This window comes from Leptodactylus fuscus, chromosome 10 (genome assembly GCF_031893055.1).
Source record: "Leptodactylus fuscus isolate aLepFus1 chromosome 10, aLepFus1.hap2, whole genome shotgun sequence".
Classification (NCBI taxonomy): Eukaryota; Metazoa; Chordata; class Amphibia; order Anura; family Leptodactylidae; genus Leptodactylus; species Leptodactylus fuscus.
The window spans coordinates 41,256,603-41,327,819 of record NC_134274.1 but is presented as its reverse complement, the minus strand read 5'-3'; the positions used below and the strand labels follow the sequence as shown (position 1 = coordinate 41,327,819).

General features: G+C 48.8%; 3 protein-coding genes across 3 annotated transcripts; 1 reads left to right on the top strand and 2 right to left on the bottom strand.

Annotated features, from left to right (window-relative positions):
- Positions 1–7,248: 7,248 nt before the first annotated feature.
- RGR (retinal G protein coupled receptor) lies at positions 7,249–14,799 on the bottom strand. The gene is made up of 7 exons (XM_075258632.1): positions 14,638–14,799; positions 13,725–13,881; positions 12,966–13,087; positions 12,718–12,871; positions 9,352–9,469; positions 8,659–8,772; positions 7,249–7,593 (listed from the first exon to the last, which is right to left on the bottom strand). The coding sequence occupies exons 1-7, from the start codon at positions 14,714–14,716 to the stop codon at positions 7,450–7,452; spliced, it is 888 nt and encodes a 295-aa protein (XP_075114733.1). The 5' UTR covers positions 14,717–14,799; the 3' UTR covers positions 7,249–7,449.
- Positions 14,800–21,229: 6,430 nt separating this feature from the next.
- Positions 21,230–35,808, top strand: LRIT1 (leucine rich repeat, Ig-like and transmembrane domains 1). The gene is made up of 5 exons (XM_075258668.1): positions 21,230–21,529; positions 29,748–30,214; positions 31,868–32,173; positions 33,466–33,642; positions 34,947–35,808. Exons 1-5 carry the CDS (start codon positions 21,408–21,410, stop codon positions 35,711–35,713), a joined length of 1,839 nt encoding a protein of 612 aa, XP_075114769.1. The 5' UTR covers positions 21,230–21,407; the 3' UTR covers positions 35,714–35,808.
- Positions 35,809–39,802: 3,994 nt separating this feature from the next.
- Positions 39,803–46,079, bottom strand: LOC142183003 (meteorin-like protein). Its single transcript, XM_075257853.1, has 4 exons — positions 45,961–46,079; positions 43,244–43,644; positions 42,973–43,032; positions 39,803–40,127 (listed from the first exon to the last, which is right to left on the bottom strand). Exons 1-4 carry the CDS (start codon positions 46,062–46,064, stop codon positions 39,814–39,816), a joined length of 879 nt encoding a protein of 292 aa, XP_075113954.1. The 5' UTR covers positions 46,065–46,079; the 3' UTR covers positions 39,803–39,813.
- Positions 46,080–71,217: the final 25,138 nt, after the last annotated feature.

Here is a 71,217-nt window from a genome sequence, read left to right as displayed (position 1 = left end):
AATGCACTTTCTATATACGATCTTAGTGGTTTTCAGTATCTGAGAACAGAGAAGTTTTCCACATATAGACATTACAGTACGGTAAGTATCTCTGTAAATCTTGTATCACATTTTCCTGGAGCTGTAGAGTTTTATACTTTGCACTCTATATGGCGCTCTTTGTAATTGTCGCATACGTATTCATTTAGTATAGTTTCTATCAATGCCATTACTAATTATTGTGAAATAAGCATTCTTTGGTACTAATTGGATCTTTAGAAAGTCTATAAATGAATTAACCTATGTAGAGTAAGACGGGCCTAGAATCCTGTGCTCATACCGAGAGCAGTCAGCTGCCGCTTGCACATGGCTCCATGCGCAACAATCCCGCATTGTTCACAGCATGTGTGATTCAGTAAGAACATCATCCAAAACCATAAGAGGCAAGCTGTGCTCTGATCCTCATTATAGGCATGTAATGGGATTTCTCAAGCATGTGGGATGCAAGACAAAGGCAGAATAGCTTTATTTTTACTACCATTCCTAATCCTATTTTCACATCATTTTAATATCCTAATAAAGTCATTTTTTTACCTTCACATGAACATCACTCAAGAACAATGTATTCAAAAGATACTTGAACTTGACATATCAGAACTTGAAAAATACACCAAATAATTGGTTTTCTGAATATCTGATCTATTTACCAACATGCCAGACAATTTCCTAGAAAATGAAAACAGTAACATGTGACAGGTTTGACTCAGAGCCTTGGAATAGTCTGTGCCCGGAATAGTCTGCGCCCGACTTATGTTGTGACAAATTGACACAAATGTTGTTTAACATTACAAAAAAAAAAATGTTAGGTCTTCCAAAACATTTACCCTTTTAACGCCAAGGAAGTACTTGTAATAGTGAAAGAACTGAACTTAAAACCACAATCAGGTGTATATAGATAATTAGCAAATATACAAAACTATTCTAACAGTGATGTAGAACAATACAATACAGTAAGATCAGAGAGTCACAATTTGGTGTAGTGCTGGCACTGGCACTCCCGGAGCTCACCACCAATCATCTACGGATCCAACTTTTTTGGATGTTGCACACATGTCAACTCACCCTGGATTCCCAAGTCTCCTGCTTTTCAGGTCCCCTCACCCTATCACCCAATGAATGGTCTCTTTCACTCGGCTAACCAGCTCACTCCACAGTGACCTCACCTCAGTTTAATGAATATTAAAGAGGAGGTTGCCAGAAGATCCTCCATCAGTTTGTTGGCTATTACTCTACTTACTCTAAGGCTGTTATTCTACTGACTGAGCCACAAGTTCTTTTAGTTTCAGGATTTTTTCTTCTACCAAGCTGCAATAGTATTAGTATAGCAAACCTTTGCAATTTTTTCATGGCATAACATTTGATAAACCTTGATAAATTCAGCCTCTTCTCACCAAAGTCTTCCAAAATCAGTGTAGCATGCATACAACCATGTAGTTTGCCAGTATGCTAGCCATGTTTTTCACAGCTAGCACACTGACCCATTCATTTCTTTGTATTATGATAGATCTATGTATGCAGCAGGGAGTCTGGGGCAAAACTCAGGACAGGTCCTGTATCAGTCCAATTTGCAAACTGGACTCTCTAAGGGTTCATTCACACAGAGAAAAATGGTGAGGAATTTGGTGTGGAATTTCAGTGCTGAAAAAAAAGCCTCCCATTGACTTCAATGGGTTCTTTTTTCTGCTAGAGGAACCCATTGAAGTCAATGGGAACTCATGGCTAAAGCTAACTATGCATGGATTAAGTATAGAGGTAGGGGAGAGATTATGATGATGGAATGCGCTTGATATTTTAAAGAGTTTTACATTCTTAAAACTGACGGAAAATACAGTATTAGATTGGTGGGCAACTGATGCCCTCCAGTCAGCTTTCTGAAGGGACCCTAAATTTCCATTGTGAACCCCAGTATTTTCTTTGATAAGTGTTAGTTTATATACAATTTTCCAAATTCTGTTATTCATATATTGTTTACATTTGCTGGTCAATCCACATCAATGGTCTCTGTGTATAAGGAGAGATGGCCCTTTCTGGCTATAGCCAAGCAGTTTTATTACCCCTGGACAAACTGATGGCAAAAGAAGAAGGGAGGACTAATGGTCCTGAGCTCAACCCCAGACACAACTTTCCCACAGTCAGGAAAACCTCCTCCTTTCTCAAATTTCTGCATTTGGGAATAGGAGAATGGGGACACCCTGGCAGAGACTGAGTGGCTGGACACTGGCCTTAACAGAGTCTGGGACCCAGAACTTCTTTCACATCTATAGAGTCGGCTAAGAGAGCTGGGGGTGTCCATTATCATTACAGAAGATCTCCAAGCTCCCGGAACCAAGGACTCTCTTAAAGTGTTTTTCTGTTTTCCTCCAATTTTTTTTCAAAGCTGTTTGCCATGTTGTGTTGTTCTTGTTAACTTTTCTTTATATGTTGCAATGAACCCTTTAGGCCTTAAATAGTTAAATTCAAGGTTATTATGTGTTGCGCAATGAACCCATTACCGTTTGAGTTGTGTATGAGACGCCTGTGTATGTGAGTGAGGCTTCTATTGAGTCAAATCAGTGGTGGTGGCGGTTTGTATTGGGTGTGCATGGACTGTATTGAGGAGCGACTTATGCTTAATTTTCTTAATTTGCAGCTTGAGTAAATGGTGAGTGCAAGACTGACTGAGGGCAGTGAGCCGACCCCTTACAGCTGCACCCTCATCACCTGTTAGCATTGTGTTTCCATTATGGAAGACCCCCGTCAATATAAAATTGAAGCCCTATCCTATCCTAAAAGCTTTAGAACCCGTAAAAAGTTTTTTCTTTAAAGATGATTGTCCCCTATGCACAAAGTAAAGGATAAGTATCAGATCGCTGGGAATACAACCTCCGAGACCCTTAACAATGAAGAGAACTGGAGACTGAAAGTCCCCCATGCCTCCACTATGTGAATGAAATGCAAGTGCCCGTTGATGCAAGTGCATGATTAGCCTCCCATTCACTTTCATGGAGTTTCCAGGTCCACAGTCTACGGAAGTCCTATAGAAGTGAATGAAGTATCAGTGTTTCATTTACAGGAAGAGACATGAATGATTTTCTGACACTGTTCTCTGGCTCATTGGGGTCACACTGGTTGCAACCCAGCAATCTGACACTTATCCACTATCTTTAAAGGGATCCTATCATTAAAACTCTTTTTTTTTTTTTGCTTAACACCTCGGAATAGCATTAAGAAAGGCTATTCTTCTCCTACCTTTAGATGTCTTCTCCGTGCCGCCGTTCGGTATATAATTCGGTTTTCGTCTGTATACAAATGAGTTCTCTCTCAGCACTGGGGGTGTCCCCAATGCTGCGAGAGAACTCTCCAGCACCGCCTCCATCTTCTTCAGGAACGGGTGTTCTTCGCATCGCTGTTCGGTATATAATCAGTTTTTTGTTGGTATGCAAATGAGATATCTCGCAGCACTGGGGGTGGGCCCCAGCGCTCAGACAGCACTGGGGGTGTCCCCAATGCTGTGAGAGAACTCTCCAGCTCCACCTCCAACTTCTTCAGGAACGGGATCTTCATGGGTCTTCTTCTGACGGTGGCATCAAACTTCTAGGCCTTGGGCAGTTGACTGTGCATGCCTGCCGGCCTCAAGAAAAATGGCCACTTACAATACTGTGTAAGCGGCCATTTTCTTGTGGCCGGTGGGCATGCGCATGCGCAGTTGGCTTTTCCCTAGGCCTGAGGCCTAGAAGATTGAAGCTTCCACCAGAAGAAGACCCATGAAGACCCTGTTCCTGAAGAAGTTGGAGGTGGCACTGGAGAGTTCTCTCGCAGCATTGGGGACACCCCCAGTGCTGTTTGAGCGCTAGGGCCAACCCCCAGTGCTGCGAGAGAAGTAATTTGCATACCGATGAAAAACGTATTATATACCAAACGGCGGCGTGGAGAAGACATCTAATGGTAGGAGAAGAATATCCTTTCTTAAGGCTATTCCAATGTGTTAGGCAGAAAAAAATGAGTTTTAATGATAGGATCCCTTCAATGGCAAAATCTCTCTAAAGGAGCTATGCCATGAAAAGTATCGATAGGATATTGGATAAATACCTGATTGGTGCGGGTCTGAGGGCTGAGATCATCCCCACCCACCAATCCTTAAAAAAAAGAGGGGTCATTATTCCCTACTGTGCATTTGACTTGTCTGTAGTCGAGCTGAATGTAACCATGTCTGCTGGTGGATGGCGCTCCCATTCACTTCAATGGCAGCGCCGGAATTAGCGCAAGTAAAGCATTGCGCTGTCTGTGGCGCTCCCATTCACTGCAGAGACGTTTTGTGGCCTGACCCCTTTATTTAACAGCTAGGGAAAGAACTGACATTAATTCAGAACAGACATTATGGAGCACGCTTACTTCAGACATATACTGAAAGCGAAATAAGTCATTTATAAACTCGTGTCTTTATAGAGTTGGCAGGTTTAGTGTCGTGTCTTATTGTAATGTTACCACATTCTTAAAGGAGGGATGTATGTTTGGGAATCTCTGAAGCCTCTTATTAGGCCGTGCCCTAGAACGTGTTGCACTTCCAGATGTTGTGTCTGGTGACCTCTTTTTTTTCCTGCGATTTAACCCAGTTTTGGGTTGTAAACATCTGCCGGAGCAGACAGTCTGCAGCTTTCAGACTAATCCATTGAGAACGCTTACATGTGACGGCTCCCTGGTTAAATGATGTTTTAGGCTTTCTCTCTTAATAGGATGCATTTAGCAGTAAATTAAGGGCAGTGAATCAACTTTTTACATTGAATCGAAGAATTGTCGTTCATGTTTCTCATGAAATCCTAATAATTGCTTGTGTATTTTCTTTATTCTGTTGTTAATATGTTACAGTTGCATATTCCTATAAGATCTGGATAGGGATTTTTAAAGGGGATCTCCAGTTTAAGTAACTAATGACATACCCTCACTCACATTCCCCTCATTTGAAGTCCATGCTATCAGATTTTCCGCCCACTCTCCTTACGTGTAGCCGTGATCTACTGTCCACCTGGCTCACCCTACCAATTTTTGGACCACTTTGCTTCTTGGCTTCCCCACTTTTTATCCGGTGACATTCCTACCCTCATCATGGGTGACTTTAACATCCCTATTGACACCCCTCACTCCCCAGCTGCCTCACAGTTTCTCTCAATAACCACTTCTTTTGGTCTTTCACAATGTTCTTCTTCCGCCACACATGTAGATGGCAACACGATTGATCTTGCCTTCCATCGACTCCTCACAGTTTCTAGATAACCTTCTATCTCTCACCATCAGCGCCCTCTCCCCTTCACAAGATACCCCTACCCAACACACATATAGGAATTTGCATGCTATCGACACCCAGCACCTCTCAGACACTCCAGTCCTCTCTATCCCCCATCTCTTGGCTAAGTCAGGTGTACATGTTTATGATGGAGTCGGAAGGAGTAGCTGTTTATCTACAGCTATATAAACTGTTTGCCTGTAAAATGTTGATCATGGGAAGAATATGCAAATCTGTCTTCCATGATGTAATTAGGCCGTCCTTGGTTGAGAAACTGAACCTCGTAAAATCCCAGCATCATTGCGAACACAAGGCCTCTGGAAGGTCAGGCATGATGTTAAAGGGAGCGCCCCCTATAGGGGTGCATGGCTGAGGTTCTGTCTTCCTAATTACATCATGGAAGACAGACTTGCACATCCTCAGCTAGCGCCCTCTTTTGGTGTGCACATAATGAGGCACTGTCTTCCTAATTACAACATGGAAGGCAGATTTGCATATTCTTCCCATGATCCCTTGCACAATGGAGAGCTAATGGCTTAATAAGACTCCACACACCTATATGGTGGTCTCTCCCTATGGAGTGACGATATCCCCCCGACCCTGTAAAATGTTGCTCAAAGAAACAACAATGAGTAAAAGCCAAACTGTGTGTGTATCCATACTCTCTCCTAGCACAGTAACAACAACCGCGTGTGTATCCATACCGTCTCCTAGCACAGTAACAATAACCGCGTGTGTATCCATACTCTCTCCTAGCACAGCAACAATAACCGCGTGTGTATCCATACCCTCTCTTAGGACAATGTGCACATATAAGAGAGTATCTACATGGATTGATAACCTACTGTTTATTGCCCTTAGTGTTTGGCCCTTGCCTGTTTTTGTATCTCCGCTCCATTTGGGCAGTGCTGTCATTTATGTCTACAGCTTAGCTATAGTGACTAGTCTCAGGTAGTCTAAGGGTAAGTTCACACGGCGGAAACCTTTTCCACCGGGTGACTTTTCCACGCGGCTAGCCGCAACGAGATTCGGGTGCTCTGCATCAGCTTTCTATCGTGACATTCCGCTCCTGATTAGGCCCGAATGAATGGACCTAATCAGGAGGGAGTCTCGAGCCGCAGATGCCGTGGGAAGATAGGGCATGCCGCTTCTTTTTCCTGCTAGCTGAAAAAAATTGCTAGCGGGAAAAAAAAGTGAGTGACTCCCATTGAAATGAATGGGAGACAATTTTGCAGGAGGATTTTGAAGCGGATTCTGCATGAAAAAAATTTTGTGTGAACATACCCTAAGACATAACTCCTGCCTCACCATTGAAGTAGAGCAGCGGTCTGAACCAATAGTGAGATGATGTGGGGTGTCTGATGTTGCCTCAGGCTAGGCATTGTATTTAAAGTTAAAATTCAATATCTCCATGTCACACATGGGTCCGAAATGACCTTTAGGTTAAGGCCACATGTTGCAGAAACGCAGCATTTTTTGTTGCAGATTTTGCTGTGGTTTTTTTAGCCAAAGCTAGGAGTGGATCGAGGACAAGGTAGAAGTATAAGAACTTCCTATATATTTCCATTCCTTTTTTTAGCCATTCTTGCCTTTGGCTCAAAAAAACACAGCAAAATCTGCTACAAAAAATGCTGCGTTTCCGCAACGTTGGGGCCTCAGCCTTAGGCATGCTGTGGAAACGCAGCTTTTTTGCTGTGTTTTTTTTTTTAAGCCAAAGCGAGGAGTGGATTGAGCAGAAGGTAGAAATATAAGAACTTCTTATACGTTTCCTATTTCCTTTGTAGCCATTCTTGGCTTTGGCTCAAAAACTGCAGCAAAATCTGCTACAAAAAAAGCTGCGTTTCTGCAAAGTGGGGCCTCAGCCTTATATCTTTGCACCATTATGTGGTAAATCTGTAAATTATATTGTTCCCCTAGCCATACATTATCAATCACAGAAAATAAGGCGAGACAATATCCACACAGTACACAGGTGCCCTTCTTTATTGTACCTGCAGGATTTTACTGACACAGGAATGGTCTATGTGCATGGTATTTGACAAGAGGCTTGGAAGCACAGTGCACTATAGGATGGATCGGTGCTCCCGCATTCTCATAATCATTTCTCAATGTCCATTACTGGATATAACATGGAAGGCCTACACCCGAAATTAATTGGATTTGTTATCAGTTTCTGTTTTTTCAATTTTTTGTCCGGTGAGAAACTGCCAGATGCCTCCTCTATAGTTCTCATTTCCCAGTCCATAAACATAAGCGTTCACAGCAGGAGACATCTTCGCCAAGATAGCAGGAATCTGTGATGGGATAGGTGCATCAATGTAGGTCACAACATGGGGTTAATCTTTATACATTTTATTAATAGTCATGTTATTCCATTTCTAGATGAGTGACGTTATCAGCGATTTATTTCTTCATAAAGGTATCTGTCAGTAAATTATATTCCCTGCAGTCGCTCTTGAAATCTATAAGGTTACTATATGGAACAACCCTTGAAGGCAGCCAAAAATGAAAAATTGCTGCGAAGTAAGAATGCTCCAAAATAGACTAGTTTATTTTTACCAGTTAACAAAACATACAAACGACAGATCCAAAATCAAATTGATATTTGGTGTGAATTGATGCCCACAACATAGCATCAATTCTTCTCGGTAGACTTGTACATAGTTTATGAAGATACTCGGCAGGGAGTTATTGCAAGCATCTTGAAGAACTAGCGACAGATCTGTGGATGTAGGCTTGCACAAATCCTTCTGTCTCTTCATGTAATCCCAGACAGACTGGATGTTATCAAGATCAGGGCTATGGAGGGGCCATATCAGCACTTCCAGGACACCAAATATCGATCTGATTTAGATTTCTCTGTTTTTAATTTATTTTGCATTTTATTAATTGAGGAAAATAAACTATTATCACCTCTATTTTTTAGAACTTTCTTACCCCTCGTTCACATCTGCATTGATATTCCGTCCAAGAGAGTCCGCATGGTGACCTGATCCCTATACCAAACGCAATTGAACACAAGCATATAAGGGGTCCGTGTGCTTCCCGCACGAATCATGCGGACAGGAAAGTAGATTGTGAAGCACTTTCCTGTCCGCATGATTCCTGCGGAGATCTGGCAGTAAGCACACGGACCCCATTATAGTCTATGGGGATCTGTGTTTTCATTGCACAGCACTTGCAATTGCGTTTGTTATTCTGTTCCATGCAGACTCCCCCGGACGGAATACCAATGCAGATCTGAATGAGGGTTACTTTGCATTATTTTTTCTACGCCTGCTAGAAACTTTTGCACAGTACTGGACGTGTCGCTAATTCTATACTATAATGCAGAGTAATAGGTCCAGCCCTTAACTTACCATGCGTAGTTTTGGGGACAGGATGGTGGCATCTTGAACGATGGCATAAAAACACAGCAGTGAATAGGGCCCCCAGCAGATTATCAGGGATTTTACAGGCAAGCCGGTGTTCATCTATGGAAATAATAGACAATCATTGCACTTTTCTAATGACTTACTGCATATTATCATAAGGCTAAAGGCATCAGTACGCATCAAAACCGATTCAAGTCCATCGCTAAAATTGCTTATTTTGCCTTTTTTCTATTTCCTAATATTCTTTGTCCTATATTACAAATCTAAGACTTTCCACTTTATGAGCTGATTTATAGCAATGAATGACATTTCGGAGCATTTCTCGTTCTTTCTGCGTTCATTGCCATGCACGGGGAATGTGTGGCTTTTCTGATCATCCTATTATCCACATCTTTGTTTTCCTCCGTTTAGCCGAGCTTTGGGCAGACCTCAAAGAAAGTTCATTCTGTGCAGCCTGAAGGTATTGAAGCCGCATTCAAAGCGAAACCCAAAAGAGCAAGTTACATAAATGTTCCAACTATTACATCAGCATCAATTCAACCGCTAAAACCCTTAAATACTAAAACAGCTCATTGTATTCACTAAATACGGAGCAAGGGATTAGCCTTCGATTTTGCAACAAGCTTACGATGAGCTGTCCCAAGAATGCAGGGGCCCGGATACGAGAGACCACGTTACCTTGAGTTGCCCACTTTTCTTTAGCTTCTGGTGTATGGACTGGTAGGCGGTCATCATGATAAAGAGAGGGATGAGATACTCGAAGAAAGCCAAGGGGAAAAGGAAGGAGATGAAGTTTCTGTCAAAAGAGATTGTTATTATATTACAGTTATGTTTTGTTACTCAATTTGTTAACTTTAGAATTGCTTTCCAACTCTGCACTTTTACGTTTTCATGCATCCTTTTCTAATATCCATAGCATGGATGACAATTCCACATAAAACTACGCATCTGCTAATCCCGGCTCGTCTGGTCCTGGACTCTAACGGCATCAGATTTTGTCCAACCAAAGTACATGTATCAAAAAGTAGCTAAGAATATTCTAACACTATAAGATGCCATACTCACCTTACCATTTCCCCACTGCTCTGGATCCTTTCATTACTGGTCCCTAGTAGAGATGAGTGAACCGCCCAAGGTACGTTTTATTTCGGGTTCGGGTGACATATGAACACTCATAGGACTCCTAGTAACTATCTATTCAACTTCTAGCTGCCTAAGACAAACACAGCCGAGGATATGTCAAAGTTAAATGACATGTATGAAAAATGGATGACCGGCCTTAAACCATACACTGCACTGAAACTTGCTTTCATGCATTAAAGGCATCCTATCATTATTGTCTGACTAACATATAGGAATAGCCTTAAGAAAGGCTATTCTTGTCCTACCTTTAGATGTGTTCTCTGCACCGCCGTTCGGTAGAAATCCCGGTTTTCTTTGGCAAATGAGTTCTCTCGCAGCACTGGGGGCAGTCACCATCTTCGTCTGGAACGGCCTCTCCCCGTGTCTTCTTCTGGTGCTGGGGTCAAACTTCTACGCATGCACTGTCGGCTCTGCCATCGGGCTTCGGGCAGAGCTGACTGCACAGGTCCGTGGCCATTTTTTTTGAGACCGCATATGATCTGTACTCCGTTTAACTACAGGAGCGTACTGCGCATGTGCAGTACATTCGCGAAAGCGGCCACAAAAAATGGCCACAGGCATGTGGAGTCGGCTCTGCCCGAGGCCTGATGGCAGAGCCGACTACGCATGTGTAGAAGTTTGACCACCAGCGCTGGAAGAAGACGCGGGGAGAGGCCGTTCCAGATGAAGATGGAGGCGGCACTAGAGAGTTCTCTCGTAGCATTGGGGACGCCCCCAGTGCTGCAAGAGAACTCACTTGCATATTAAAGAAAACCAGGATTTCTACCGAACAGGGACATGGAGAAGACATCTAAAGGTAGGAGAAGAATAGCCTTTCTTCTGGCTATTCCTACGTGTTAGTCAGAAAAAATAACATTTATTTTACTTTAACATTTTTTTTTTTTCCTGTAATTTTTTTTTAGACACACATGGCGGTTATATTGCAAAAAGCATTGGCTTTATAGAAAAAATAGCCTGTTTTTAAACTTTCAAGTGCTGTAGACTTGTTATTTGGGAGACACATTTGTGGCTGTGAGTCTAGTTGAAAAGTGATGAAGTCATATACCGTATAAGCCTACCCGAATGTAAGCCGAGGCCCCTAACCAAAAAAAAAAAAAAAATGGGAAAACTTATTGACTCAAGTATAAGCCTAGGGGGAAATGCAGCAGCTACTGGAAAATTTTAAAAATTAAAATGGTTGGAGTTTTTGGGTGCAGTAGATGCTGGGAAAGGGGATGGGGTGTTTTGGTTGTCTGTCTGCCCCTTCCCTGAGCTTGAGGACTGGGTTTTTTCCCCCCACTTGGAATTCAGCCTGGCTGAATACAGGGTATCTGCAGTGCTCCTATTAACCCCTTCCCGACAGAAGAGGAGCCCTGCAGATACCCTATATTCAGTAGACCGGGCACTTTCAGACACAGGGATACCTAATGTGTTTGTGTTTCACAGTCATTTTCTACTTTTATATGTATTCTAGGGAAAGGAGTGATTCACAACTTTTATTTATTTTATTTTTTTTAAAGCTTCTTTTTTTCCCACTATTTTATGGGAGATTCTATGCACTGATATTGCGTCTAAAAAAATATTTTTTTTGCTGAAGAATTCAGCTTATACTCGAGTATATATGGTGTGTGTGTGTGTGTGTATATATATATATATATATATATATATATATATATATATGCCAACAGTGTCCTATAGTGGAAAGTGATGGACCATCTCACAGGACATGTAGCCGTGGCAGTGTGGCATAGAATGATATGTTGGATCAGTGCCTTATGTGTCATGTAGTGAGATGAATAGAAGACCCATCACAACATCCCACGTAATTGGAATGCCTCTCACAGAACCTTATAAAGTGTGTATGACATCAGCACTGTAAAATGGAATATACAGGTCCAACACGGCTCGTGAATAATCCGTTTGCCCTCCCCTAGTTCCTGCTCAGTCTATGTACTTCCTTCTCCAGTGAAGATATCTCAACATGCTCATGTTAAACCAGAGTAGGGGATTGGTATGGTGTAGATTTCCTAAAACTAGTGTATAATGTTAAAACACACAAGTAGAATGTAATTACAAATATCATCTCTCCCTCTCTAGAGCCCAAGTCTTATGTGCATTACATATTCCACCAATTTGATGGTAATAGACAGTGTTTGATATTCCCCATATCTTGCAGAAATGTTTTGCAGCTGTTTTTTATAGCATGGTTCCTGCCCTTAAGCATTGAACTTCACAATGACGGTACTGTATGAACAGTGGCACAGCTAGGAATGGCAGGGTCCCGGGGTGAACTTTTGACATGCCCCCCCCCTATTTTCAGACCCCAGAGTATAATAATCAAAGACCCAGGGGAGGATCCAAAATAAAAAACACTGTTACTTACCTCTCCTGGGCTCCGGTGCACTACCTGTTGATAGAAGAGATGTCATTTGCATCACGACACACGTAAGCCCGGCCTACGTGATTGCTGGGACATCACACGTAGGCCTGAAGCCTTCTGGAGCCAGGAGAGGTAAGTAACAGTGTTTTTATGTTAACCTCACCTTCCCTGAGCCTCTGATCATTATACTCCGGGGTCTGAAAAGCCCCCCCCAGGTATAATGATAGTGTTTATGGGGTTCGCGGGCCCGCGACCTTACTGATTCCGGTTCCTGCTTACAGCCATCTGTGCAGAAGGGCAAGTGCTGACGGCCGTGAGCAGGAGCCAGGATCTTAAAAATAACTCCAGCAGGCAATAGCCTATAAAAAAAAAAAAAAAAAAAGATCCACATCGGTAGCAGCTTCTGCCAGGCTCCCTAATATTCCAGGCCCTGTGGCAGCCGCTTCCGCTGCTACCCCGGTACTTACGCCCCTGTGTATGAATATAACTGGATAGTGTCTGTAGCAACGTAGAGGTATTTAAGTGTCACAAAGGAGTTATACCTGTCGGCTTTGGAGTAGTCAAGTGTGCAGCATGTTCTCAAGGGTTCATAGTCATATTCACCCCATCCAAAGAGTGGCATCATAGACCAGAAGGCAGCAAACCCCCAGGCAAACAGCACCACAGATATTGATGTACTCCAATGTAACTTGCTACCTGCAAAGAGTATTCTGAGTTAAGATTTTTAGACACATCATATTCAATGTCAGAAGATGTAAAATGTACTTATGGGATTGGCCTCCAAACTTACGAGTGCAGTACTGGTGGTAGCGATCCCATGCTATTGCAGCACAGGAGCTAATACTTGACAAAGCAGCAACAAAACCCTGGAATCCATGAACTTGGCAACCTTCTGACCCATAGGGCCAATATCTGTAAATTGAGGGGAAAAAAATGTGAAAATGCATTTCCACAGTGGTTTTTCCGGCAGTGCTTATTTGCTGCAGCCCACAACGTTGGGGCCTTAGCCTTAAACTGTTTAGTGTCAAAACTTAATGAGAGACTTTATTGGAAAGAACGTGTCTATTTACGTGGCTACGTGGAATGTATATTTTTATGGGGGATCCTGAAAATCAAAAAATGGATATAGAAAATCACAAATCAAAAATTGATCTTGCTATTAAACTGTAGAGCAGGCATAACAAAACGACACAGGTATCAATGGTTTGATCAATGATGTCATCTTCTCATGGTGGTCATCGTCTGGAAACCTAGTGGCAAAGATTTCACCCTTTATATGCTTACTAGAGATGAGTAGTATTCGATCGAATACCTTGCTCCCATATTAATGCGTGTAAGCGGCCGAACACCAAGGGGTTAAGCGCAACGAATATTCACTGCGCTTAACCGCTTGGTGTTCGGCCGCTTACACGCATTCCTATGGGAGCGAGGTATTCGATCGAATACTACTCGCTCATCTCTAATTGATTACTGCTCGTCATTGTATATAGCGAATCATAAGCTTGGCTTGAAATCTTGTCATGATTCATAATACCGGTGAATATTGTACCTTAAGAAGCTGGAAAAGGCAGCTACAAATGCGTTAAGACAGAGTCCAGTGTCTGCCACTGCCAGGCTTATTATAAGCAGGTTGCTCGGGGTCCTGAGCTCTCTGATTTTGTAGAAAGAAAGGATTGTCAGACCATTTAAAATGAACCCAAGCAGAGCTGCAAGAAACAGATCGACCTTCATCACCACAGGTAACAACATAATAATAATAATAATCACACCCTAAGCCCCTCCCCCCTGTCAATAAGGAACGGACTCATCTCAGCTCCTCCAATTATGATCCCTTCTATCAATTCCAAGTACTCGAAGAACAAAGAAGCAGCGAGATATTACATAAGAGGCTGCAGAATGTGTTGGTGTTATATAAGCAGGCAAAATAAATACAATAAATGATACAATGTTCCTTTCTGATTTTCTGCACAATCCTTCGCTTGCGTCTTATGAGATCTGCACAACCAGAAGGCAAATGGAATAGTGACAGCCGTGACATCTTCCATTATATAATGTCACAACATTTGCAAATAAGAAGGAAAACACGGAATCTTGTAGGATTATTTCTTGACATGTTGTACCTGTTTCTAGAGAGCAGCACCTGCTGTTTATGCCGGTGACATCTGTATTGGTTTACAATGTGCTATAATTATTGTTTGCCTTCGTTTACGTGATGATTTATATGATGTATAATGGGTTTTTGCTGTACATGTTGTCTATTTGCAGTGTTACATCACCTGTTGACAATTATTGTATTACCGTAGTCGTATCAATCCGTGGGCTAGCAAATATACAATCTATTTTTACTATATGGATAAATAATATTTCTACATTTGTTGCATTGCTGTATATCAGAATGTCTAGGCATAAACCTATGTCATGTATCTAACAGCATTAAGGAAACCACAAAATGAAGCTCTTACCTTCCACCAGAAGAGCCGTGCCAATACCAAACACTTCAATCTCCGAGAAGCCTTCTGGAAGTGGGTAAGACGTAACCATGTTTGCAAATTGTGCTAACACCCTGCTGAACTGTCTGCTGCTTTCCCTTCACACAGGCGCGCACTAGAAAGGCTTCCTTATAAAGGGTCTGTTTGTCGTGAAGCCTCATGCAAGTCATTATGTAAAATCTTTTTCTTTTTTTTTTTTTTTAGTAGTTGGTTCTGAAACATCCCAATCCCCAGAAGAATTCCCTAATGATGTGAATGAAAGCAGGACCTCGTACTTTTTCAGTGCCTCCCCCCCCCCTTCCACCTTTACTAAATCGTATTTGCATACCATGATAAAAAGACTGCATTCATAGCACTGAGAACAAGGGGTTTGTGAATGCGCGATTACAAAAACTGCCATGTGAACGACAAGAGAATTATCAGAACATGAAGCAAAAGGCTACGAAAACAGCAACCTCTGTGTGGTGTCCAATTGGCAAGGACGTATAGTAATTATTGGAGGGAATGGTGTACAAAACGCTCAATATCTCCATTGCCTGAGCTCGGAGACATGGCGAACCCAAGTGTGCACCTACCATAGAATAAAGCGTAATGTGAACCTTATAGTAGCATTTTTGAATCCGCAGCTTTTCCGCTGCAGATTTTTTTCTGCAGGGTGCGGATGGGATTAGCCAGAATTCCATTCTGTAAAACACAATGTTATTGGCCACGGCCATAACACTGTGTTTTTGCAACGCTGGGCCCCGGCCTTTATAAAGGTTTTCTACATTTTCCGGAAATTGGTCTAAACTTCAACTTGAGTTGTCCAATGGGAAAATAATTTTGGTAACTATATCTCACCAATTCCTTTCTCTACTTTCTACTTCCATATACACAGAAATAAAATTCTCCCTCAGCCAGTCAGTGACTTGAGTGGTAACCTGTGTTGAGATGGGCCTGGGAACCGGAACAGGTAAGTGGTCTTTTTTTTAACCGTTTTTCTTATCTCACTAGACGATCCCTTTAATGGATGTTTTCTGTGCGTCCTGTTCACAGTCTGAGCTTACAGTACAAGGAGACATCTACAACATTCTAGCTGTAGTTATACGTCTGTCGTTATCTGTGCCGGGTTTATCTAGTGTAATAGATTTTAGATATGAAGTGGTTATTAGTTGAGCATTCAATTCTAGTAGAATAAGGTCTGTGTTTAGGGGGAAAAGTTCCTTATGTCAGCTCTAAATTGGTCTTCCATTGGGCTTTCCATACACTGCCAAGTCTTGTAACCAGGGAACTGAGGAGTAAAATATAAGGCAGAGGAGAAGAGGTTACAGTTATTGTCCATGACCCATTGTGAATGTAGAAATTACTTTAAAGGGGTTTTCCTGGGAGAATTTTTTTTTTTTTTTTTAAAGAAAAGTCTGTTAGTGCTAGTAATGGGTTAATAAGTACACCCATATACCTTTAGCAGTGTTTGGAGTGATTTCTGGGTGTCTCTGGTTGCTGCTGACATTCTCTGCCTTTGTTTACTTGGTGTAGCTTCCTGGTGTGCAGCTTCCTGTGTAGCTGCTATACTAACTCCCTCTCACTCAGTCCCCCTCCTCCTTTCTCACTTCCTTACAAAACCCTCCATCTCACTAAGCCTAGCCCCTCCCACTCTCCATGTCTCACTAAGCCTAGCCCCTCCCACCCATCCTGTCTCAACAAGACTAGTGATCTCACTCAATTCTAGCCCCTCCCCTTCTCCATCTCCCTAGCTAATCTATTCCACCCACTACTGGCAGACAGGAAGAGGGGAGGAGCCATTCCTTGGCCACAGGAAGGCTTGGTAAGTACTGATGAGGATAAGGGAGGGGGAAGAGTAAGTTTCGGAAGTTGTGAAACGGAACGTCATCAGATTATCAGAAAGTGCCCCTGGGGTGGTCACATGACCACTCTGTGGATATGGGTAAATATATATATTTTTTAATTGAAGCAAATTAGAAGTTAGGTGGGGGCAGAGAGTTTAGTTTAGGGATAATTCTCAATTTATCCTGGAGAACTCCTTTAACACATCAGAATAGAGCAGCATAATAAATAGTAGGCAAAAGGAAAACCACTCCCTTTTACGGATTGGGCATTTGAGCCCTGGAGCTTACCGCTGCCCACCCACAGTAAATAAGTGTCAACTGAAATGGCTGATTTTAACTATTTTGGCTATCGATCGAATTATATGCAAACATTTGTTCATGCTGGTCAACGTCTTTCTGTTGGTTTGACTTCTTCTACAGATATTTGCCATTTTGTACATGCCCTCTTTTTTTCTCAACTGACTCCGCAGTTGACCAGTTTAGAAATAAATGTTTCTGGGGAGACGCTTCATGTGAATGATCCCATAGATCAGCCTCAGTCAGGCTCATGAGAGTCTTATGTATATGGGCAACTTGAAGCCTCTCTTTATGGCCTTCCAGGTCATTTGGTATTGTGAAGCCTTTAAATAATTCATATTGTATCTTTATTTTAGTAGACGCAGACTCTGAATTACGTTTCAAGTTTTGGGTTATAAAGTAATACATTTTCCATTTCCACAGATGTCTATGTACCACTGTGTGAAAGACATCAATAATTAAATATCTGCAGTACTGTAGACATCTCTGGTTTACAATGGTTGTCTATGCAGGTATAATATAATGCGTGTGAGTCTCTGGGACTGGATCTGCTACGTCAATTATGGAAAGTAATATGAGCATTCAGTAAAATGATGGCGCTTACTAGAATCCAACTACTACTATGTATCTGACCTCAACAAAACTGATAGAAATTGGTGTCATTCAGAATATGGCTGCTTACTTACTGTGTAAGTGGCTATTTTTCTTGTGGCCGTGGGCATGCACAGTCGGCTCTGCCAGAGGCCTAGAAGTTTGACCCCCAGCGCTGGAAGAAGACATGTGAAGAGGACGTTCTTGAAGAAGAGAGTTCTCTCGCAGCATTGGGGACGCCCCCAGTGCTGCGAGAGAACTCATTTGCATACCGACAAAAAGCAGGATTTCTACTGAACGTCAGCGTGGAGAAGACATCTAAAGGTAGGAGAAGAATAGCCTTTCTTAAGGCTATTCCTACGTGTTACTCACAAAAGACTGCATTTTAATGAGAGAATCCCTTTAAGTTTGAGTTTGGTGATGTGACAAAGAATAAGCAGTTGCAACTAATCTTGACTAGCGACGTCAAATAGCCAAATAATACATGTGAACATATGTTCTAGCCCTCATTCAGATGGAAATAATGCAGCTATATTCTGGCTGCACGTGACATGTAATGACAGCTGGTCTAATCTTTCCAATTTACAGCATCAAAGATCTCTATGATGCTGCTAGTTCAGAACGTTAGACCAAGGTCGGGACAGGATTTACAGCTGTAATAAGGACACTAAAATGCACTAAATAGGGTTCATTGGCTTCTGTTGTGGCATTTATTTTGAAGAGTAGAGTTGCGCTATTACTTCTGTGAAATCTATAAGGAATGCCAGTGAAGGTTGTGATCTTAGGCAATGCAAGGAAATAAGGTTTGCAGAAACGTTGCAAATTTTAAAGGGGCTCTATCATTGGGAAAAGTCATTTTTAACTAATCAAATCCTTGCATAGCCTTTAGAAATGCTATTTCACGCCTACATTTAGTATGTACATTGCTTCAGTGGTTTCTAAATAAGTCCATTTTAATCCATATGCTAATTAGACTGGTGTATGATGCATCGTGCACCCCCTTTGCTATTTTTTCATATGCACAGGCTTCTGCTGATGATGATGATGACTCAGCTTCCTGTTTGCACACACCCATAGGAGATAATAGCAGGAACGAGTGCTACTGGGAACTTCCTGTGCTGGCTGGAAGCTCATTAGCATATGAATAAAAACAGCCTTATTCAGAAACCACTGAGGCAATTTACATACTAAAGGTAGGTGTGAAATAGACTTTCTAAAGCCTATGCAAGGATGTGATTAGTTAAAAATAACTTCCCAGCGAAAGAGTCCCTTTAAAATGTGTAGCCAGCTCTTCTGCAACATAATTTATCATTTTCTTGGAGATGATGGGTAACTCCTTCCCATCATCCACTGTAATAGTATGGCGGATGCCAGGTCTTTAAAGGTGACAACCACTCTGCTGCAGCATGGCCACCATAGCAGTTGGGTCTCCATTGTTTTCTACAGTGGAGACCCAGTACTAATGCCCACAATCAAAGTTCACTCTGATCGTGGCCATTGCAGGCCAAGACACCTTCAAAAGTTAAAAAATGGTCTCTGAACCGTCCCCCTACTTTTATTGTTGCAAGCTCCTTATGACAGTTCCCAGGCTTGTCATAGCATTACCTTTTTGAAGTTTGTGTGCGTCTGACTGCTTGGAGCAGTAGTGTATGTTTGGGATTCCTATTGATCCTGATTCTGAATCCAATAGGTGGTGGCTGAGTGTATTTGGGGTGCATGGACCGTGTTGGGATGTAATTTACACTCAGTTTGCAACCTGAGTGAAGGGTGAGTGCAAGATTGAGTCAGTGGAGTGAGTTGACCCTTGACAGCCGCACCATGTCCAGCAGTGACAGGCCCCCTGTGCCTTTGTTGTAAATGCTGTCCAACATAACATACACAAAGTCATTGGTCATACCACACTGACTAAGTAAGAGAAGTTCAGAGAGTAATGACGGGCCAATGGGCATTGTTGCTAGGTGGCTGTCCTTTCCCTAGACAAACTGTATTCTGCAAAGCAAAGATTCCTGCAAACACTTCTCTTTGGAAGTCTGACACCTATCAACCCCTTATAGCAGAATAGCACACCAATGGCAGCACTATGGAAACTACAAGCAATGTCCTATCAATGATATTGAATATGGACCATACCAATATTTATTGTATATCATGATGTAAGGTTTATAGGTCTGCATTTTATCAATAAATGGATTGGTATCCTCCATGTATCTTCTATAGATACAGTCTTTGATCAATGCAAGATCAAAGAAAATACATTTGACAACAACACTGTTACTACCTTCAAAGGAAGAAATAATAATCCAGAAAACATAACACTTGGGGTTATCCCTCCCAAGTAAGATTCATGGGGCATGTTTGACTTTTTTTCCGCTAAACCTGTTGTCAAGAGGGATATATTAATGAAAGTCAAATTCTGAAAACCAAGCAGTATATATTGTATTACAGAACTTCAGACTAAACAGTAGCGTCTTAAAGGACAATGGAAGAAATCTATAAAAGGAATCTAAATTATAGTGGGTGAATTTCTTACTTAGACTTTAAAAATGATTTCCTTCATACTCGAACCCGAACTTCTTCAGATCCTAAATAGAACCTGAGTTTGTCACTAAATACCATACGGTTCCATTCTGTAGCTGTCCAGGTTTTTTATTCACCGCACCACTGTAAATTATGTGGACTATGACTGTCTGTCAATGTCTGGACACATAATGGGTAGTGTGAAACCAAATTTCTTTCTTCTAAGTGCTGTGGAATGGTCCAGATAGATACAGCGGTATGTAATGAAGAGGTATTCTATGTCTAGATGGTGTGGAAGCTGCTTCAGCTTGTTAACAGATCAAACAATCTCTACTGGTGGTCTGCCTGGACCACCTAGAGCCTGTTATGTGTGCCTGCCCTTGTGTAACCACAGTACCCAACATCTCCTAACAGCGAGATCAGAACAGCCTAAATTACAAGCAATTCATCAAAATGACCATCCTGCTCGTGTCAGCTCAAAGATGTGCCCCTTCTCAAAAATTGTTAACCAGAGCGGGGCAACACAATGGCTCAGTGGAATCCCGCCAGGAACAACATCTGCAAGGAGTTTGCATGTTCTCCCCATGTTTGTGTGGATTTCCTCCCATTCTACAAAGACATACTGATAGGAAAAAAAATGTACATTGTGATCCTTATATCCTATATCCCTATATGGGGCTCACAATCTACATTCAAAAAAAAAAATTAAAAAAGATTGTCAACCAGGCAAAATGTTTCTGAGTACATCATAGAGGCTTGTGTAGCAGTTCTGCAGCATCTCGCTGTATTTTTTTTTTTTCACAGCAAGAACAGTGTTCCTGGAGCTCAAGGCCCGCCCCCAGTGCACCAAGTGCCTCATTTGCATAAGATTATAAAGTTGTTTTTCTCCAAATCTACAAAAGTGATATAAATAGCAATGAAATGTTGTTTGTCCCTGCAATGTGCTCTGTAACATGGTGGTGACAGGAGAATATGCTTTGGCAGGTTGTATAGTCCCTTTAAGCTCCTTGATATACTGTTACAGTACATTTAGTAGCACCGAGCACTAGGACAGGGTAGACGATTACTCACTGATTCTCTAGGAGACAAAGCAATCTAGTCCATTGCTAACCTGGAACCTGATCATTTGGATTCTCTAAGATTACATTTCTAGGTTTTATAAAGATTTTGATAAAACAACATATAAAATATGCAATGGTGATGTCATTAACACCCCTCCAGTTTTTTGTATGGACAGATACATATATAGATAGAAATTGGTATAACTCCAAGGCTTTTTTCCGTAGCAGCTTAGACAGACGCTTTCCTATGACATTCCAGGAAGCAATAGGCAGCGACAGGAAAATAACCAAGTCCTCTCACTAATCCCCTATCCTATTTTATCTGATGGACTGAGCTGCAGCTAAAGCATCAGTCTGCGACTGGAAGCGGAAGACACTTAACAAGATGTGACCAGGTGCAGCCTGTGAATATCTCCAGGGTCCCAAAGCTGCTACCCATGGTTAGTTCACCATGTGTGTCTCTTTGGTCATCTTTGGTTGCCTGGTGTTTGGAAGCCTTCCTTTCTTTTGCATGTCCTGTCCATCACAGTGCAGCTGCACTTTCCACTCACTCAGCGATGGAGCGAAATCAAGGTACGTCACCCCCATGGCATATACCCATACATCTAACCACCACCTTTCTGCTCCTTTTTGCCCTATGGAGTTATTGCTGGTTTGCTATTTCTTATTTTCTTTCGATTTGTGCTGCCACTTCCTGTGGCCAAAGGATTAACTTCAGAGCAGTTTGTAATCTGATTTCACAGAAAGCACTGAATGCCTTCTGCACCGCGTCGAGACTGAGCATTTATGTCATAGACAGTGCAGGTGGCGTAACATAGAAATAGGGAGATACAATACCTTATTACCTATCTCCCAGCCGGATTGTATTTAAGTAAATGGACGTATGTATATTACATAGATTCTTTACGTACGTATTCTTACATTTACCTAAATATTCCTTGTTGTCTTAAGAAGGATGTTTATTGCTCACGCACACAGGAATGGAGCATGTATGGGAATATAAAGTCTGTGCACTGCCATATAAGCAAGGATATATTCAGTCTTTTATATAGATATATACAGTAGTTCACCAGAGCTTGCCACAATTTTTGGTTCGATTTATATGAAAATAAAAAATCATAGGCATAAACAATACAGCAGAGGAGTCCTGCACGGCCATGGGAGTCCTGCACGGCTATGGGAGTCCTGCACGGCTATGGGGGTCCTGCACGGCTATGGGGGTCCTGCACGGCTATGGGAGTCCCGCACGGCTATGGGAATCCCGCACGGCTATTGGGGTCCCGCACGGCTATGGGAGTCTTGCATGGCTATGGGAGTCTTGCATGGCTATGGGAGTTCTGCACGGCTATGGGAGTCCTGCATGGCTATGGGGGTCCTGCACGGCTATGGGGTCCCTGCACGGCTATGGGAGTCCTGCACGGCTATGGGGGTCCTATACATGGAACTCTGATAAGGCGATGTGCATGAACGCTTATTGTACTCCATATATATATATATATATATATATATATATATATTGCTTGTTGTGAAAGACTAAGAATATTACAATTTTCGGCAAAAATCTTTGGAACCCTTTCACTTTATTGAAGTCTTTCTGACGTAAAATCATGCCAGTCAGCAGCAGAAGCTTTGTAACTGCTTGTGTCAGATTTATCTTTATACCTGATGATTCTCCTATGAGTTTACACTATAATCTATCTCTACAGAGCTTCAGGACTGCACATATAGGACTATTGCTGACAGTTTTGTAATGTCCATTGATACACGTCGGTGGCACTGACATCAGCCGCTTTTTCAGTATTGTCTGATTTTAGAGTTACATTTTATATACTGTTTACATATTCGGTGTGCAGATAAAGTCCAATGAAGTCAAGAGCAGCCCCCAGGGAGGGAGAAAAGCCAAATGGACCCGGCATAGGGTCGCTCAATAGCCAAGGGGATAAAGAATAGGCAGCAATCCAAATTGCCGAATACAAAGTGGTATGTGGATTTATTCCAACTACAACGTTTCACTTCTACATACGCACGTTGTGCAGATAAGTGAACGATATATTATAGTTGCAGGGATTTGTATGATTTGCATTACCTTTTTACTAGTCCCAAGACCTTTACCGTGTCTGAGTATGTATTGCCTGTCTCATATATGCCCCATAAAAATTGCCATACCAGGTTTTTCCGGAGCTTTAATATACTAGCCACAAAGTCCATAAAATGTAACAAAATAAAAAGTCCTTTAACACCAACAATAATATACTCCAAATCTAAATTCATGATGCAGAATTGTCTGACTGCGTAGGACTGAGATTTATTTATTTTTTTACGGATTAATACAAATTTTTTTTGTCCTTATTTTAAGTAAAGGGTGTTGGGCTAGCAGGGTTGTTTTGGGACTTACATCACCATGTCGTAAATGTTACTTTGTTTATGACGTGTTTTTATATTTTTATAACTTTCAGCAACATTGATTTTTATGACCGTAAGAAAAGTTCTTTATCCGCTAAAGAGAAATCTTGATCTTAGACTCTACGCCACATCAGTTTTATTAGGTTTGCCAGTTTCTATATGTATCGCTGGTCCACGTAACCGTAACCATTAAGTCAATCTTAAGGTACTTTACTGCAATCACAAATGAGTCACCAGTCCATTTCATTACCATAGTGGGGACAGGAGAGAAGGTCACTAGAGCTCAGGCTGCCAATAACTCTAATTGCTGTTAACCCATTTGCATTATGGGCTATGGCTTGTTTTGGCCCTAAGCCCAGTGGCATGTCAAGTATTAGATTCTGATTGGCATAATAATATAGATTAAAATCTATTAAATCAGGTCTCATATACATACAATGTATTAAATAATAAGGGAATATGTAGAGATATATCCCATTGCAGGAATACCTTTCCTTTTGGGATAGGATCCTTTATCACTCGTCATCTTTGTAAGCATAACACTGGAAAGGGGCATTATAAATGTCCCTTTAAGATTATTAAATCCTAGGACTCATTCCTTACACAAGTTCAGATTAATCAGTGCGATTATAATTCTTAGCTAAGAGATTACAAGTCATGACATGTCACGATAAGGTCATGTTCCCACATGTCAGATTTTGTGTGCAACTGCTCTATACATGTGAATGGAGTGTTGTAGAAGAAAAACAATGTACAGATATATGAAATAGACTTGAAGTCGCAGAAGTTTGCAGTCTTTTCTGTTAAAAGGCCTATTAAACTAAGACCATTTGCAGGATCAAAGATTTCCAGGTCGCAGTGTGACTCCATTCACTAACAATAGCAAAATTAGTCATTGCCAAAGTCGTCAATATTGGGCCAATTATGAGGAATGAGCATTTCTGGGAACAGTTGTTTCCAATAAGTGACCCATGTAAATGACCTCCTGATCTCTACTGTGATCACTGCTCACTAGGGTTGAGCTGATCTTGAGATTTCAAGATCGATTTTAAAATCCGATTTCCGATCATTTTCCAGCCGATCTCGATACCGATCTCGATCGTGAAATTTACTCGATCGCCGATCGTAATCCGATCTTTTCCGATCCCGATCGCTCAACCCTACTGCTCACCCATATAGTGTTACTGGGTGGAAGTGATCAATGCACCTATACCAGACCCTTCCTTGTGCACCATACCCCCTGTTTCACTTCGCTGTGAATGTTGTTGGAGAGCGGGGCGGTGCGGGAACCTCTTGGCCTGACATATTTATTATAACTCATGCCGGTTTTAATTAATAAGACGCCGGAGCCCCTTGATGAGTCAGACAGGGGGACTATCATCAACTAGCAATCCTACAAATACTTGTTCTTGTCTTATGTTTATGGGGGCCTCCCGACTGTCCCTCAACAGATGACATAGGGTTAGGAAGTTTCAGGTATGTTGAACTTCGGTGTCTGATCCTTTTTTCTCAGAGAAGATAAGCCACTGCTGGGAATGCTTACTCTTTCCACCCCGATGGCAGAACCAAGCATACAAGTGTATAGGAAAGTTGGGTAAATACTTTGTTAAACCAAAAACTATCTATAGTGTCAAGGGGCTGCGCCACTACTCAGACTTATCCTCTATCTTCAGCCCCATGGAATAGAATGGAATTCCGTTCCCGTAAGTACACAGGGGAGATTTGGAGGGACTTTCTGTTCCGCACTTTCCTGAGTCTGGGGGGTCCCAGCAGTCAGACCCCCAACAATCTGACATATCACCTATCCTGTTGATACGCAATAAAGGTCAATAATGGCACAACCCCTTTAAGTCTAATCCTGGAGCAAGATGTTTTTACTGTACGGAAGTGATAAGCGGACCATGAACCTCATTTATCAAAAATGGCTGAAGACAAAGTCTTGTTTCCATAGCAACCAACCACAGGGCAATTGAAATGAAAACCGCATTGTATTGGGTTACTATGGACAACAAGGCAGGAAGTTTTGGTTACAAGGGCCAGTGTCTTAACAAGTATAGCCTTGTTTATATGTGTAATATATGTCTCTATACAGTATATGTCTCCATATACGGACAGCTTAGGCTGTGTACACGTTGCAGTATGCATATACAAGTCCATGAGAAATAATACGGAGGGTACATGGACGATATCTTTATTCTGTCCTGGCTTTCCATGGACCCAAACAGTGGAATGAATGACCTTGGATCACAAAATGAACAGAAATAGGACCTTCCCTGAGTTTTGCGGGCTGGGCTTACGGTCCTGCGAAAATCACAGTCATGTACATGGGGCAATGGAAATGGATATAGTCTGATAAAAAAGGAGATCTTTGTGCGTCAACGAAGGTTTTGTCCATCACAAGCATGTGGGCAAAAAGACAAGAAAGTGACATGTAAATGATCTTTGATAGGCCCCAATAATATTTATCAAGTTACCTATAGTCATGTCAGTGGGAGGTATCAGCCATGTACACGTCACTGTTTCTGAATCTAACATTCTGGATGATGCCTTTGAGTATACTAGATATACTGACAACAACCATTCACTCAGTGGCATAACAATCGCGGTCGCAGGGGTTGCGACCGCTACCGGGGCCAGAGTGATACCGGGCCTATGGCCAGCTGGAAATGGCTGGGGCCCTGGACCACCATGATAGTGATTCTTAAAGGGGTGTTCTGACTTTTTTCTATTATTTGCAAGTGTTGTTAGTGGGCCAGTAAACATAACAAACAGTTCTCCCCTCTCCTTAGGCCTCCGTATTCAACAGTGGAAGCTGTGTTCTTCTGCATAGAGGACTTCTGGCAGATGTCACCAGAGATGTCCTGTTTGAGTGAGGGGACTGCTGAGGCAATCACAGGCATCAGCAATCCCCCCTTCACACACGACACGTGACTGCTGTGCTGCGCCATTTCTGAAGAGTTTACTGCTGAGGCCTGTGTTTGGCCTAACACAAACCTCACAGGACCTGTATACAAGCAGACCTGCCGCTGTTGGAGATGGATATCCTGGGACAGGTGAGTATTTTAGGTCATATTATTTTGCCAGCCTAGTCTCAGAATACCCCATTAAATTTTTATTTGAAGTATTCAGTCACTTTTTATGTTTATGAGCGGAATATTATGTAAGCAGTTATCCCAGTTATCCAGTTATATTATGTAGGCAGTACCCAGTTATCTTAATGTCACTGGGTCTGTCTAAAATTAGTACGTGTCTTTAATGATTAGATTTATCTGATAATATTGCCTATCATCTATCTATCTATCTATCTATCTATCTATCTATCCATATATCATCTATCTATCTATCTATCTATCTATCTATCTATCTATCTATCTATCTATCTATCTCATCTTCAATCTATACTATTAATGCAACTTTTCAACTATATATTTAACAGTAATTTTCCTATACTATATTTTATAAGGGCTGCCAGAAATCTGATTTTTTTTGTTATTGCCTTGCAAATTCATCTATAAAATACAGCATGCACTTCCTAACAGACTGCATATTATAATGCCATATAAAGCCTATATTTCGCTAATAACAAAGAAGCCAAAATGACCTTTAATACTGCACAAATCGCACAAATATAGGAGACCGTCCCTCACGCCTGGTTCACATCTGCATATGGTAATCCGTTTGGGGAGTCCGAATGGGGACTACCAAACACATTTGCAAGCAGTGTGCCAGTGAAAGCACACGGACCCCATAGACCATAATGGGATCTGTCTTCTTGCCGCACGCTGACTGCACGAATCATGCGGACAGGAAAGTAGATTAGGAACTACTTACCTGTCCGCAAGATTCCTGCGGATATCTCACGGCAAGCACACGGACCCCATTATAGTCTATGGGGTCCGTGTGCTTTCACTGCACACCGCTTACAACTGCATTCAGTAATCCGTTCGGGGGGGGGGGGGAGGCAGATGTGAATGATGCCTCACATGTAAAGCGAGTAAATGGATTAGATAGATGTAGAAAGAGGTAGAAAAGAAGCTGCTTGTTACTGCAACTCCCTCGTACAGTAGGCTACATGTTTGTCTTCACTCACAGCCTTTCTGGAAAAGAAAAGTTGTAACCTTAGATGCAATAATAAAATAAGGGTAAATACCATATTTTTCGGACTATAAGAAGCACCTAAGTTTTAGAGGAGGAAAATAGGGAAAAAAAATTTTGAAGCAAAAAATGGTAAAATATTTAATATATGGGAGTTGTAGTTTTGCAACAGCTGCAAGGCCACATTGACAGGTGACCCTGCAGCTGTACGGAGATGCATAGAGTGGTTTTTTTTGCGGGGCCCGCTGTACTTTATAGTTATACCATTTTGGGGAATATCTATTGCTTAGATCACCTTGTATTGAAAAAAAACCCGGTGGTTTATGATATATGATTTTCTACTTTTATATATATATTCTAGGGACAGGAGGTGATTTAGAACTTTTATTTATTTCATATTTTTATTATATATTTTTTAAGTTTTTTTTTTCTTTTTTTTTTTTTTTTTACTATTTTATTCCCCCCCGGGGGCTTGAACCTGCGGTTACTTGATTGCAAGTCCCATAGACGGCAATACAACTGTATTGCCATCTATGGGACATTCTGTATATTAGTATTACGGCTGGTCATAGACCCAGCCGCAATACTAATATAGCCGTGACAGGCCTGGGAGCCTCATTAGGCTCCCGGCTCTCACCCGAACAGGTCGGCTCCTGCGATATCGCCGTGCAGGAGCCGGCCTGCAACTTCACAGGTACGGGGCCGGTGGGGACCAGCCCCGGGGGAGAAGGGGCCACCGATACTGACCCGGCATCCGCTGTACTAGAGAGGCGGATGCCGGCGAGGGATAGACGCCAGCACAGGTGCCGGGGCCTGAGACATCGCTCCTCTGCCCTGCATGAAGCCAGCGGCGGGGGGACGGAGGAGCGGAATAGCATCACCGCTGCTGCTGCTGGCTTCATGCAGGGCAGAGGAGCGCAGCGATGTCTCAGGCCCCGGCGTCTATCCCTTGCTGGCATTCGCCTCTCTATTACGGCGGGTGCCAGGCGCCACATTCGGACTATAAGACGCACCCTTCTTTTCCCCCCAAATTTGGGGGGAAAAAAGTGCGTCTTATAGTCCGAAAAATACGGTAATTGGAAATATATTTGTCTTCATAGCTTTGATAAGTTACATTGGTTAACACTGTTATATTTGTTATATTTTTGTACCGTGTTTGCCAGTGGGTATGAAATATAAAAAACTAGAGAGTCTTCAGTAGTTGATACCTTTTTTAATGGCTAACTAATGATGATAGATTATGAGCTTTCGAGGTTCTCGGCCTCTTCCTCAGGTATAGTATCAATTTTAATACGAAGAAATCCCAACTCTCTTATAATGGCAGATGAAATAAGGATCTGGCTGTTGGATTTCAACATGTTCAATTCTTTTGTTTTTGGGGAGATAAGCGCCTTATGTCATCATCTTCCCCTCCTCTCCCTATTCAGATCATATGTGAGCTTGGCAGGGTGTGCATGTGTATGGGACAGCGTGAATGGATAACTGTCAGCTATCTAAGGTCTATGGTGACTCTTAGTGTATACTGTAGCAAATATTAAAATAGCTGTTTGCCAAATGATCATCTTATTCCTAGGGCTCAGCAAGTGTGCTAAGCTAAAGGACCACTGGTCAATTCAGTTCTACTTGTATCTCAGCAAACTGGATTAGGACCATTCATTCATCACATGGGCCTGCACTAGGATTTCTTACGCTAGGTTCACAGTAGCGTTTGGGTTTCTGTTCTATGGGTCAGCTTTAGGACCAGAAAAATGGGAACCCTATCTGCTTAAATAGCAGTTACCCAAGGAAGCCCGAAGACCCTATATGCGATTGTTTGTCTGGTGGTTTTAGTATAAAAGAGCGGACACTTCACAGATCACATTGTAGTTAATCAGGTCTGTCGGGTATGGCCCAGGACCACCTGCCTGTTTAGCATATTGGGTGCTGAAACTAGCCACATAAATGGCTCAGGAATGGTGAGGATTAGAGAAAAAATTCCAATGGCCCCATATTTAGCGGCAACTATGTAAGATTGCAAAGACTTGGAGTCAATGGAAGTAGTACAAGGTCCTCTTGGCAATATCATATTCTGTATACTGATCCCAGTATTTAGGCTGGCCATACAATACATTACAAGTGTAGGAAGCTCCAGAACATCTACCAACTCAGATAGTAGGGAAAAAAGGATGGGGCATGTTGATATTAAACATGCTCAATCACTTGTTCTTGTATGAGATAGACAGAGGGATCTGGAAGTTGTTTATTCTCATCTGATTTATTGTCATTCCTCATATTTTACTTTTTTCCTCTCCAGTGAAGTCCTATGTAATGACCCTGAGATGACCTTGACTCCAGTGAACATCCCAACAGATACTTTTAAACTTCGCATAGAAAAGACGTCTATCCGGCGTGTTCAAGGAGAAGCCTTCCACCTACTCTCCAACCTTGAGTTTCTCTGGATGCCCTATAATTCAATTTTGAGTTTAAGTGTGATCACGTTACGAGGCCTCCGAAAACTTCAAGAACTTCGATTGGACGGAAATGACCTCACATCCTTCCCTTGGGAATCTCTTGGCAGCACACCCCGACTAAGACTGCTTGATTTGCACAATAATGAGCTGTCTTCTATACCTAAAGATGCAGCTCGCTACATGAAAAACATAACCTACCTGGATTTGTCCAGCAATAAACTCCTGACACTTCCTCAAGAACTCATTGCCTCCTGGCTTAATCTTCATTCAGCATCATATTTTTCGAATGATCATTCCACGTTGATCCTCGGTAGGTAATAGCCATAAGATTTTCTTAATATGGACAATATTAAGGACAACCTGCAGATCCTACCACAATCAACTGGTTCTGCCAAGTTTTGTCTTATTTGGACGACCTTTAATCTGACCCCAGCCTTATAGAAAACTATTGTCAACGCTTTATGGGAAATTTACTATTATGATTTTCGGCACATCTAAATTTCGACCATTTTTAGACCAGATATACAAATTCTGATGTAAAATTCTAGCTCGTAGTAAGCCAAATGTATTCTCCAGCATCAGCCACTGTGATAAATCTGGAGCATTTTAAGACTAACTATTAGTAAACATTAGTGTTGAGCGAGTAGTATTTGATCAAATACCTCGCCGGCATAGGAATGCGTGTAAGCAGCCCAACACCAAGGGGTTAAACGCATTGAATAGTCGAAGCGTTTAATCCCTTGGTGTTCGGCCGATTACACGCATTCCTATGTCCGCGAGGTATTCGATTAGAATACTACTTGCTCATCACTAGTAAACATGGGCCATTGTGATATCACTGAATCCTAATAACACCACTGCATTGACAAATGTGTAGTCTTGATACATTTACATGATACATTTCATTTATCAAGCTATAAATCCCTTTAAATCACTTAAAGGGAACCTGCCATGTTGAACATGCAATCTTATCTGCCAATAGCAGCTTTATACAGCAAGGGGAGCTGAGTAGGTTGTAGTTTTTTCTCTAACATCTACAATTTCTGAGCAATTGGTGATGTTGGTTTTAGCACTCAACATGGTGCTTTAGGCCGTCTACTGTCAGGTGGGCAGTCCCAGAGTGTCTGCACCAGCCTAAGCCCACCCACCTGACAGTAGACTGCCTAATTAGCATATTGGATGCTGAAGCTAATAACACTGATTGGCCAGAAGACCACATTCCTACCAACTATTGTCAACTATTGTGTCTTAGGTTATGATGTATTTGATTCTATTACAGCGGCTGGATGTGCATTTCTGGTCATTTTATTCTGCTATTGTTTCAGTTTTTGTTGTGTTGGTTGTCGAGCAAAGGTTTTACGTTCCTTAGATAGAGTTCAGTGCTCACCCCTGGGTTGAGCGATCGGGATTGGAAAAGATCGGATTCCGATAGGCGATCGAGTAAATTTCACGATCACGATTGGAATTCCAATCCAGATCTTTTCCGGCGGGATTGAGGTCAGAGGTTATCTCAAGATCGGCTCAACCCTATTCATGTATATATCATCAATAGGGTTGAGCGATCGGGATCGGGAAAGATTGGATCCCGATTGTCGATCGAGCAAATTTCACAATCGGGATCGCCTGGAAAATTATCGGAAATCAGATTTTAAAATCTGGCTGAACCCTACTCACAAACTATTCTTTCTGTTTTATCAGAACTGAGATTGTCATTGGCCTGCTTGGGAATCTGATCAGTAAAATAGTCTCTGTGCAGTTTCCTGGATAAGCCATGTAAATGTACATAAGTATATATAAGTAGATTTAATTGAACGCAGAATTTAATATACTATAGTTGCAGGCCCAGTAGGCAGGGGGCCCTGTCAGCTGTCCCTGTCCAACCCCTGACTAAACAATTTCTCTAATAAAACAAGTATGACAACAACTATTCTAAAGATGAAAAAAACTCTTCTTCCATTTTTAGGTCTACAGGACAACCCTTGGTTATGTGATTGCAGCCTATACGAAATGGTTCATTTCCTCAACTTCCCATCTCCATCAGTAGCATTCATAGAGCCGCGCCTAAAGTGCTATTCACCACGCAGCCTTGCAGGAGTGCAATTCAACCAAGTGGAGCTGCGGAAATGTCAGAGTCCGGTTATTCATACGTCTGTGGCAAAGCTCAAGACCATGATTGGCAGTACTGTCTTACTACGATGTGGCACCGTGGGCATCCCAATCCCAGAACTGAGCTGGAGGAGAGCTGATGGGAACCCAATAAATGGATCAGGTAAGAACGTGAACCCTCTTTTCAGGGTGGTATCGACTTCTCCTAGACCCACGGAGAATGATTAAAGCCCTTATGGACTGGCCTATTGTGGAGTTTTAATGCCAATCATCATTTTTTCCATTTTCAGAAACACATTCCAAGAGCTAGAACTTTTTATTTTTCCATCGCTACTTTCTGAAAACTCTAATTTTTTTTAATTTTTCTGGTGATATGGTCATGTGAGAATTTTTTTCTTTTTTTTTCTAATGTGGCAGGGAGAATAAGGAAAAACAAAAATAGCTTAATGTGTTTATTTCATACTATGTACAGTGTATTTTTTGTTGAACTGGGTTTTTTCTCATTGAGTTTTCAAAGAAAGTGGTGAAAGAGTATTAAACAACCGTACATAACTTTCTGCTTCAATGATACGTATATGAGAGGGGCAACACGGTGGCTCAGTGGTTAGCACTACAGCCTTGCAGCGCTGTAGTCCTGAGTTCGAATCCCGCCAGGAACAACATCTGCAAAGAGTTTGTTCTCCCTGTGTTTGTGTGGATTTCCTCCCATTCTACAAAGACATACTGATAGGAAAAAAAAATGTACATTGTGATCCCTATATGGGGTTCATAATCTACATATATAAAAGCGTATATGGAAACCATCAGTGTTTCCGTAGATATAACTGAAATGCTGTATTTCCAAAAGTACAACAGTTTTGGAAATCACAACATTTCCACTGCGGGTATTTTTCTGCAATGTGTGGGTGGAGTTCATTAGAATCCTATTCACTTTGCTGGGACTGTAAAACCGCCACATGGGGCTTCGACCTAATATTGGAAAATAAAAGTGATTGTACAGCTTGTTGAAAGTGCTTTAAAATTTTCATACAGTTAGGGCATGTTCAGACAGAGTTTATTGCAGACCGTGGAATCCGCCTCAAAATCCGCCTGCAAAAATGGCTCCCATTGACTTCAAATGGCTCCCATTGACTAGCTAGAAGCGACTGTCCTATCTTGCCCTGGATTCCGCGGCTGAGAGAGCCATGGTGTCCGCGGCTCGAGACCCGCTCCTGTTTAGGTCCATTCATTCGGGCCTAATCAGCAGCGGGATGCCACAACAGAATGCCAATGCTGCATCGGCATCCCATCGCGGCTAGCTGCACGGAAAAGGTTTCCATCACCTTTTCCGCCATGTGAACATGCCCTAAGAGCACACAATGCATTTTCCCAAGTTCTCCCTCAACATCCTTAATAAACTGTTAAACTTTATACATTTAGATTTTTTATTTTTTTTATTTTTTTTTTGGTTTGCAGTACACCAAGAAATTTCAAGTGATGGAATGAGCTGGTCCATGCTAAACTTGCCTACTGTTAACTATAAAGACTCTGGCGAGTATATATGTAAAGCTAGAAATAACATGGGAATGGCAGAAGCATTCATTTCTGTTATAGTTACTGACTCGAACACAACTGATGAGCCAAATGACAATGGTAAGTAGCCACCATGGGTAATAATTGTATATGTTGTTCATTTTCTCTATTGTAGATGTCACATAGTAATGCATATTTGTAACAAGGAATAGTTTAAAGAGAACCGTCCACCAACTCTTTGGAGGAGGAAAAGTCAGAGGCTTTGCTCCAGTGATTCTGGCACAGTTGGAATTTTTTCTGTAGCCCCCATAGTTCCTTAGAAATCATTTCTATTAATTTGGGCACCCAATATGCAAATTAAATACTCTATTGTCATGTGGGTGGTCCTAGTATGCCTACTACAGCCAAGGCCACCTGACAGTAGATTGCATTATTATCATATTAACAGCATCAATTGATAAGGAATGGTAGGGGCTAGAGAATATCCAAATGAACAAAAATCAGTGGAGCAAAACCTATTGAGAGATGCAAATAATTGAATTTAATGGGGGTGTTGAACGGTCCTCTTTACGACATATAAATAACACAACTATACTCCTATAAACGCCTTTCTTATGTGTGTGAAGTCAGTAATTGCTCCCCAAAAGTCATTGAAGTTTCAGTAATCGCTGCCACGAACTTCCTAACATTAGGCATTGGTCTTTAACAATATAACTAAACTTGCGATATTGAACTTTGGCTTGACCATGAAGCAGTCACCACAAAGTTTCAACAAGAATGCTATATCACAGTCAAAAAATAATTCCATGGGGCAAACACCGTTTTAATAGAATTACAAACCAAAATCGGAGTCTATGGTACTTTGCCAAAAAAAATAGCTAAAGCCGTTATAATCAAATGGGTAACAGATGGGGGCATAACTATAGGAGGTGCAGCTGTAGCAGTCTTCTCCAGTTCCAGGACCACGTGGGAGCCTCAAAGGTCCCCCTGCTGCATAAAATATCACACTGATAGGGGCAACATGGTGGCTCAGTGGTTAGCACTACAGCCTTGCATCGCCTGAATCCTGGGTTCAAATCCTGCCAAGTGCAACATCTGCAAGGAGTTTGTATGTTCTCCCTGTGTTTGCTTGGATTTCATTCCATACTCCAAAGACATACTGGATAGGTGAAAAAAAATGTACATAGTGATCCCTATACGGGGCTCACAATCTACCAAAAAAATAAATAAAATAAAAATCCCACTGTTCTAAATGGCACACGATATAGCAAATTGCATATGGGACTGACTCCAAATGGGAGAAGGTCATAGAGGTCATCCCTCTATCTCATAATAGTCCATCAACCATATTTTTCTAAGAAGTATCTGATGGTGGTGAATCCATTTGCATCTTTTTTCTTGTTTAATTGTTGTCTCTATTTTAGGAAAATACCAGTCTACAGAGAAGAACATCGGGATGCAAAAATTTAAAGTCAGTGGTAACAGAGTACAGGACAGCGATCTACAGAATATCAATCCGAACTCTGTTATGAAACCAGACGTGAAGGATCCAGGCAATATCATGCTCAGTTCACCAACGAAACAACCAGAGATAGAGCGGATGGTTAGAGGCGTCAAAGTTATAGGTGATACTGACCACAGTGTATCTCTCGCTTGGAAGGCTCCTCTTGCCAAAAATGTTACAGTGTTCAGCGTTCTATATGCAATCTTTGGAGAACGAGAAATGCGAAGGATCAACGTGGAGCCTGGCAAGACAAAAATTACCATAGTCGGTCTAATACCCAAAACCAAATACATTGCATGTGTTTGCGTGAAAGGGCTCATACCCAGGAAAGAACAATGCATCATCTTCTCCACCGATGAAGCTGCTCATGCCGGAGGAACTCAGAAACTGATCAATGTAGTTGTGATCAGTGTGGCTTGTGTCATCGCCGTCCCATTAACCTTAGTGGTTTGCTGCGGAGCTTTGAAACGAAGATGCAAAAAGGGGCTAGGACGGAGATCTAAAGATATACAAGACACCTATGTGACATTTGAAAGTCTTGCAACCAGCTCCAAAGCAAAGGGAGAGGGAGAATATTTGTCTCGACATAATCTGGACGAATCCAATAGGCTACTCTCTGCACGCTCCAGTGTGGATTCGGAAGCAATACCAAAGCCAGAAGGCCAACCAAATGAGTTTTTTTGTTGACAAAGAGTGACTAGCATGTGTTCATACACAGAGGAGCATATCCACCATGTGCCGGAAATATGTAGAAGAAAATCGTACTAGCTGTGCAAGTCAGGACACTGCGCAATGAAAGGGGCTATGATGGAGGAGACAAAACACTGAGATTGCACAATGTTTCAGTGATGTAACTAGAGACTTAAGGGCCTGTACCAAAAGTCCAGTTTGACCCCCACACAGTAATTTTCTTCCCAACCTCTGTCCTTGGCTATGTACACTTGACTATGTAATACATTTACAATGCACAGACTGCCAGTGATCAGAGGGATTCAGAAAGGTGATCATGCTTATGGACCCCTTAAGGCTCCTGGGCCCGGGTGCAATTGTACCCTCTGCACCTCCTCAAGTTACGCCCCTGCAATGTTTGGTTTTGACAACTAACGGACACAATGCAAATTTTAGTAGTTACATAAATGTAAAAACATTAAGCCCTGGCCCTTTGTACGACGTGAATCAAAAAAAGACTCTATCACAGGTTACGACCTTACGAGATCTGCTAATATTCATAGGGTAATACTGGATCCGAGTCTACAGTATGTGATTGACAGGTTTGCCCACCGATATGCCGATTCTGATAGAGCATGGTCATAATATTTCCTGGAATGGTATCACTAGCACATGCATCACTGCTAGCACTGCAAAACTACAACTGTGCTTTTAGGAAAATTGGACTGTTTCATATTCTTTGTGTTAATCTCGAATTGTTGTGTTGTGGTGTTTTACAAATATCAATAAATTTTTATATCGATGTTATGTTGCGGAGATATTCTCTAGAGATCCTCAGTTTGGTTGTTTGGGCTTTAAAAAACGGCATCAAAAACTGCAGGTGTGATTCCAGCCTTTTTAAGGCACAAGCTCCGTGTGAACACCGGCATCCCGACGTGGCTTTCTGCTCCGGATTAGTCCCAAATGAATGGGCCTAGTCTGGAGGGCGGTGTCGCGAGTCGGATGCCGTGGCTGAATACGCTGCGGAATCCACCTGAAGAAAGGGCAGCTCGCTTCTTTTTTGCACGAGCGGGAACAAACCACTTACGGAAAAAAGAATGTTAGTGGTTTACATAGACCTCTATTGTGAGGGGGCGGATTTTGAGGTGGATTTGGCGTCAAAATCTGCCCCCTCTTGCCCATGTGAACTAGCCCTAATAGGAACCTAGTCTGGGCCACAGATTAGAAATTCATGGTGACTTGTCAAGTCAATTTATGGTGATGACCACCATAGACAAGCCATGAACGAGTCATTCATGGATCACCTGCCTGAAATCTGTAATATGTGACCAGTTTTGGTGAACAGGGTTTACGCCAATGTTTGCTTGAAAGGTTCTAGGTGTTTATAGATACTTTCTACTGTAGGTTGCTAGCATGAGGATGAGATCATTTGTGTAATGACATCAGACATGGGGGGAGGGGGCATGCTTCTGATCTATGAATTTCAAATGAGTCTTGTTAAATGAGTGAAGTCGAAACCTCTTTTCTACTGAAATCTTTAGTGGCTGAAAATAAGACTATTATAGGGCATGCAATGGCAGCAGATGGGGGGAGTGTTAAGGTGACAGATACCATTCAGAGGTAGGAGGACACATCAGTTTCACTCTATGGCTAGTGCGGCATATCCAAACTGAAAAGGGATTGAGACTGAGAACTGGTGAGAGAGCCACAACCTTACCAGTCTGAAGCCTGATACTCTGAAATTCACTCGAAACTCCAAGACCCCATGAGCCATTTGTCTTGGCTCTTCAGTTACAATGGCGGTCAATGCCTGCCTAATTAGCCATGAATATCAATTATCCTCCGGGTGAGCAGCACAAGCTGACACAACACAAAGCCATGTCCATATGGTAATCTTAAGCCTTTTATTACATTCTGATACCTACTGCAACAAAGACATGATGGCCATGTCACGCTCTGCAGTCTACCATCTATATCCTTGGCTATAAAAAGGTCAAGACACTGCATTGTTTCCTGAAGATTTCCCAAACTTAACAGACTTGTGTGATAGAGTAGGTTCCATCGTCAAATGTCTACTTCTGGAAAGTTCTGAATAGTAACCACTAGAGATGAGCGAGTAGTACTCGATCGAGTAGGTATTCGATCGAATACTACAGTATTCGAAATACTCGTATTCGAATGTAAAAGTTCGATGCAGAACCAGCATTGATTGGCCGAATGCTATACAGTCGGCCAATCAATGCTGGTCTTCTCCTACCTTTAGAAGTCTTCTCCGTGCAGCTTCCCCGCGGCGTCTTCCGGCTCTGAATTCACTCTGCCAGGCATCGGGCCTGGGCAGAGCCGACTGCGCATGTCTGCTTGTAGTGCGGGCATGCGCAGTTGGCTCTGCCCAGGCCCGATGCCTGGCAGAGTGAATTCAGAGCCAGAAGACGCCGCGGGGACGCCGCAAGGAGAAGACTGCACGGAGGATCCAGCCCGACCCTCACTCGTGGACTTGGTAAGTGTAATTTGATCAAATGTTGCCTACCCCTGAAACGAGCATTTTCCCCCCATAGATTATAATAGGGTTCAATATTCGATTCGAGTAGTCGAATATTGAGGGGCTACTCGAAACGAATATCGAACCTCAAACATTTTACTGTTCGCTCATCTCTAGTAACCATGTAACTTTTAGCCATCACTGCTCTACCCAGATATCTTGTTTCGTTACAAGTTGTTGGATTCATCCTTGGTCAACTCCATTTATCATTAGTATGTATGTGCTAGTAGAATTCTATTGTAGGATTCTCTATATCAAGCTAAATTCACACACTGCAGTAATTGTAATGTATTTGATTGTGACGTTGAACAAGGGATTTATATTAAATTGTCAGATTTGGAGTCTGGAAGCAATTTGTCCCCTATGGATCTATTTGACGGATACACAAGGCCCAGAAGATTTGGAACAGGAGCTAAAAAGCTTTTCTCTGAATTGAAAATGGCATGTAGTTAATGTTGGCGAAGGGTGAAAGCGGTGTTGGTATAAGGCTACATTCACACTGCTGTCATTCAAGTCTGTTGTTCTGATTCGTCATGGGGTCGAAGCAATGGACTGAGAAGCTGACAAAGCAAAACCCCTCTTCATCTGTCTCCATTCACTATAATGTTAAAAACAAGAAGGAAACATGTGAAGGACCATCATGTTTATAACGTTACAGTGAATGTAGAAGGATGCAGATAGTCTGCTTATCTGCATCAGTCACTTTCTTAGTGTTTTAAGTTCATTGCTCTGATCCGATAACAGATCAAAAAACAGACCTGAATGACAGCAGCGTGAACGGAGCCTTTAAGATTCCACCAATTGTTATGTTGATCCTAGGCATGACCTAAAAAGCCTTTCTAGTGAAAACTAGTCATGAGTGAGTAGTATTCGATCGAATACCTCGCCGGCATAGGAATGTGTGTAATCGGACGAACACCAAGGGATTAAACGCATCGAATATTCTAAGCGTTTAACCCCTTAGTGTTCGGCCGATTACACGCATTTCTATGCCGGCGAGTTAGTCGATCGAATACTACTCGCTCATCACTAGTGAAAATCCTTTGTAGAAGAGATTGTTGACATTTTCTTATATAATTCCAGACAGGAGACACAAATTTGCTTCATGTGGCATGCTAATTTTTTTTTGTTTTACTAATTTTTCTCTTTTGTCAGTGCAATTATAGCCATTATTCACCTTCATAAATCAACACAAATATAACAGGAAGTAAAAAAAGGATTCTCCAGCCTACGACGGTATAAACGCTGTACGTGGAGCAAAACATTGCAATCTTTATGGAATGAAAACTTTTAGATTTCTATAAAGGATTATACTGGGCGATATACACCCAGCATCTTCTCTTCACTAGAGATGAGCGATTAGTATTGGATCGAATACCTCGCTCCCATAGCAATGCATGTAAGCGGCTGAACATCAAGGGCAGTGAATATTCAATGAGCTTAACCCCTTGGTGTTCGGCCGCTTACACACATTCCTATGGGAGCGAGGTATTCGATCCAATACTATTCGCTCATCTCTACTCTTCACGTATCACAACGCCATTGAGAAGAATTAAACATTGCTCCAAAAAATCTAAGTTCATAACTGGAAGTCACAAGGGTTACTTTTCAGCTTTTTGGCTTTCTCATAAATCTCTAGAAATGTTTTATATCGAGGGGCACATCCCAGCCAGGCTTCCCCAAAATGTTCACTGCCGGTGAACAGAAAGTCGCCATCTCCTTGCTTGACTCTGCATTGCAGTAACGTTCTGATGCGTCCAGTCCATGTATCGGAGCCGTCATCTAGCTGGAAAACATTGTTTCTTTGTCTGTGAACTCTTACAGCATTGATATCCACTTGAGAAATCTGTGTCTCCATGTCGTGGGTAACACGTGTAATGGAACCCCTTACCACTGAAGGATTGAAAGGAAAACATAATAAGATAAGACCATTAAGGGGTAAAAATTAGAGATGAACGAGTAGTATTTGATCGAGTAGGTATTCGATCGAATACTACGGTATTTGAAATACTCATACTCGATCGAGTACCACTCGCTATTCGAATGGAAAAGTTCGATGCAGAACCAGCATTGATTGGCCGAATGCTATACAGTCGGCCAATCAACGCTGGTTCTTCTCCTACCTTTAGAAGTCTTCTCCGTGCAGCTTCCCCGCGGCGTCTTCTGGCTCTGAATTCACTCTGCCAGGCATCGGGCCTGGGCAGAGCCAACTGCACATGCCCACTTGTAGTGCGGGCATGCGCAGTCAGCTCTGCCCAGGCCCGATGACTGGCAGAGTGAATTCATAGCCGGAAGATGCCGCGGGGACGCTGTAAAGAGAAGACTTCTCGGAGGATCCAGCCCGACCCTCACTCGTGGACTTGGTAAGTGTAATCGAACGTTGCCTACCCCTGAAACGAGCATTTTCCCCCCACAGACTATAATAGGGTTCGATATTTGATTCGAGTAGTCGAATGTTGAGGGGCTACTCGAAACGAATATCGAACCTCGAACATTTTACTGTTCGTTCATCTCTAGTAAAAATCTTAAGTCAGTAATGAAAAGTAAAGCCGAATATTTTACTATAGGATTGGATGAAATAACTGCTCTCGCTCCACGATCTCGCTCCCATACATTCTGAGGCTAGATTGATTTAGTGAAGCTAAGACTAATTCCTTCCGTTGACTGCATTGAATTAATCTTCATTTCTTAACAAAGGACGTATTTTTACAGACTGGGGACAGGCGGGGGCTAATTTAGTTTCTGGGCATTTCAGTGATTTGGATAAGTGATGTGCTAAGTGTATTATATACTTGTTTGCAAGAGCAGCATTTTGTTTTTCAGATTCCCCAAAGTCATTTAAAAAGCCATTTTTATAAGGGAAACCTGCCAAGTATAAAGCTGATGTGAAATTCTTCTAGAAACTCCACATTGTCTGTCCTATAACTAGTGGTAAGTAAAGATTTCTAGATCATCCTCCAAGTTGGGTGTTTGCTAAGTATTTTAGGAAATGTCATGTAAACAACCTCATTTACCTCCTACTGAAAAGGGCATGTTTTATTTTAACACACTCTATATGGTAAGATAAGATAAGATAATCCTTTACTATCTGTGTCTATCTGTGTTGTATAAAGAGGAACTTTCACCACCAGGGACAGATGCGATTTAATACACTGCTAGAAAGCCGACAGTGCACTAAATTCAGCGCACTATCGGCTTTCCCATTCTGTGCCCCTGGTGAAGAGCTGTCGGTGCCGGTACCGTAGCTCTTCACTGTCAGAAGGGAGTTTCCAGCGCTTCGTGATGTTTCCGGCTCGTGGGGCCCCGGCCTAAGATTTTCAGAAAATCGCGGCGTTTTACAGTACTTGCAAAGCAGATGGGATTCATGCAAATCCCATACCCACTTTGCGGAAAATATCGCAGCACGGACACGCTGCGGTTTCCAAAACCGTTGCGGTTTTGAAAATCGTAGCATGTCAATTATATCTACGGAAACGCCAGCGGCTTTCCCATAGATATAACAGAAAGTCCGTGGAGGAAAACTCTGCAATCTTTCTGTTTAAAGCACTGCGGGAAGAACCACAATGTATTCATGCCATGGATGTTCCCACAGCGGTCCCGGCCCGTGGGGCCTTAGACTTATACTGCATTGCTATCGTTCTCATTTGTTTGAGATGTTTATGATCGGCCAATGTTTGTAATCGGCCAAACACCAAGGGGTTAAATATTCGATGCGTTTAACCCCTTGGTGTTCGGCCGCTTACACGCATTCCTATTCCGGCGAGGTATTCGATCGAATACTACTCGCTCAACACTAATAGCATTCTATCCCTACTATTCCCTTTCCTAATATTCATACTGGTGCTGCTGCTCCCATTCATTGATAAATAAGTGGGAATCCTGGCGGCCGGACTCCATCATCTAGTAAAGAATCAGAGTCTTGAGAAAATCACAACCTGACTACAATGGTTATTCAGTGCTGGAAAAATCTAAAAGCTTGAAGATGAATTATGACTGTCATATTCTGATTTAAAGAATGTTTGTAATATGTTAACTGGAGATGAACTTTTTGGAATTTGCCACCAAAAATCACTATTATACTGAAGAGACTCCTAAGTGGACAGGTATGTACTCCTGTGGTGGTATGTGACGTCAGCCAGGAGGGTGGAAGAGAACCCCAAGGAGAGTGATGGACCCCATCTGGGAGCCCAGGAGAGCAGGGGTGAACCTGCCCTTATCGCTGCCCGAGGCGGATGACAGAAAGCCGCCCCCCCCCCCGGAGGAGGGGGCGGAGTGGAGGGGGCGTGGCAGAGTGAAGGGGGTGGGGGTGAAGGGGGCGGGGCTTAGTGGCGTTCGCAGGCAGGGAGAGGACCCTCCCCAATCCACCGCTCGGTGCTAAGCCAGTCCAGGACAGCTTGTCCTGGTTGGCTTAGGTAAGCAAAAATGCCGCCCTCCCTGGGGCCCTGGCATAGCGCCGCCTGAAGCGGTCGCTTCAGGTCATCTCATGGGAGGTGCGGCGCTGCAGGAGAGTCAAGGGAAGGTGAATATAAGTGTTTATTATGTTTCCACACCTGAGAGTATGATAATAGCAAAAAACGAACCTCACAAATACTCGAGAATACCTCTCATGAAGTTTCGCCATCTCTAATTTTAACATTCATGCAGTAAGGAAGGCGTACATTTAAAGGTATGTTAACATTTGTGTAAAATGCAGGTTACATAACCTGTGAGTTATGGTTTATATACATATGACACCTACCAAAGTCACTTGTACAGACAGCCATGAGAAGGTCTTCATTATCACAAGGCCGACAAGCATCTGTACAAAAAATGACATGCCTTGGTGAATAACCAATAAAATAATCCAACTGATTTAGAGAAACTCAATACAATTTTTATAGAATTTAAGCTTAAAGTTTGCTGCAACTATTCAACTTGTCGAGTTCAACTTACCTGCAGCGGTATAAGGGCCGATAAGGCCGCATATTAGTAATAACAGTGTTCTTTATTTTATTCCTCGGCACTCTTACCTTCCACTAGTGCAAACTTTTGGAACACAGCTCCGGACGTTTGGTTGCTAAGGAGCTCATACTGAAAGCCCACTGTCCTCCTGCGCAGGTCATTTTGTGGACTAGCCTGTAAGAACAGAGCGATTCTCTGAGAACTGTCCATGCCAAAACAATGCACCTTCTTTCCTCCGTCTACCTCGCTCACTAGCAGGTGCAGCTCTCTTCTCCGCTCCACATAGAGGTTGGCACCTTGAAATTGCGAATGCGGCTTAATACAGACCGTGCTATGTTTACTGTTAAGGAGGTTGGCTTCAATAACAACGCGCATGGCTCGAACTGGGTACATCCATTCCAATGAACCCTCAGTACAGCGCAAGTGAACTTGTTCCACAGTGCGTGAGCGAGAGTCCCAAGTAAGGCCACTGCAAAAAGAATGACGTGTCAAAACGATTGAAAATACAATTTATATTATGTCCAGTTCACGTTTGTGTTCGGGGATTCCGCAAGCAGCACTTTTCTCTTCTGAGTAGGGTTGAGCTGATCTTGACATTTTTCATCCGAACCTGATCCCAATGCAAGTCAATGGGATTTTTTAATTATCGAAAATCGGATTTTAAAAAGGATCCTATTCTCTACACAGCATGGACTCCAAAAATTGAAGGCTTCAATTTTTGGACTCCACGCTGTGTTAGTGATTAAAAAATCCCCCAGTCACTTAGTCCCCCCTGCTGTCCGGTTACCTGCACAGAACCACTGCCTCCTCCCCTCCCAGTGTGTACGCCGCTCCCCGAAGCTCCAGGCCGTTGTTCTCTGTCCATTTCTCTCCTCTCTCATTCAGATGCCAGCAGAGCGTCATATGCGCCCCGCCTCCCTAGTGAATCACTCACGTCTCCATGCCCTGTACCCGCCCACACTCTCCTAAGCCACAACAAGCCCCACCTATTCCCAGCATCAATAACACTAGCCTAGGGAGGCAGGGGCACGCACAGCATTCTTCCGGCGTGTGACTGAGAGAGGAGAGGACAGAGAACAATGTCCGGAGCTCCGGGGAATGGCAGTGGTTCTGTGCAGGAAAGTTACAGTCAAGTTAAGTTGCAGGTAAGGGTTGAGCGATCGGGATCAGAATTCTGTTCCCAATCTTTTTTAGGCTGGATCAGAACCCGATCGTGAAATTTACTCGATCGCCGATCGGGATCCGATCTTTTCCAATCCCGATCGCTCAACCCTACTTCTCAGTGGAACCACACAGACCCCATTATAGTTCTATGGTGTCTCCGGGCTTCCTAAGGTATCTGCTTTTTTATGCGGACTAGGTTTCCCCAAGCAGACCCCCCAAACGGAAACCTGAACGCAGATGTGAACCAGGCCTTACAGATGTGTCCACCCTTACCTCTACTTGAATTTTGCTAACATGAGTCCACCACCACCAAAATTTTTTCTGACTTTCTTATATCCTGTGGTAGAAGTGACATAGTGAACATACTTTTTTGGTGGCAATCTTGTGGCTGCCACCTTTCTCAACAACATATACTGTAAGTGGTATGGAAGCATATTTGGTAGTGGTAGACTCCCTTAAAGGACCTTAATATTTCACAATATAAAATTGATACATTCTAATGTCACTAAACATGATACAAATATATATTATGTTTGTTGTTTTTCTTTACTTGGGAGCTTATAGTTACATAGTAGATGAGGTTGGATAAAGACATCAGTCCATCAAGTCCAACCTATAACTGTACAGTGTTGATCCAGAGGAAGGCAAAAAAAACCCCAAAAAAACCATGAAACTTATGCCAATTGCCCCAATTCAGGGGAAAAAATTCCTTCCCGACTCCAATCTGGCAGTCAGTATAAAAACCCTGGATCAATGTGTTCTTAAAATAGAGTCACTAGAGCGTATCTGCCAGAGCAAGTTATTTTTCTTATAATTCAGTATTCCATATGATCAATCCCTTTAAGCAGATCACATGACCTGCAACAGATATCCTCTCTACATCCACATCCAACAACACCAAGTCATTTGTACAGTCCACTTCTGTCTCAAACCATTCATCAAAGTGATTTATGACCCTATTGTGAGTAACTTCCACCAGGCTGCTATCTATGACTACACATGGTATATGGTATTTATATGGCATTCACTCATTGGTCAATATAGCCGGGTTTTAGGTACCTTGAAAATTTCCCTCCCTAGCTTATGGCTCGCTTCTTATTGCATTTCCTAGCACACAATTTTATAACTTATCTCCAAATAATCTCTAGTTTGCTAAATTTGACATAGGACTGAATAACTCGGTTACATTTACTACGACACCGGGGTTAACTTCAGTGATAAGATATTGGCAGTCAGCACAAACCCTATCTAGGTCTAAAGCAATCTCTTATCACCAGTATACAGACCAGTGCACATTGTGGCTACAGGAAACTTAACATCATAAATTGTCGCTGTTACACAGATGGTTTAGGCTACAAATCTGAGATATGAAATCCAATGTCCACGATAGCTTTATAAGGTCTATAGTCATTTATTTCCTATACAATATTCTTGTACTGCAAAAATAAAGTTCTACAATGCATAATACATGTGAAAAAACACAAATAAATAAAACCTACAATAAAATAGATAAATTAGTGGCGTACTAATGTAATAACATACATGCACATGGATACAATACTAAGAAGCAGGAGATACATATTGCTCAGTATATCTGGACAGATACTAGTATTAGTATTACCTTCCCTTCCAGCTACAGAAGTCCGCTGCCATGCCCCAGATTCCCCTGCTGGATAACACAGCGGATAGCAGGAGCAGGGCTAGCCGTCGTCTTGACTTTTGCATGTTGTGACCCCACTGTGTCATGTGCTGAATAGACAAGACCCGAGTGAGTGTGGATACATCTGTCTGCAGCCAGACCGCCCTATAAGCATCCTCATATAGAGCCCTTCTCCATTCACAGTGCTGAATTCACAAAGAAAACCAGACACTATGGCAGATCTATTATAATGGACCCAGGGACGGCTTCCAACTACATGAAACTGCATTGTAAAGTCATTTTTATTGTCATGTCATTGTTAGTTCTATTGTATAGAAAAATGCATTGGATTCCATGTATTTATTTGCTCTTGTATAACATATATGCTGTTACTACTGTAGAAGCAATCCAATGTTATCTGGATTATACGCCCACCCAACATCCCCCTATGTTGAGAATACGTGTGCGCTTAATGCAGAAGAAATCAGAGCATGCATTTATTAGGGAGATTTTATTTCACTCAAGCTGATCTTGAGATTTCAGGATCATTTTTAAAATCTGATTTTCGATCATTTTCCAGCCGATCCCGATCGTGAAATTTGCTCGATCACCGATCGGGATCCAATCTTTCCTGATCCTGATCGCTCAACCCTAGTTACTTTATGTGTATAGAGTAGGGTTGAGCCGATCTTGAGATTTCAGGATCGTTTTTAAAATCTGATTTTCGATCATTTCCCAGCCGATCACGATCGTGAAATTTGTTTGATCGCCGATTGGGATCCGATCTTTTCTGATCCCGATTGCTCAACCCTACTCACCGGTCTAACAACAAGGGCTCGGTGCAATAGAACTCCTATCAGGAGGTCTTGTAAACCTAAATTCAAATCTACGCCGTTCAGGGACTGGCATAGATTTCTCATATAACTCAAGACCCTGCCCGGGCACACCTAGATTCCTTCCCCACTCCAAGCACTGTCTTATAAAGTGGCAAGTGTGATGTAGGAGATACAATGCACCATGTGCTCCTGAAATGTTCTAACCTGAGGCACATTTTCAGCCTTTTGCAGGCACAGCCCAGCCATTGTCTTTCTTTTCCCCAAAAAACTGCACCATTCCCGTGCCAGGTTTGTGTGTAGTATTGAATTGAATTTTGAAACTTCTGACACCCACAACTTTTTTTTATATTTCTGTGTACAAGTATACTGTATACTATTTTGGGGAATGTCCAATTGCTTTTTATTACATTTTTTATGGGAGGTGAAAAAACTATCCGTTGAAGACCGGGTGTTTTCAGATGTGGGGATGTATATGTATTTGTTTATCTTTATTTCAAATCTAGGGAAAGGGGGGGATGAGATTTTTTTACATTTTATTTTTTAAATATTTTTGAAGGGATTCTATCATAAGAATCGCTTTTTCTACAAAAACCAAATCAGAATAGTCTTTAGAAAGGCTATTCTTCTCCTACCTTTGTTATTCTGATCCCCACTACCTTTCCTGAGAAATTTCTTATTTCTTCCTTATGTAAATGAGTCTTCAGAAAGCATAGGGGTGTCCTCTGTGCTTCCAGAAGACTCTCCAGGAACGCCTCTTTCTTCTTCCACCGACGCCTCACCGCTGGGATATCAGTTGCGTCATCAGCCAGCGGAGCCGACTGCGCATGTCCATCCCGCCATTTTCCTGTGGCCGAAAGGATGCTGGTGTAAGGGGTCACAGGAAAATGGCTGAATGGACATGCGGAAGACTCATTTGCATAAGGAAGAAATAAGAAGTTTCTCAGGATCGGCGATGCGGATCAGAATAACAAAGGTAGGAGAAGAGTAGCCTTTCTAAAGGCTATTCTGATGTGGTATTTGTAGAAAAAAGGATTCTAATGATAGAATCCCTTTAAAAACTTTTTTTTTTTACTATTATATTAGCCCCCTTCCCCCAGGGGCTTCAACCTGCAATTATTTAATTGCAAGTCCCAATCACTGCAATGTAACTGTATTGCAGTCTATGGCAGATCGCAATATGACTTTTAAGGCTGGTCATGGTCCAGTCTCAATAGTTACATTCCAATGGCAGGCCTGGGAGCCACCAGAAGGCTCTTGGGTGCCACAGGAACAGGTCAGCTATTGTGATCTCGGAGCACAGGAGACGGCATGCAATGTGAAATAAACATGGCCGGAGGGTTTTTTTTGCACTTGGGGGGGAGCCTAAAATGAACTCTGATCACAGGCATTACCCCCAGGTCTCCTTTGTACATTACTCTGCTGCAGAGTAGCCACCATCTTTAAAGACTTGGCCTCCATCGTGAAAAAGTTAAAAAGGACCATTCACCACCATTTTTTTTTTTTCTCTAGACCCCACCATTCCTGTGCCAAGTGGGCAGTGTCGGGCAGGTGCAGGCAAGGTGTGTGATTCTGATCACTGGCACTGTCCACCTCTGTCTGGAACTCTAAATGATGGCCCCCTTGTGTATTGAGTCACATTGTATAGTCACAATACAACTGTGTACATCAACCTAAGTTGCAAAGTAACTTTACCTGTTATATATTAATAACCTATCATCTTGCAATTCTATAGAATTCTAATTAGTTTCTATTTTTATATTGACATTTTTTCTAGTGTTCGGTTTTATACATTGCAGAGAAGAAAGTAATACTGCTCACAAGACACGCGCAGGGATAAATGATCTGGGCTGGGAACATCGTGCATGTAATATACGGCCCCGGTTATTTGCTGCGGCGTGTACATTTGGATAGGAGGTTGATAAGTGATTGATAATTATAAACCTGCTTTCGTAAAATTTATGAAGTCTCAATGATCCCTGAAAGGCCAGTAGTGTCTATTATTACATGTGTATATCCTCTCTGAAAGGCCTATAATTATCCCTATTATATGCATCTACTTCTAAATGTGGCGATATTGAGCAAAAAGACCAGAGAATCCCACACAAGTATGAAGAGTGGAATTGAGTCCGGCCATAGGGGAAGGCAGGCTGAAGGTCTATAGGGTATTGTCTGTGCCTTAGATGGTTCAACAATGAAAATTCAATGTCTTCGGCCATCTGTTACCTTGTGACAGAGAAATGTGTAGAAGAATCACAAGTGAATCAAGGAGAAAAAGGAAGTAACATCCAAGCTGTCTGCCGTTTGATACAAATATAAAATCCATATCTCCACAAGCTCACAAAATCCTTGCTGGAAACTTGTAAAGAGGTCAATGATTAAAAACGTGGAAGTCTCTAGAGGTGAAGAGGTTAATGGTTAGACATCCGAGGGGTCGATCGACCAATGGTTCTACATTAAAACTAACCATAAGTTTCCCAGATGAAGCCTTCATTTAGGCGGACCGTGCGTCAGGCGGGCGCAGCGCATAGAGGTATGGGACTTCTAATCTTAAATTGATATCTGGTTTTGGTCGCAATATTACATGCTGCTTTTACTGTAATGTTACGGTCATTTGCAGGTTGTCTCCCACCTGTTATTACTTACTATTCATGTTTACACCAACCTGTATATCTTTCATTTCTAAGTGGACATTTCGCTATCTGTTCCACCCATACGATACGCTGCATCATTCGTTGTTGGTATTCCAGTTTTCTTGAAATGTATTATTGTTGATAATCTATTTATGTATATATGTATATAAGTATATACTAGCAGTTACCCGCGACTTCGTCTGCGGGATGGCGGTGGTGCTGAACTGCTTACATTTCTTGTCCCCCCATCTCTGCCCCAAGTTTCTTGTCCCCCCATCTCTGCCTCCAGTTTCTTGTCCCCCCATCTCTGCCTCCAGTTTCTTGTCCCCCCATCTCCGCCCCCAGTTTCTTGTCTCCTCCATCTCTGCCCCCAGTTTCTTGTCCCCCATCTCTGCACCCAGTTTCTTGTCCCCCCATCTCTGACCCAAGTTTCATGTCCCCCCTTCATCTGCCCCCAGTTTCTCGTCCCCCCATCTCTGTCCCCAGTTTCTTGTACCCCATTTCTGACCCATTGTATTGTCCCCCCTTCATCTGCTCCCAGTTTCTTGTCCCCCATCTCTGCCCCCAGTTTCTTGTTCCCCATCTCTTCCCCCAATTTCTTGTCCCCCCTTCATCTGCCCCCAGTTTCTTGTCTCCCCATCTCTGCCCCCAGTTTCTTGTCCTCCCCTTCATTTGTCCCCAGATTCTTGTCCCCCCATCTCTGCCCCCAGTTTCTTGTCCCCCATCTCTGCCCCAAGTTTTATGTCCCCCCCTTCATCTATCCCCAGTTTCTTGTCCCCCCATCTCTACCCCCATTTTCTTGTCCCCCCCAGGTTCTTGTCCCCCCTTCATCTGCCCCCAGTTTCTCGTCCCCCAATCTCTGCCCCCAGTTTCTTGTCCTCCCCTTCATCTGCCCCCAGTTTCTTGTCCCCCTCTTCATCTGCCCCCAGGTTCATGTCCCCCTTTCACCTGCCCCCAGTTTATTGCCCCTCCCATCTCTGCCCCCAGTTTCTTGTCCTCCCCTTCATCTGCCCCCAGGTTCATGTCCCCCCTTCACCTGCCCCCAGTTTATTGCCCCCCCATCTCTGCCCCCAGTTTCTTGTCCCCCCATCTCTTCCCCCAGTTTCTTGTCCCCCCTTCATCTGCCCCCAGTTTCCTGTCCCCCATCTCTACCCCCAGTTTCTTGTCCCCCCTTCATCTGCCCCCAGTTTCTTGTCCCCCCTTCATCTGCCCCAGTTTCTTGTCCCCCAATCTCTGCCCCCAGTTTCTTGTCCTCCCCTTCATCTGCCCCCAGCTTCTTGTCCCCCCATCTCTTCCCCCAGTTTCTTCTCCTCCCCTTCATCTGCCCCAGGTTCATGTCCCCCCTTCACCTGCCCCCAGTTTATTGCACCCCATCTCTGCCCCCAGTTTCTTGTCCCCCCATCTCTGCCCCCAGTTTCTTGTCCCCCCTTCATCTGCCCCCAGTTTCTTGTCCCCCATCTCTACCCCCAGTTTCTTGTCCCCCCCATCTCTGCCCCCAGGTTCTTGTCCCCCTTCATCTGCCCCCAGTTTCTTGTCCCCCAATCTCTGCCCCCAGTTTCTTGTCCTCCCCTTCATCTGCCCCCAGCTTCTTGTCCCCCCTTCACCTGCCCCCAGTTTATTGCCCCCCCATCTCTGCCCCCAGTTTCTTGTCCTCCCCTTCATCTGCCCCCAGGTGCATGTCCCCCCTTCACCTGCCCCCAGTTTATTGCCCCCATCTCTGCCCCCAGTTTCTTGTCCCCCATCTCTGCCCCCAGTTTCTTGTCCCCCCATCTCTGCCCCCAGTTTCATGTCCCTCCCTTCATCTGCCCCCAGGTTCTTGTCCTCCCATCTCTGCCCCCAGTTTCTTGTCCCCCCCTTCATCTGCCCCCAGTTTCTTGTCCCCCCATCTCTACCCCCAGTTTCTTGTCCCCCCATCTCTGCCCCAGGTTCTTGTCCCCCCTTCATCTGCCCCCAGTTTCTTGTCCTCCCCTTCATCTGCTCCCAGTTTCTTGTCCCCCCCCATCTCTGCCCCCAGTTTCTTGTACTCCCCTTCATCTGCCCCCAGGTTCATGTCCCCCTTTCACCTGCCCCCAGTTTATTGCCCCCCCATCTCTGCCCCCAGTTTCTTCTCCTCCCCTTCATCTGCCCCCAGGTTCATGTCCCCCCTTCACCTGCCCCCAGTTTATTGCCCCCCCCATCTCTGCGCCCAGTTTCTTGTCCTCCCCTTCATCTGCCCCCAGGTGCATGTCCTCCCCTTCATCTGCCCCCAGGTGCATGTCCCCCCTTCACCTGCCCCCAGTTTATTGCCCCCCATCTCTGCGCCCAGTTTCTTGTCTCCCCCTTCATCTGCCCCCAGGTTCTTGTCCCCACATCTCTGCCCCCAGTTTCTTGTCCCCGCATCTCTGCCCCCAGTTTCGTATCGCCCCTTCATCTGCCCCCAGTTTCTTGTCCCCAGTTTCTTGTCCCCACATCTCTGCCCCCAGTTTCTTGTCCCCACATCTCTGCCCCCATTTTCTTGTCCCCCCTTCATCTGCCCCCAGTTTCTTGTCCCCCCATCTCTGCCCCCAATTTCTTGTCCACCCCTTCATCTGCCCCCAGTTTCTTGTCCACCCATCTCTGCCTCCAGTTTCTTGTCCCTCTATCTCTGCCCCCAATTTCTTGTCCCCCCATCTCTGCCCCCAGTTTCTTGTCCTCCCCTTCATCTTCCCCCAGTTTCTTGTCCACCCATCTCTGCCCCAAGTTTCATGTCCCCCAAGCGCCGCACCTACCATGAGGCGACCTGAAGCGACCGCTTCAGGCGGCACTATGTCAGGGCCCCAGGGAGGGTGGCATTTTTGCTTAACTACCCCCCTAAACATGCGTAACATGTCCCCCCCCTTCATCTGCCCCCAGTATCTTGTCTCCAAACTCTGCCCCAAGTTCCATGTCCCTCCTTTCATCTGCCCCCAGTTTCTTGTCCCCATCTCTTCATCCAGTTTCTTGTCCCCCCATCTCTGCGCCTAGTTTCTTGTCCCCACATCTCTGCCCCCAGTTTCTTGTCCCCACATCTCTGCCCCCAGTTTCTTGTCCCCCATCTCTACCCCCAGTTTCTTGTCCCCCCTTCATCTGCCCCTAGTTTATTGTCCCCATCTCTGCCCCCAGTTTATTGTCCCCCATCTCTGCCCCCAATTTCTTGTCCCCCCATCTCTGCCCCCAGATTCTTGTCCTCCTCTTCATCTGCCCCTAGTTTCTTGTCTCCTCATCTCTGCTCTAGTTTCTTGTCCCCCCATCTCTGCCACCAGTTATTTGTCCCCCCCTCATCTCTGCCCCAGTTTCTTGTCCTCCACTTCATCTGCCCCCAGTTTCTTGTCCCCTCATCTCTGCCCCAGTTTCTTGTCCCCCCTTCTCTGCCTTCAGTTTCATGTCCCCCCTTCATCTGCCCCAGTTTCTTGTCCCCCATCTCTGCCTCCAGTTTCTTGTCCCCCCCTTCATCTTCCCTCAGTTTCTTGTCCCCAAACTCTGCCCCAAGTTTCATGTCCCCCATCTCTGCCCCCATTTCCTTGTCCCCCTCTTCATCTGCCCCCAGATTCATTTCCCCCCAAATCTCTGACCCCAGTTTCTTGTCTCCACATCTCTGCTCCCAGTTTCTTGTCCCCCCATCTCTGCCCCCATTTCCTTGTCCCCCTCTTCATCTGCCCCAGATTCATTTCCCCCCTTCATCTGCCCCCAGTTTCTTGTCCCCCCATTTCTGCCTCCAGTTTCTTGTCCCCCCATCTCTTCCTCCAGTTTTTTGTCCCCCCATCTCTGCCCCAGTTTCTTGTCCCCACATCTATGCCCCCAGTTTCTTGTCCCCCATCTCTGCCCCCAGTTTCTTGTCCTCCCCTTCATCTGCCCCCAGTTTCTTATCCTCCCCTTCATCTGCCCCCAGTTTCATTTCCCCCTCTTCATCTGCCCCAGTTTCTTGTCCCCCCATTTCTGCCCCCAGTTTCTTGTTCCCCCATCTCTTCCCCCAGTTTCTTGTCCTCCTCTTCATCTTCCCCCAGTTTCTTGTCCTCCCCTTCATCTGCCCCCAGTTTCATGTCCTTCCCCTTCATCTGCTCCGTTTCTTGTCCCCCCATCTCTGCCTCCAGTTTCTTGTCCCCAACTGGGGGCAGATGAAGGGGAGGACAAGAAACTGGGGGCAGAGATGGGGGGACAAGAAACTGGAGCCAGATGAAGGAGGGGACAAGAAAATGGGGGCAGAGATGGAGGGACAAGAAACTGGGGACAGAGATGGGGGGACAAGAAACTGGAGCCAGATGAAGGGGGGGACAAGAAACTGGGGGCAGAGATGGGGGGACAAGAAACTAGGAGCAGAGATGCAGGGACAAGAAACTGGGGGCAGATGAAGGGGGACAAGAAACTGGGGGCAGATGAAGGGGGACAAGATAGTTGGGGCGGAGATGGGGGGACAAGATAGTGGGGGCGGAGATGGGGGGACAAGATAGTGGGGGCGGAGATGGGGGGACAAGATAGTGGGGGCGGAGATGGGGGGACGAGAAAATGGGGCAGAGTTGGGGGACGAGAAAATGGGGCAGAGTTGGGGGACGAGAAAATGGGGCAGAGTTGGGGGACGAGAAAATGGGGCAGAGTTGGGGGACGAGAAAATGGGGGCGGAGATGGCAGAGATTGTTTTCCCCTTCTTGTCCCCCCTTCTTGTCCCCCCCTTCTTGTCCCCCCCTTCTTGTCTTCCCCCTCCTTGTCCCCCCCTTCTTGTCTTCCCCCTCCTTGTCCCCCCTTCTTGTCTTCCCCCTCCTTGTCCCCCTTCTTGTCTTCCCCCTCCTTGTCCCCCTTCTTGTCTTCCCCCTCCTTGTCCCCCCTTCTTGTCTTCCCCCTTCTTGTCTTCCCCCTCCTTGTCTTCCCCCTCCTTGTCTTCCCCCTCCTTGTCCCCCCTTCTTGTCTTCCCCCTCCTTGTCTTCCCCCTCCTTGTCCCCCCTTCTTGTCTTCCCCCTCCTTGTCCCCCCTTCTTGTCTTCCCCCTCCTTGTCCCCCCTTCTTGTCTTCCCCCTCCTTGTCCCCCCTTCTTGTCTTCCCCCTCCTTGTCTTCCCCCTCCTTGTCCCCCCTTCTTGTCTTCCCCCTCCTTGTCCCCCCTTCTTGTCTTCCCCCTTCTTGTCTTCCCCCTCCTTGTCTTCCCCCTCCTTGTCCCCCCTTCTTGTCTTCCCCCTCCTTGTCTTCCCCCTCCTTGTCCCCCCTTCTTGTCTTCCCCCTCCTTGTCCCCCCTTCTTGTCTTCCCCCTTCTTGTCTTCCCCCTCCTTGTCCCCCCTTCTTGTCTTCCCCCTCCTTGTCCCCCCTTCTTGTCTTCCCCCTTCTTGTCTTCCCCCTCCTTGTCCTCCCCCTCCTTGTCCTCCCCCTTCTTGTCTTCCCCCTCCTTGTCCCTCCTTCTTGTCTTCCCCCTCCTTGTCCCTCCTTCTTGTCTTCCCCCTCCTTGTCCCCCCTTCTTGTCTTCCCCCTCCTTGTCCCCCCTTCTTGTCTTCCCCCTCCTTGTCCCCCCCTCCTTGTTCCCCCCTCCTTGTCCCCCCTTCTTGTCTTCCCCCTCCTTGTCCCCCCTTCTTGTCTTCCCCCTCCTTGTCCCCCCCTCCTTGTCCCCCCCTCCTTGTCCCCCCTACTTGTCCCCCCTCCTTGTCCCCCCTCCTTGTCCCCCCTCCTTGTCCCCCGCTCCTTGTCCCCCCCTTCTTGTCCCCCCTTCTTGTCCCCCCCTTCTTGTCCCCACTTCTTGTCCCCCCTTCACCTGCCCCCCCTTCTTGTCCCCCCTTCACCTGCCCCCCCTTCTTGTCCCCCCTTCACCTGCCCCCCTTCTTGTCCCCCCTTCACCTGCCCCTCCTTCTTGTCCCCCCTTCTTGTCCCCCCTTCACCTGCCCCCCCTTCACCTGCCCCCCTTTCATGTCCCCCTTTCATGTCCCCCCTTCTTGTCCCCCCTTCTTGTCCCCCCTTCATCTATCCCCCCTTCATCTATCCCCCCTTCACCTGCCCCCCCTTCAGCTGCCCCCCTTTACCTGCCCCCCCTTTACCTGCCCCCTCTTCACCTGCCCCCCTTTACCTGCCCCCCCTTTACCTGCCCCCTCTTCACCTGCCCCCTCTTCACCTGCCCCCTCTTCACCTTTTTTCACCCCCTTTCACCCCTCTTCACCTCCCTTCACCTGCCCCCCCCTTCACCCCCTTTCACCCCTCTTCACCCCCCTTCACCTGCCCCCCTTCACCCCCTTTACCTGCCCCCCCTTTACCTGCCCCCTCTTCACCTGCCCCCTCTTCACCCTTTTTCACCCCCTTTCACCCCTCTTCACCTCCCTTCACCTGCCCCCCCTTCACCCCCTTTCACCCCACTTCACGTCCCTTCACCTGCCCCCCCTTCACCCCCTTTCACCCCTCTTCACCCCCTTTCACCCCTCTTCACCTCCCTTCACCTGCCACCCTTCACCTGCCCCCCTTCACCCCCTTCACCTGCCCCCCTTCACCTGCCCCCGCTTCACCTGCCCCCCTTCACCCTCTTCACCTGCTCCCCCTTCACCTGCCCCCCCTTCACCCCCTTCACCTGCCCCCCCTTCACCTGCCCCCCCTTCACCCCCTTCACCTGCCCCCCCTCATCCCCTTCACCTGCCCCCCCTCACCCTCTTCACCTGCCCCCCCTCACCCCCTTCACCTGCCCCCCTTCACCCCCTTCACCTGCCCCCCTTCACCCCTTCACCTGCCCCCCCTTCACCCCCCCTTCACCCGCCCCCCCTTCACCCCCCCTTCACCCCCCTTCACCCCCCCTTCACCCGCCCCCCCCTTCACCCCCCCTTCACCCGCCCCCCTTCACCCCCCCTTCACCCGCCCCCCCCTTCACCCCCCCTTCACCCCCCCCCCCCCTTCACCCCCCTTAACCTGCCCCCCTTCACCCCCCTTAACCTGCCCCCCTTCACCCCCCTTAACCTGCCCCCCTTCACCCCCCTTAACCTGCCCCCCCTTCACCCCCCTTAACCTGCCCCCCTTAACCCCCCTTAACCTGCCCCCCTTCACCCCCTTAACCTGCCCCCCATCACCCCCCTTAACCTGCCCCCCCTTCACCCCCTTAACCTGCCCCCCTTCACCCCCCTTAACCTGCCCCCCCTTCACCCTCTTAAAATGCCCCCCTTCACCCCCCTTCACCTGTCCCCCTTCACCCCCCTTAACCTACCCCCACTTAACCTGCCTCCCTTCACCCCCCTTAACCTGCCCCCCCTTCACCTGCCTCCCCTTCACCCTCCTTCACCTGCCCCCCCTTCACCTGCCCCCCCTTCACCCCCCTTAACATGCCCCCCTTCACCCCCCTTCACCTGCCCCCCTTCACTTTCCCCCCTTCACCTTCCCCCCTTCACCCCCCTTCACCTGCCTCCCTTCACCCCCCTTCACCCCCTTCACCTGCCCCCCTTCACCTGCCCCCCCTTCACCCCCTTCACCTGCCCCCCTTCACCCCCTTCACCTGCCCCCCATTCACCCCCTTCACCTGCCCTCCCCTTCACCCCCTTCACCTGCCCTCCCCTTCACCCCCTTCATCCCCTTCACCTGCCCCCCCTTCACCTGCCCCCCCTTCAACCCCCTTCACCTGCCCCCCCTTCAACCCCCTTCACCTGCCCCCCCTTCAACCCCCTTCACCTGCCACCCCCTTCACCCCCCTTCACCTGCCCCCCCTTCACCCCCCTTCACCTGCCTCCCCCTTTACCTCCCTTTACCTGCCCCCCTTCACCTGCCCCCCTTCACCTGCCCCCCTTCACCTTCCACCCTCTTTACCCCCCTTCACCTGCCCCCCTTCACCCCCCTTCACCTGCCCCCCCTTCACCTTCCACCCTCTTTACCCCCCTTTACCCCCCTTCACCTGCCCCCCCTTCACCCCCCTTCACCTGCCCCCCTTCACCCCCCTTCACCTGCCCCCCTTCTTGTCCCCCCCTTCTTGCCCCCCCTTCACCTGCCCCCTCTTCATCTGCCCCCCTTCATCTGCCCCCCTCTTCTTGTCCCCCCTTCTTGTTCCCCCTTCTTGTCTCCCCTTCACCTGCCCCCCCTTTACCTGCCCCCCCTTTACCTGCCCCCTCTTCACCCTCTTTCACCCCCTTTCACCCCTCTTCACCCCTCTTCACCTCCCTTCACCTGCCCCCCCTTCACCCCCTTCACCCCCCTTCACCTGCCCCCCCTTCACCCCCTTTCACCTGCCCCTCTTCACCCCCTTCACCCCCCTTCACCTGTCCCTCTTCACCCCCCTTCACCCCCCTTCACCTGCCCCCCTTCACCCCTATTCACCTGCCCCCCCTTCACCCCCCTTCACCTTCCCCCCTTCACCCCCCTTCACCTGCCTCCCCCTTTACCCCCCTTTGCCTGCCCCCCTTCACCCCCCTTCACCTGCCCCCCTTTCACCTGCCACCCCCTTTACGCCCCTTCACCCCCCTTCACCTGCCCCCCCTTCACCCCCCTTCACCTGCCTCCCCCTTTACCCCCCTTTACCTGCCCCCCTTCACCCCCCTTCACCTGCCCCCCTTCACCCCCCTTCACCTGCCCCCCCTTCTTGTCCCCCCCTTCTTGCCCCCCCGTTACATGCCCCCCCTTCACCTGCCCCCCCTTTACCTGCCCCCTCTTCACCCTCTTTCACCCCCTTTCACCCCCTTTCACCACTTTCACCACTTTCACCCCTCTTCACCTCCCATCACCTGCCCCCCCTTCACCCCCTTTCACCCCTCTTCACCTCCTTCACCTGCCCTCCCCTTCACCTGCCCCCCTTCACCCCCTTCACCTGCCCCCCCGTCACCCCCGTAACCTGCCCCCACGTCACCCCCCTTAACCTGCCCCCTTTCACCCCCCTTCACCTGCCCCCCCTTCACCCTACTTCACCTGCCTCCCCCTTTACCTCCCTTACCTGCCCCCCTTCACCTGCCCCCTTCACCTGCCCACCCTTCACCTGCCCCCTTCACCTGCCCACCCTTCACCTGCCACCACCTTTACCCCCCTTCACCTGCCCCCCTTCACCTGCCCCCCTTCACCTGCCCCCTTCAACTACCCCCTTCACCTGCCCACCCTTCACCTGCCCCCTTCACCTGCCACCTTCACCTGCCCCCCCTTCTTGTCCCCCCCTTCTTGCCCCCCCTTCACTTGCCCCCCCTTCATCTGCCCCCCTTCATCTGCCCCCCCTTCTTGTCCCCCCTTCTTGTCCCCTCCTTCTTGTCCCCCCTTCTTGTCCCCCCTTCACCTGCCCCCCCTTTACCTGCCTCCTCTTCACCCCCTTTCACCCCTTTCACCCCTCTTCACCCCCTCTTCACCTCCCTTCACCTACCCCCCCTTCACCCCCCTTTCACCCCTCTTCACTTCCCTTCACCTGCCCCTCCTTCACCTGCCCCCCTTCACCCCCTTCACCTGCCCCCCTTCACCTGCCCCCCCTTCACCCCCTTCACCCCCCTTCACCCCTTCACCCCCCTTCACCTGCCCCCCTTCACACCCCCTTCACCCCCTTTCACCTGCCCTCTTCACCCCCCTTCACCTGCCCCTCTTTCACCACCCCTTCACCCCCCTTCACCTGCCCCCCTTCACCCCTATTCACCTGCCCCCCTTCACCCCCTTCACCTGACTCCTCCCTTTACCCCCCTTTACCTGCCCCCTTCACCCCCCTTCACCTGCCCTCCCTTCATCTGCCCCCCTTCATCTGCCCCCCTCTTCTTTGTCCCTCCTTTTTGTCCCCCCTTCTTGTCCCCCCCTTCACCTGCCCCCCCCTTTACCTGCCCCCTCTTCACCCCCTTTCACCCCTTTCACCCCTCTTCACCCACCCTTCACCTGCCCCCCCTTCACACCCCTTCACCTGCCTCCCCTTCACCTGCCCCCCCTTCACCCCCTTCACCTGCCCCCTTCACCCCCCTCACCTGCCCCCTTCACCCCCTTCACCCCCTTTCACCCCCTTTCACCTGCCCCTCTTCACCCCCCTTCACCTGCCCCCCCTTCACCCCCATTCACCTGCCCCCCCCTTCACCCCCCTTCACCTGCCCCCCTTCACCCCCCTTCACCTGTCCCCCCTTCACCCCCCTTCTCCTGCCCCCCTTCACCCCCCTTCACCTGCCTCCCCCTTTACCCCCCCTTTACCTGCCCCCCTTCACCTGCCCCCCTTCACCCCTCTTCACCTGCCCCCCCTTCACCCCCTTCACCTGCCTCCCCCTTCACCTGCCCCCCCTTCACCCCCCTTCACCTGCTCTCCCCCTTCACCTGCCTCCCCCTTTACCTCCCTTTACCTGCCCCCCTTCACCTGCCACCTTCACCTGCCCCCCCCTTCACCTGCCACCCTCTTTACCCCCCTTCACCCCCCTTCACCTGCCCCCCCTTCACCCCCCTTCACCTGCCCCCCTTCACTCCCCTTTACCTGCCCCCCTTTTTGTCCCCCCCTTCTTGCCCCCCCTTCATCTGCCCCCCTCTTCTTGTCCCCTCCTTCTTGTCCCCCCTTCTTGTCCCCCCTTCACCTGCCCCCCTTTTACCTGCCCCCTCTTCGCCCTCTTTCACCCCCTTTCACCCCTTTCACCCCTCTTCACCCCTCTTCACCCCCTCTTCACCTCCCTTCACCTGCCCCCCCTTCACCCCCCTTTCACCCCTCTTCACCCCCTTCACCTGCCCCCCTTCAACCCCCTTCACCCCCTTTCACCTGCCCCTCTTCACCCCCCTTCACCCCTATTCACCTGCCCCCCCTTCACCCCCTTCACCTTCCCCCCTTCACCCCCCTTCACCTGCCTCCCCCTTCACCGCCCTTCACCTGCCCCCCTTTCACCTGCCACCCCCCTTTACCCCCCTTCACCCCCTTCACCTGCCCCCCCTTCACCCCCCTTCACCTGCCTCCCCCTTTACCCCCCTTTACCTGCCCCCCTTCACCCCCCTTCACCTGCCCCCCTTCACCTGCCACCCCCTTTACCGCCCCTTCACACCCCTTCACCTGCCCCCCTTCGCCCCCCTTCACCCCCCTTCACCTGCCCCCCCTTCTTGTCCCCCCCTTCTTGCCCCCCCTTTACATGCCCCCCTTCACCTGCCCCCCCTTTACCTGCCCCTCTTCACTCTTTCACCCCCTTTCACCCCCTTTCACCCCTCTTCACCCCTCTTCACCTCCCATCACTTGCCCCCCCTTCACCCCCTTTCACCCCCCTTCAACCCCCTTCACATGCCCCCGTCACCCCCGTAACCTGCCCCCCCCGTCACCCCCTTAACCTGCCCCCCTTCACCCCCCTTCACCTGCCCCCCCTTCACCCTACTTCACCTGCCTCCCCCTTTACCTGCCCCCCTTCACCTGCCCCCCTTCACCTGCCCACCCTTCACCTGCCACCCCCCTTTACCCCCCTTCACCCCCCTTCACCTGCCCCCCCTTCACCCCCCTTCACCTGCCCCTCTTCACCCCCCTTAACCTGCACCTTCTTCTTGTCCCCCCTTCTTGCCCCCCCCCTTCTTGCCCCCCCTTCACCTGCCCCCCCTTCATCTGCCCCCCTTCATCTGCCCCCCTCTTCTTGTCCCCCCTTCTTGTCCCCCCTTCACCTGCCCCCCCTTTACCTGCCCCCCCTTTACCTGCCCCCTCTTCACCCCCTTTCACCCCTCTTCACACCCTCTCTTCACCCCTCTTCACCTCCCTTCACCTGCCCCCAGCTTCACCCCCTTTCACCTCTCTTCACCTCCCTTCACCTGCCCCCCCTTCACCTGTCCCCCTTCACCTGCCCCCCTTCACCCCCCTTCACCCCCCTTCACCCCCTTTCACCTGCCCCTCTTCACCCCCCTTCACCCCCCTTCACCTGCCCCCCTTCACCCTATTCACCTGCCCCCACCTTCACCCCCCTTCACCTGCCCCCCCCTTCACCCCTCTTCACCTGCCCCCCCTTCACCCCTCTTCACCTGCCCCCCTTCACCCCCCTTCACCTGCCCCCCTTCACCCCCCTTCACATGCCCCCCTTCACCCCCTTTCACCTGCCCCTCTTCACCCCCCTTCACCCCCTCTTCACCCCCCTTCACCTGCCACCCTTCAACCCTATTCACCTGCCCCCCCTTCTTGTCCCCCCCTTCTTGCCCCCCCTTTACATGCCCCCCTTCACCTGCCCCCCCTTTACCTGCCCCCTCTTCACTCTTTCACCCCCTTTCACCCCCTTTCACCCCTCTTCACCCCTCTTCACCTCCCATCACTTGCCCCCCCTTCACCCCCTTTCACCCCCCTTCAACCCCCTTCACATGCCCCCGTCACCCCCCGTAACCTGCCCCCCCCGTCACCCCCTTAACCTGCCCCCCTTCACCCCCCTTCACCTGCCCCCCCTTCACCCTACTTCACCTGCCTCCCCCTTTACCTGCCCCCCTTCACCTGCCCCCCTTCACCTGCCCACCCTTCACCTGCCACCCCCTTTACCCCCCTTCACCCCCCTTCACCTGCCCCCCCTTCACCCCCCTTCACCTGCCCCTCTTCACCCCCCTTAACCTGCACCTTCTTCTTGTCCCCCCTTCTTGCCCCCCCCTTCTTGCCCCCCCTTCACCTGCCCCCCCTTCATCTGCCCCCCTTCATCTGCCCCCCTCTTCTTGTCCCCCTTCTTTGTCCCCCCTTCACCTGCCCCCCTTTACCTGCCCCCCCTTTACCTGCCCCCTCTTCACCCCCTTTCACCCCTCTTCACCCCTCTTCACCCTCTTCACCTCCCTTCACCTGCCCCCGCTTCACCCCCTTTCACTCTCTTCACCTCCCTTCACCTGCCCCCCCTTCACCTGTCCCCCTTCACCTGCCCCCCTTCACCCCCCTTCACCTGCCCCCCTTCACCCCCCTTCACCCCCTTTCACCTGCCCCTCTTCACCCCCCTTCACCCCCCTTCACCTGCCCCCCCTTCACCCTATTCACCTGCCCCCCCTTCACCCCCCTTCACCTGCCCCCCCTTCACCCCTCTTCACCTGCCCCCCCTTCACCCCTCTTCACCTGCCCCCCTTCACCCCCCTTCACCTGCCCCCCTTCACCCCCCTTCACATGCCCCCCTTCACCCCCTTTCACCTGCCCCTCTTCACCCCCCTTCACCCCTCCTTCACCCCCCTTCACCTGCCACCCTTCAACCCTATTCACCTGCCCCCCTTCACCCCCCTTCACCTGCCCCCCTTCACCCCCCTTCACCTTCCTCCCCCTTTACCCCCCTTTACCTGCCCCCCTTCACCCCCCTTCACCTGCCCCCCTTCACCTGCCACCCCCATTACCCCCCTTCATCTGCCCCCCTTCACCCCCCTTCACCTGCCTCCCCCTTTACCCCCCTTTACCTGCCCCCCTTCACCCCCCTTCACCTGCCACCCCACTTTACCCCCCTTCACCCCCCTTCACCTTCCCCCCCCTTCACCCCCCTTCACCTGCCTCCCCCTTTACCCCCCTTTACCTGCCCCCCTTCACCCCCTTCACCTGCCCCCCTTCACCTGCAACCCCCTTTACCCCCCTTCACCCCCCTTCACCTGCCCCCCCCTTCTTGTCCCCCCTTCTTGCCCCCCCTTTACATGCCCCCCCTTTACCTGCCCCCCCTTTACCTGCCCCCCTCTTCACCTCTCTTTCACCCCCTTTCACCCCTCTTCACCTCCCTTCACTTCCCATCACCTGCCCCCCTTCAACCCCCTTCACATGCCCCCGTCACCCCCGTATCCTGCCCCCCGTCACCCCCCTTAACCTGCCCCCCGTCACCCCCTTAACCTGCCCCCCTTCACCCCCCCTTAACCTGCCCTCCTTCACCCCCCTTAACCTGCCCTCCTTCACCCCCCTTAACCTGCCCCCCCTTCACCTGCCCCCCCTTCACCTGCCCCCCCTTCACCTGCCCCCACTTAAACTGCCTCCCCTTCACCCCCTTCAACTGCCCCCTTCACCCCCTTCACTCCCCTTCACCTGCCCCCCCTTCACCCCCGTTCATCTGCCCCCTTCACCTGCCCCCCCTTCACCCCCCTTCACCTGCCCCCTTCACCTGCCCCCCTTCACCCCCCTTCACTCTGCCCCCCCTTCACCCCCTTTCACCCCTCTTCACCTCCCTTCACCTGCCCCCCTTCACCTGCCCCCCTTTACCTGCCCCCCCCTTCACCCCCTTCACCTGCCCCCCCTTCACCTGCCCCCCCTTCACCCTCTTCACCTGCCCCCCCTTCTCCTGCCCCCCTTCGTCTGCCCCCCCTTCACCTGCCCCCCCCTTCACCTGCCCCCCTTCACCCCCCCTTCACCCCCCTTCTCCTGCCCCCCTTCACCCCCCTTCTCCTGCCTCCCCCTTTACCCCCCTTCACCTGCCCCCCTTCACCCCCCTTCACCTGCCCCCCCTTCACCTTCCCCCCTTCACCTGCCCCCCCCTTCATCCCCCTTCATTGCCTCCCCCTTCACCTCTTCCCCCCTTCACCTGCCCCCCCTTCACCTGCCACCCTCTTTACCCCCTTCACCCCCCTTCACCTGCCCCCCCTTCACCTGCCCCCCCTTCACCTGCCACCCTCTTTACCCCCCTTCACCCCCCTTCACCTGCCCCCCCCTTCACCCCCCTTCACCTGCCCCCCTTCACTCCCTTTACCTGCCCCCCCCTTTTTGTCCCCCCTTCTTGCCCCCCCTTCACCTGCCCCCCCTTCACCTGCCCCCCCTTCATCTGCCCCCCTTCATCTGCCCCCCTTCATCTGCCCCCCTCTTCTTGTCCCCCCTTCTTGTCCCCCCTTCACCTGCCCCCCTTTTACCTGCCCCCCCCCTTTACCTGCCCCCATCTTCGCCCTCTTTCACCCCCTTTCACCCCTTTCACCCCTCTTCACCCCTCTTCACCTCCCTTCACCTGCCCCCCCCTTCACCCCCTTTCACCCCTCTTCACCTCCGTTCACCTGCCCCCCCTTCACCTGCCCCCCCCTTCACCCCCCTTCACCTGCCCCCCCTTCACCCCCCTTCACCCCCCTTTACCTGCCCCCCTTCACCCCCCTTCACCTGCCCCCCTTCACCTGCAACCCCCTTTACCCCCCTTCACCCCCCCTTCACCTGCCCCCCCTTCTTGTCCCCCCTTCTTGCCCCCCCTTTACATGCCCCCCCTTTACCTGCCCCCCCTTTACCTGCCCCCTCTTCACCCTCTTTCACCCCCTTTCACCCCCTTTCACCCCTCTTCACCTCCCTTCACCTCCCATCACCTGCCCCCCTTCAACCCCCTTCAGATTGCCCACGTCACCACCCGTATCCTGCCCCCCGTCACCCCCCTTAACCTGCCCCCCTTCACCCCCCTTAACCTGCCCTCCTTCACACCCCTTAACCTGCCCCCCCTTCACCTGCCCCCACTTAAACTGCCCCCACTTAAACTGCCTCCCCTTCACCCCCTTCAACTGCCCCCTTCACCCCCCTTCACTCCCCTTCACCTGCCCCCCCCTTCACCCCCGTTCATCTGCCCCCCTTCACCTGCCCCCCCTTCACCTGCCCCCCTTCACCCCCCTTCAACTGCCCCCCTTCACCTGCCCCCCCTTCACCCCCCTTCACCTGCCCCCCCTTCACCCCCTTTCACCCCTCTTCACCTCCCTTCACCTGCCCCCCTTCACCTGCCCCCCTTCACCTGCCCCCCCTTCACCCTGCCCCCCTTCACCTGCCCCCCCTTCACCTGCCCCCCTTCACCCTCTTCACCTGCCCCCCCTTCACCTGCCCCCCCTTCACCTGCCCCCCTTCATCTGCACCCCCTTCACCTGCCCCCCCTTCACCTGCCCCCCTTCACCCCCCCTTCACCCCCCTTCTCCTGCCCCCCTTCACCCCCCTTCTCCTGCCTCCCCCTTTACCCCCCTTCACCTGCCCCCCTTCACCCCCCTTCACCTGCCCCCCCTTCACCTTCCCCCCTTCACCTGCCCCCCCTTCATCCCCCTTCATTGCCTCCCCCTTCACCTTCCCCCCTTCACCTGCCCCCCCTTCACCTGCCCCCCTTCACCCGCCACCCTCTCTTACCCCCCTTCACCCCCCTTCACCTGCCCCCCCTTCACCTGCCCCCCCCTTCACCTGCCACCCTCTTTACCCCCCTTCACCCCCCTTCACCTGCCCCCCTTCACCCCCCCTTCATCTGCCCCCAATCATCTGCCCCCCAATCATCTGCCCCCCTTCATCTGCCCCCCTCTTCTTGTCCCCCCTTCTTGTCCCCCCTTCTTGTCCCCCCTTCACCTGCCCCCCTTTTACCTGCCCCCCCTTTACCTGCCCCCTCTTCGCCCTCTTCTTCACCCCCTTTCACCCCTTTCACCCCTTTTCACCCCTCTTCACCTCCCTTCACCTGCCCCCCCTTCACCCTCTTTCACCCCTCTTCACCTCCGTTCACCTGCCCCCCCTTCACCTGCCCCCCCTTCACCCCCTTCACCCCCCTTCACCCCCCTTCACCTGCCCCCCTTCACCTGCCCCCTTCACCCCCCTTCACCCCCTTTCACCTGCCCCTCTTCACCCCCCTTCACCTGCCCCCCTTCACCCCTATTCACCTGCCCCCCCTTCACCCCTTTCACCTTCCCCCCTTCACCTGCCTCCCCCTTCACCTGCCCCTTTTTCACCTGCACCCCCTTTACCCCCCTTCACTCCCTTCACCTGCCACCCCTTCACCCCCCTTCACCTGCCTCCCCCTTTACCGCCCTTCACCCCCCTTCACCTGCCCCCCTTCACCCCCTTCACCTGCCCCTCCTTCAGCCCCCTTAACCTGCACCCTCTTCTTGTCCCCCCTTCTTGCCCCCCCCTTCTTGCGCCCCCTTCACCTGCCCCCCCTTTATCTGCCCCCCTTCATCTGCCCCCCTCTTTTTGTCCCCCCTTCTTGTCCCCCCTTCACCTGCCCCCCCTTTAACCTGCCCCCCCCTTTACCTGCCCCCCTCTTCACCCCCTTTCACCCCTCTTCACCCCTCTTCACCTCCCTTCACCTGCCCCCGCTTCACCCCCCTTTCACCTCTCTTCACCTCCCTTCACCTGCCCCCCTTCACCTGCCCCCCCTTCACCCCCCTTCACCTGCCCCCCCTTCACCTGCCCCCCTTCACCCCCCTTCACCCCCTTTCACCTGCGCCTCTTCACCCCCCTTCACCCCCCTTCACCTGCCCCCCCTTCACCCCTATTCACCTGCCCCCCACCTTCACCCCCCCTTCACCTGCCCCCCTTCACCCCCCTTCACCTGCCCCCCTTCACCCCCTTCACATACCCCCTTTCACCTGCCCTCTTCACCCCCCTTCACCCCCCTTCACCTGCCACCCTTCAACCCTATTCACCTGCCCCCCTTCACCCCCCTTCACACTGCCCCCCTTCACCCCCCTTCACCTGCCTCCCCCCTTTACCCCCCCTTTACCTGCCCCCCTTCACCCCCCTTCACCTGCCCCCCCTTCACCTGCCACCCCCATTACCCCCCTTTACCTGCCCCCCCTTCACCCCCCTTCACCTGCCTCCCCCTTTACCCCCCTTTACCTGCCCCCCTTCACCCCCCTTCACCTGCCACCCCCTTTACCCCTCTTCACCCCCCTTCACCTTCCCCCCCTTCACCCCCCTTCACCTGCCTCCCCCTTTACCCCCCTTTACCTGCCCCCCTTCACCCCCCTTCACCTGCCCCCCTTCACCTGCAACCACCTTTACCCCCCTTCACCTGCCCCCCCTTCTTGTCCCCCCTTCTTGCCTTCCTTTACATGCCCCCCCTTTACCTGCCCCCCCTTTACCTGCCCCCCTCTTCACCCTCTTTCACCCCCTTTCACCCCCCTTTCACCCCTCTTCACCTCCCTTCACCTCCCATCACCTGCCCCCCTTCAACCCCCTTCACATGCCCCCGTCACCCCCGTATCCTGCCCTCCCGTCACCTCCCTTAACCTGCCCCCCTTCACCCCCCTTAACCTGCCCCCCCTTCACCTGCCCCCCTTCACCTGCCCCCACTTAAACTGCCTCCCCTTCACCCCCTTCAACTGCCTCCCTTCACCCCCCTTCACTCCCCTTCAGCTGCCCCCCCTTAACCCCCGTTCATCTGCCCCCCTTCACCTGCCCCCCTTCACCTGCCCCCCTTCACCCCCCCTTCAACTGCCCCCATTCACCTGCCCCCCCTTCACCCCCCTTCACCTGCCCCCCTTCACCCCCTTTCACCCCTTCCTCCTTCACCTCCCTTCACCTGCCCCCCTTCACCTGCCCCTCCCTTCACCTGCCCCCCCTTCACCCCCCTTTCACCTGCCCCCCTTCACCTGCCCCCCCTTCACCCCCCTTCACCTGCCTCCCCCTTTACCCCCCTTCACCTGCCTCCCCCTTTACCCCCCTTCACCTGCCCCCCTCTTCTTGTCCCCCCTTCTTGTCCCCCCTTCACCTGCCCCCCCTTTACCTGCCCCCCTTTACCTGCCCCCTCTTCACACCCTTTCACCCCTCTTCACCCCTCTTCACCTCCCTTCACCTGCCCCCCTTCACCCCTCTTCACCTCCCTTCACCTGCCCCCCTTCACCTGCCCCCCCTTCACCCCCCTTCACCTGCCCCCCCTTCACCTGCCCCCCCTTCACCCCACTTCACCTGCCCCCCCTTCACCCCCCTTCACCTGCCCCCCCTTCACCCCCCTTCACCTGCCCCCCCTTCACCCCACTTCACCTGCCCCCCCTTCACCCCCCTTCACCTGCCCCCCTTCACCCCCCTTCACCTGCCCCCCTTCACCCCCTTTCACCTGCCACTCTTCACCCCCCTTCATCCCCCTTAACCTGCCCCTCTTCACCCCCTTCACCCCCCTTCACCTGCCACCCTTCACCCCCCTTCACCTGCCCCCCCTTCTTGTCCCCCCTTCTTGCCCCCCCTTTACCCCCCTTCACCCCCCCTTAACCTGCACCTCCTTCACCCCCCTTCACCCCCTTAACCTGCCCCCTTCATTCCCCCTTCACCCCCCTTTACCTGCCCCCCCCTTCACCCCCCTTCACCTGCCCCCTTCAATCCCCTTAACCTGCCCCCTCTTCACCCCCTTTCACCCCTCTTCACCTCCCTTCACCTGCCCCCTTCACCCCTCTTCACCTCCCTTCACCTGCCCCCCCTTCACCTGCCCCCCTTCACCCCTTTCACCCCTCATCACCTGCCCCCCCTTCACACCCCCCTTCACATGCCCCCCCTTCACCCCCTTCACCTGCCCCCCTTCACCCCCCCTTCACCCGCCTTCCTTCACCCCCCTTCACCTGCCCCCCTTCACCCCCCTTCACCCCCTTTCACCTGCCCCTCTTCACCCCCCTTCACCCCCCTTCACCTGCCCCTATTCACCCCCCTTCACCCCCCTTCACCTGCCACCCTTCACCCCTATTCACCTGCCCCCCCTTCACCCCCTTCACCTGCCCCCCTTCACCCCCCTTCACCTGCCCCCCCTTCACCTGCCCCCACTTAAACTGCCTCCCCTTCACCCCCTTCAACTGCCCCCTTCACCCCCCTTCACTCCCCTTCACCTGCCCCCCCCTTCACCCCCGTTCATCTGCCCCCCTTCACCTGCCCCCCTTCACCTGCCCCCCTTCACCCCCCCCTTCAACTGCCCCCATTCACCTGCCCCCCCTTCACCCCCCTTCACCTGCCCCCCTTCACCTGCCCCCCTTCTCCTAGCCACCCCCTTCACCTGCCCCCCTTCACCTGCCCCCCCTTCACCCCCCTTCACCTGCCTCCCCCTTTACCCCCCTTCACCTGCCTCCCCCTTTACCCCCCCTTCACCTGCCCCCCTCTTCTTGTCCCCCCTTCTTGTCCCCCCTTCACCTGCCCCCCCTTTACCTGCCCCCCCTTTACCTGCCCCCTCTTCACACCCTTTCACCCCTCTTCACCCCTCTTCACACCCTTTCACCCCTCTTCACCCCTCTTCACCTCCCTTCACCTGCCCCCCCTTCACCCTTCTTCACCTCCCTTCACCTGCCCCCCCTTCACCTGCCACCCCCTTCACCTGCCCCCCCTTCACCTGCCCCCCCTTCACCCCACTTCACCTGCCCCCCCTTCACCCCCCTTCACCTGCCCCCCCTTCACCCCACTTCACCTGCCCCCCCTTCACCCCCCTTCACCTGCCCCCCTTCACCCCCCTTCACCTGCCCCCCTTCACCCCCTTTCACCTGCCACTCTTCACCCCCCTTCATCCCCCTTAACCTGCCCCTCTTCACCCCCTTCACCCCCCTTCACCTGCCACCCTTCACCCCCCTTCACCTGCCCCCCCTTCTTGTCCCCCCTTCTTGCCCCCCCTTTACCCCCTTCACCCCCCTTAACCTGCACCTCCTTCACCCCCATTCACCCCCTTAACCTGCCCCCCTTCATTCCCCCTTCACCCCCCTTTACCTGCCCCCCCTTCACCCCCCTTCACCTGCCCCCTTCAATCCCCTTAACCTGCCCCCTCTTCACCCCCTTTCACCCCTCTTCACCTCCCTTCACCTGCCCCCCTTCACCCCTCTTCACCTCCCTTCACCTGCCCCCCCACCTTCACCTGCCCCCCTTCACCCCTTTCACCCCTCATCACCTGCCCCCCCTTCACCCCCCTTCACATGCCCCCCCTTCACCCCCTTCACCTGCCCCCCTTCACCCCCCTTCACCTGCCCCCCTTCACCCCCCTTCACCTGCCCCCCTTCACCCCCCTTCACCCCCTTTCACCTGCCCCTCTTCACCCCCCTTCACCCCCCTTCACCTGCCCCTATTCACCCCCCTTCACCCCCCCTTCACCTGCCACCCTTCACCCCCCCTTCACCCCCTTTCACCTGCCCCTATTCACCCCCCCTTCACCCCCCTTCACCTGCCCCTATTCACCCCCCTTCACCCCCCTTTACCTGCCCCCTCTTCACACCCTTTCACCCCCTTTTCACCCCCTTTCACCCCTCTTCACCTCCCTTCACCTGCCCCCCCTTCACCCCCCTTCAACCCCTTTTACCTGCCCTCTCTTCACCCCCCTTCACCCCCTTTCACCCCCTTTCACCCCCCTTTCACCCCTCTTCACCTCCCTTCACCTGCCCCCCCTTCACCTGCCCCCTTCACCCCCCTTCACATGCCCCCACTTCACCCCCCCTTCACCTGCCCCCCTTCACCCCCCCTTCACTTGCCCCCCCTTTACCCCCCTTAACCTGCCCCCCCCTTTACCCCCCTTCACCTGCCCCCCCTTTACCCCCCTTCACCTGCCCCCCCTTTACCACCCTTCACCTGCCCCCCCTTTACCCCCTTCACCTTCCTCCCCCTTTACCCCCCTTTACCTGCCCCCCTTCACCCCCCTTCACCTGCCCCCCCTTCACCTCCCCTTCACCTGCCCCCCTTCACCCCCCTTCACCTGTCCCCCCTTCACCTGCACCCACTTCACCCCCCTTACCTGCCCCCCCTTCACCTGCCCCCCCTTACCCCCCTTCACCTTCCTCCCCCTTTACCCCCCTTTACCTGCCCCCCTTCACCCCCCTTCACCTGCCCCCCTTTACCCCCCCTTCACACTGCCCCCCTTTACCCCCCTTCACCCCCCTTCACCTGCCCCCCTTCACCCCCCTTCACCTGCCCCCCCTTCACCTGCCCCCCCTTTACATGCCCTCCCTTCACCTGCCCCCCCTTTACATGCCCCCCCTTCACCTGCCCCCTCTTCACCCTCTTTTCACCCTCTTTCACCCCCTCTTCACCCCTCTTCATCTCCTATCACCTGCCCCCCCTTCACCTGCCCCCCCTTCACCCCCTTCACCTGCCCCCCCTTCACCCGCCCCCCCCTTCACCCCCTTCACCTGCACCCCCCTTCACCTGCCCCCCACCTTCACCCCCTTCACCTCCTTCACCTGCACCCCCTTCACCCCATTCACCTGCCCCCCCCTTCACCCTCTTCACCTGCCCCCCCTTCACCCTCTTCACCCTCTTCACCTGCCCCCCCCCTTCACCCCTCTTCACCTGCCCCCCCTTCAACCCC

Bases quoted from the DNA above. Each gene is read 5' to 3' on its own strand.
- RGR (XM_075258632.1), bottom strand. From the start codon at position 14,716: ATGGTTACGTCTTACCCACTTCCAGAAGGCTTCTCGGAGATTGAAGTG. The intron at 12,872-12,965 runs GTAAGTTTGGAG...TACTCTTTGCAG, and splicing joins CTACCACCAGTACTGCACTC to GTAGCAAGTTACATTGGAGT. The intron at 8,773-9,351 runs GTAACGTGGTCT...TTATTTCCATAG, and splicing joins AGAAAAGTGGGCAACTCAAG to ATGAACACCGGCTTGCCTGT.
- LRIT1 (XM_075258668.1), top strand. From the start codon at position 21,408: ATGTGTGTCTCTTTGGTCATCTTTGGTTGCCTGGTGTTTGGAAGCCTT. The intron at 30,215-31,867 runs GTAGGTAATAGC...TTCCATTTTTAG, and splicing joins TCATTCCACGTTGATCCTCG to GTCTACAGGACAACCCTTGG. The intron at 32,174-33,465 runs GTAAGAACGTGA...TTTGGTTTGCAG, and splicing joins GAACCCAATAAATGGATCAG to TACACCAAGAAATTTCAAGT.
- LOC142183003 (XM_075257853.1), bottom strand. From the start codon at position 46,064: ATGCAAAAGTCAAGACGACGGCTAGCCCTGCTCCTGCTATCCGCTGTG. The intron at 43,645-45,960 runs GTAATACTAATA...TTCTTTTTGCAG, and splicing joins TTCTGTAGCTGGAAGGGAAG to TGGCCTTACTTGGGACTCTC. The intron at 43,033-43,243 runs GTAAGAGTGCCG...TTTTTTGTACAG, and splicing joins AAAGTTTGCACTAGTGGAAG to ATGCTTGTCGGCCTTGTGAT.